Genomic DNA, 72,089 nt, shown 5'->3' on the forward strand with positions numbered 1-72,089 from the left:
TTGGGTCACTCTGCCAGGTAAAAAACCATAACCAATTGAGTTGCTTGCTGAAGGCAAAGGGCATACAGAATAGGTAGTAGAAGAAAGTAGTTATCAATACCAGCTACAATTATGTGACCAGTTACAGAAACAACAACTGTAATTTTTATGAGTTTTTTATCCTTATATTGTTATAAATGCATTTGTGTATCTAAGAACATACACTAAGGAAATATCTAGGTTTTCCTCTCTCTCTTACTTCCTTATGATGTAACATAAAGTGTATTGACTTTATACCAGGAGTTAAGTATTATTAATATTACATCAGTATTTAAGTTATAGGAAATCAGGAGAGTAAACTTTACTCAAGAGCTTTACCTCTTCTTCTAGGGAAGGGATTTTTGGTTGTATACAGCATATTGTATCATGTTAAGTGGAATTATGACTCTGTGTCTTTATTTATAGATTAAGTATGACTTAAAAAGATATGTGTGGGTGCCAGATTAGCAAGGGGTGGACTTATGATAGTGAATTTTTCAATTTGACTGGGCTAAGGGATGCTTACATAGCTGGTAACACATTACTTCTCAATTTGTCTGGAGGGTGTTTTCAGATAAGATTAGCGTTTTACATAGTAAACCGCATGACGAATATCTGCCCTTACCAATGTGGGCAGGCAACATTCTATTGAGGGCCTGAATAGAACAGAAACACGGAGGAAGAAAGAATCCATTCTTTCTGTTTGAGCTGAGACATCCATCCTTTCCTGCCACTCGACACTGGAGTTTCTGATTCTCTGACCTTGGGACTTGAACTGATCTGGTTCTTCAGCTTATAGACAGCGGTTCTTGGTAACGTCTTGTTCTGCATAATCACATGAGCCAATTCCCACAATTAATCTCCTGTTACATACATATATATCTTATTGGTTCTCTTTCTCTTGAGATACCTAATACAAAGGGTTAGTGGTTAAATTGGGCTTTGAAATTCAATAGGCTGGATGTGAACTCTCACTGGCTCCATCACTCACTAGCTGAGTCCCATAGTTTTTCAGCTACAAAATGGGGCTAAAAATTGGCTGGTTGTGAGGATTAAATGAGCTAACACAAGGAGAGCCTTTGGAGTAGGTCTGGTGCATTTAAATGTTCCATACATCTTAGCTTCAAACTACACAAGAATAATCATGTCAATGAATCCAATAAACCCCTTGAGTTGCCCATGAGGCAGCACCTAGGTCATTTTTTCACAGTTTGTTTTGTAGGAAATGTCATGACCTGTAAAACCTTTTGTAGCAAGGTTAGAACCTTCCTTAAGCATTTAATGAGCATTTATTCTCTGTTAAAATAAACATGCTATGAACCTAAAACTGCTGTAGAAAATAAAGTTTATTTTAAAAAGAAAAATAACACTGATGAATGATGAAAGCAGAAATCTCCTTTCTTTTTCCTAAATTAGATAATTGTCTCAATCTTTGTACCACATCAATGATTGGGTCCCGGCTAATCAATATATCAAGTTTAAAATGAGAAAGTAATATGATGGAATGAAAAATAATTAATCTGGGAGTGAGCCTGGCCTTCTCCCTTTCTCCTGACTCCAAGGAGAAGCACTGATTGCTAGAACCACTTTCCCTCCTGGAGAAGATGGGGTGTCTCTGCCTGGGAGAGTGGGTGGATGGAGATACATGGGAGACTGTGGAATAGGCAGGTTGGGGGGCTGGGAGAGAAGAACCACCTGAGGGTGGAGAGATTTGGTGCACTGAGAAGAGAGGCATGCAGAGCATGTGAGAGGGGCATTTCAGAGGAAAGGAAATTGCTGTAAGAGTAGCTGTGGGTTTGTATTTTGATCCCTTTCACAATTTTACTGTTTTGTTTTATTAAAAACCCACTCAAATAAAGGATTAATGTAACTTTCAAAAATTGATTTTAGTCATTGGCCTGTAATTCTGCAAACCTGTCAGCATCTTAGAAAAGTACAAGGCCAACTCCAATTTGGCAAAGGATTCAGAAATACCCTTTTGAACTTGAAAATCCAAATGTGATAGTCTACAGATCCCCCAGTCCCAAAATATCAGAGTCTATTGTGTTTTAAAATGTGTGTTTCATTCCTTTTGGAATGCCTCCCTCACAGGCCAGAGAGCCCGCCCCGTTTCCAGTCCCTCTCCAGCATCTCCCCACAGTTCAGCTTCTGCCCTAGCATGAGCTCCTTTACTAAGACACAAATCTAGTTGCATTATTCACCTACCTTTGCTCCCCAGTGGCTTCCTCTCTCTAGCAGCATCCAGTTCGTGCTTCTTAAATGATCCTGGCCCTCTACAGCCCCTCCTCCTAAACAAAACTCTCTACCCCACTGGAGCTGAGAACACTACAGTGGACCCCCGAACAAGCTCACCGCTGTGCACATCCAAGCCTTCACACAGGCTGCTGCTTCTGCCTGTAACTTGCAGCCCACCCTTCCTGCCTACAGAATTTCTACGAGGACTCCCTTGAAAACCTCCTGGCTGCCCACCTGGCTGTCCCACCTCTGTCCAAAGAGAAGAAAGCTTTTCCTTTATGGCTCTCTCTGACATGTGTAAATCCTGAATTTTGCTATAAGCATTAACGTTTCTCCAACAGGTCTGCAGTTCAAAGAACGTGATCTTGTCCTTCGTTCATACTAGACACTCAGTGGTGGAGGGCAGGTTAAATGCGTGAATGTGCTCATCAGCTCTGGGTTGTTTCATTGTTTTTGTTTGCTTGCTTTTTAAGGAAACCTGCAGCATCTAATGACCATATTCCCATTGTTTTTAACCTAAAGAAGTTCAAAAGTAGCCCAGAGGAACTTATTTTATTTTTCCTGTGTGTGTGTTTTTTTTTTCCGTTTTTAAAATCTATGTCTCTCATTAGCTGTTAAGTCTTTAGAGACACATGAACACTTTCAGTCTCACAGTTGAAGACCATTTAATGCCATGAAGCCATATACCCACTGGGAGACCCTCTGGATTCATCTGAGCTATTCTGGAAGCCACAAAAATATTTTTCTATTTTCATGGGAACCTGTGGGTGCCTTGTACATGGTAGACATTGATTCATATTGAACTGAACCAACATCTTGAAGACAATATAATGTGGCAGAGAAAGGAAAGCACCTACCCGGGAAGAAACCCCAAACCTTGCGGAATGTAATGATCTACCCTATCCACTGCTGTTCTTGGGCTGCTGAGCACAGCTGGAGGAAAACCTCCTAGTGAATTGGTTGTTCCTCCTATAATCTCATGGGCTCAGGCATCATCAGGCCCTTCCCACTCCCGAATTTCAAGAGCTGTTTTTCGATTTTCCACTTTCTTCAAATCACCCATCCTTTACTTTGCTAAGAGAAAACAAAAGCCATTTGATGATAATTCTAGTAAATCTGCCACTAAAACTTTGAATATTTTTAAAGAATGCTTTCCATTACAAATATTAGAAAACCTAACTCAGCTAACTGAATTAGTAAGCTGATTTTATCAGCTTACATCTCAACAAGTGTTGTAGCAGGGCCTGTGAGTTTGGTTTTTCAGCAGCTCAATGATATTGTCAAGGGCCCAGGGTTTTTTTCCATCTCTCTTCTGTACCATGTCAGTTTGTCGACAGGCTAGTTCCAGGCACTGCATCCACATGCAGCAACCTTTAGTGGAAGAAAAATTGTTCCCAGAAACATTTGCAAGCCCCATAGCAAATTTCCCTTCATATCTACTTGACCAGAACTAGATCATATGCCCACCCTTAAATCAATCCCTGGCAAGAGGAATATTTCCATGTTTACCTTTTTCTAGATTAAACCAAGCATCACATTCTCTTTCTTAAGAGGCTGAAAACTGAAAATTGGAGAATGGACTTACCCCCAAATCCATCCCTCCTTTCCTAACAGTTTCACACACTGTTCTTTCCCTGCACATGGTACACAGCTTGATTAATATGTGTTGAGTCGATAAGTGAAGCTTGGCTCCTTGTCTTGGCCCTACCACAGCCATGTTGAAATACTGAATGAACTTCTTGGACCTCTGTTTCCTCTTCTGCAAAAGGAGGGATTTAATATAGTTTAAGGCCAACTATCACTGGCTCCGTCTCCATGACTTCCTAGTGAATGCAAAAGGTTCCCATACCTTAGGAGTACCTAGCCTGCCCAGAGAGTGGCTGTGACTCCTTGTGGAAATTGTCAGCAATGACAGCTACTGATGACAAGAGGTGTAGTAGCCACCTTTGTCAAAGCCCAGCCATGGTTCAGCAGGCAGAAGTCCGCAGGCCTTCAAACCAGCTCTAGTTTCAGCTCAAGGCAGCAAACAAGGCAGTTTCTTCCTAGGAATGCTGCCTGGCCCTGTCCATCCTGCCCAGGGAAACTTTGCAGGTCTTGCCTCTTCTCAGGGTGAGGCAGTTGAGAGTTTATCACCATAAGCCATTGTTTTCACAGCGCTGAGAGCTCTGGACTTTCCCAGGAATTCCACTGGAATGTAAACAGTCTTCAGATCCCAGGCAGAAACCAGCGGATATCCTGAGCTGTCCAAAGTCCCATGTTGGATCCCAAAGATTTGATTTCTTTTCTTTTTTTTAATCTTAAAATGTATTTTTGGTCATTAGTTAGATTTCTTTTTCTAGCTCTAAATATTTAACACACCTGATATCAGTTAATACTAATCATCTGAAATGAAATAATAAATCAACTGAATAATTCTGTAATGAAGGTGTCATGTAAACATGTCTCCATGTTTCTGAACTCTATAAACTGTTAGAAACACAAGCTCATCAAATGTCCACCTTTTCGTTGTCTCAGCTGGGCATGCAATCCCACCCAGCACTTTGGGAGGCTGAGGCAGGTGGATCAACTGAGGTCAGGAGTTTGAGACCAGGCTGACCAACATGGAGAAACCTGGTCTCTACTAAAAATACAAAATTAGCTGGACGTGGTGGCACATGCCTGTAATCTCAGCTACTCGGGAGGCTGAGGCAGGAGAATCACTTGAACCTGGGAGGCAGAAGTTGTGGTGAGCTGAGATCGCGCCATTGTACTCCAGCCTGGGCAACAAGAGCGAAACTCTGTCAAAAAAAAAAAAAAAAAAAAGGAGAATTAAAATTCTGAATTGTTGTTGTTGTTGTTGTTGTTTAATGAAATACAAATCCCTCTCCTTCCTATACCAAAGTGCTCTGCCACCCTGCCATCCAGCACGGCCCTCAAGCAGAGGACTTCAGACAGATAGTCCACAGGAATCCTGGGACTAAAAACTTGGATGTTATTCAACTTGTGTGTTGATGATGACTGTAGGGCTAATGTTTTTCTGCCTCTGTCTCTTAGATTCTCTGGACCATTTCATGACTCAGGAACCACATCCCCCTTCCCCACTTCCTGAATGTATGGGATGGCCACGTATACTGAAGCTCAGTCTTATGGAAAGAGCACTTCAGAGGCAGGAGGATCTGGATTTGAATCCTGGCTTGATCCTGGGCTGAACAGGACCAGTTGTGCTTTCTGCCCTGAGGCAAGTTACCCAACATCGCTGAGCATCTGTTTCCTTCGCTAGAAAATGAAGACAATGATACCACGTGGGACTATTAAGAAGATAAAAGGAGAAAGCACTTGAAAAGCTTCTGAACATGACCTCTCACAAAGCAGTTCAATAACTGTTAGCTCTCTTCTCTCCTCTTTGCAGCTGCTGTTTCCTGGGGTTGCAAACGTTTCTAGTTGAGCTCATGTGAGACCATCTGAAACATTCCAAGAAGTAGTCCAGATGTAAAGACAGCTTTATCCTTGACCAGGTGCAGCCTTACTAGAATGGTCCATCTTGGTAGAGAATCATCTAGACCCTTAGACAACTATGACACCAGGAACTGGATGAAACAAAGGTTCAGCTACAGGATGAGGATATGTAGATAAATGTTGATGACATATTTCTTTCCTTTTTTGGTTTCCTTTTCCCTTGAAAATGCTTTCAGATCTCTGAGACATCCCGTTGTCATCTTCCTCTTTTAAAACCCTTTGTATGCGCTTCTCTATGAAGGGCTGGTTGGCAGCTGCTGAAGCCCCAGGCTGGAAGGAACTCACCGGCTCATGGCTGACCAACCCCTAACTACAGCTGGGTGGGCAAAGAGGGAGGTTGCAATTTCATTCACTTCTTTAGACTGATGTTTTGACATCTTCAGAAGCCCCTGTTAAAACGGAAATGTGGAATCTGAGTAGTGTGGTCAAACTGGTATACCAGGACATTTTGGTAGCGACTCAAGTCTGACGAAGCTTTTCTAGTAACTTATGCCTTCCATTTCGTAGGAACAAGAGTGAGTGAGGGCTAAGGACACAAAACAGCAGCAGTTTCAGCCCCACTCCTATAATATTCTAAAAGCCTGTCCTTAGATCTTGGTATTCTTCTCTCAGGCAGAGGGCTTAATAATATTAGAGAAGTAATATCCTGATATTTTTGCATTTTAAGGTAAGCCACAGCCAGAAAGAACAATGGGAGGCCCAGAAGCCCACCTCCAACCCCTCCAACCAGATACACCAAGGACTCTGGCTCAGATCAGATACAGCCACCTTGGTGATCCAGAGAGGCCTCCTATTGGGTGCGGTGGCTCAAGTCTGTAATCCCACCACTTTGAGAAGCCGAGGTGGGAGGATTGCTTAAAACTGGGAGTTCAAGACCAGCCTGGGCAACATAGCAAGACCTCATCTCTACAAAAGAAAAAAAGAGAGAGAGAGTGAGAGAGTCCTCCTATCAGGAATCATGCTCAAGTTCTGATTTAATTTCAATGAGAGATAACGGAGTAAACAGCAGGAAGGAGGGAGTTTTCAGAAAACCCCAAGACTACGTTGTTGGGCTGTCATTGTTCATGGGAATTACTCATCCCTGGGTCTCCATCTGGTTTCACCCACAGGCCTGTGCACCATGTCTTGCTCTCTAGGAACCAGAACATCTCTATGGTTCTTTGGATACAAGTACTCTATATCAGTGGCTATCAGATTTTTGTTTATTTTTAAAAAGGAATGGTGGTGGTGAATTGCCTTAGGATTACTAAAATAAAAGCATTAAGAAACTCCCCAAAACTCCAACTACATCTGGAGTCATTCTTTCCTAATAGGGACAATATTTTATTACCAAAAATGGTAGAAGGGTTAGAAGGGCCTAAGACTCAGGATAAAGGATAGTTCATTGCATTTAACTAATTTACATTCAGAAAAAAATTTTCCAAGTTGATCTTATTTTTCTCATTTTGCCGTAGGTTGATAAAACTTTATCACAAATTAGAACAGAGAATTAGGAGGTCTGAGTTTAAATCCAGGCCCTGATGCTATTTACATCCCCTGGGCAAAGCAATTATTCTCTCTGACTTTTATTTTGTTATTTCCTAAAAGAAAGGATTGTATTAGTTGATTTCTTAAGCAGCTCTCACTTTCTTTGAGCTCCTCTTTCTCTGATTGTAATGTGGAAAACTGGGCTCTGTTTCATACATAAGCACACACTTCATCTAATATTTTATAACAAATATTGTTTCCCTGATTTCTCCATTTGCAGCCCAGATAACAACTCTCCTCCTAGGATTAGTGAAGGCTTGTAATATCATACAAAACCCAGTAATTTTCCCACTAATCAGGGAGTTTCCCAGAATTATCTGCCAAAGATTATTTTGGCACCTTTTTTACTTTTCTGTCATCAGTATTATCATCAACAAAAAATATTTCTTAAGTTAACAAGGAAAATAGTGAATACAGAGAATAAAGACATAATCATAGAATGGATAAAAGTTCAGACAGTCTGTTAGAGAGCAGTACTTTTCTCATATCTTAACCACATCAAGGACCTGGGGCAGGGATGGTGGTGATTGAAGCAGCAGCTTTGAGGGTCACATACTGAAGTTGTTAGTGGACACAGAAGCCAGCATCCCCTTCTCATCAATCCAAAAACATCATAGAAAAAAAACAAGACTACCTAAGAAGTTGGACTAAGGGGAGGGAAGGAGAAGTGAGACTTTATGGGGCCAGAAGTCAAGGACATTTCACAAAATAGAGCCATATCTTAGACCAATGCTGCGACTGGCTCCCAGAGACGTTTAGTCATGTCTGGAAACATGTTTGATTGTCACATCTGTGAAGGAGTGCTATGAACATCTAGAGAGTAGAGGCCAGAGGTGCTGCTAAACATTCCAGAGAACACAATCACCCTATACACACAGGGCAGCCCCCACAATGAAGAATTATCCAGCCCAAAATGTCAATGGTGTTGAAGTTGAAAAATCCTGCATTGGAGTTAACTTGAGAGTGATCATGAGACTAAGAGCAAGAGAACATTTGACATCGGTGTGATAAACAAGGAAAGGGATGTCTTCGAGGCAGAGAAGAGGAGAATGAGGAGGTACATTCCTTACTAAAATCTGGACACCTCCCATCCTTTACTGAGTCTCTAGAATCAGTCCTAAGAAGTACAGAAGATCTAGCATCCAGTCAGGGCCTGTTGTCCTGAGAGCAGAAGAAGGGAGTGGGGATGAGAAGCAGAGGGAGCTACTGCCCTCCCTCATCAGTGCATTTACCATGAAAACTGCTGGTGTGAAGATGGCTGAGACCACTCTGAATGAGAAGGAATGAGAGCAAGTGACGTGAGGGCCAAGTCATCAGACCCAGAGCAAAACAAGGTGAGCAAAGTGGCTCTGCTCCCTCAAGGGGTGCAAACCTAACTCCTGCACATTCCCCAGCTCAGAGCAGCTGCCCTGTTAGAACAGTGCCACACCACTGCCGGGGTTTAGCACACAAAAATTCCTGACCTTAAGTGCTCTGAGTTACTAAATAATCCCAGGGTAATTAGGTAGTCCCAAGGGAATCCCACAGTTTAAAATTATGGGCTCCTGAAGGAACTGTTTGGTCCCTAAAGTCTTACTAAGATTCATTATTTCCTTAATCAATATTTCTTGAATACCTATCACTTGCCAGGCCTATCCAGCAGGGGAGAAAAAAATTGGAAGCAGAAACAGACATAGTCCTTTCTTGTCTGGCACTTAGAGTCTTTCAGGAGTAAGCAAATCATCACACAAGTATTCTAGCTGAAATGCATGCTCTGAAGGCATACTTACTAGGAGGGATTATCATAGGGCGTCTGTTAGCCATGGGGGAACGGGGCAGCCTTTCTGTGAAAATGGGGCCAGGAAGGCCTTTTAACTAAGGGGGATTTACTGGCAATGACTGTGAATTTACATTCTTGATTGTGTATCCAAGTGAGGTTGTAGGTTCAGGTGCAGCGACCCTCTGACAAGACTGAGAGAAGTTGCTAAGTCCCCCTGAAACAACCCCATATTCTGTCTTTTCAATCTCAGTGGAGGCCAACTAAGTTTTCCAGTACTCAGGCCAACAGTCTTTGGTCATCCTTGACTCTGCTGTTTCTCACATCTGATAATGAATGAATCTCTACTTAAATTTTGCTGGTTCTATGTTAAGATTATATGCAGAATCTGGCCATTTCTCATCAACTCCACTATGCCCTCAGTGCAAGCCACCAGCACCCCTCCTCTGGCTGTTGTCAGCAGTCTCCTAACTGATCTCCTGGCTCCTGTCCTTTCTCCATAGTCTATTCTGAAAATAGCAGCTGGCATAATTCTTGCTCCCTACAGTCTATTCTGAAAATAGCAGCTAGCATAATTCTTTTAAAATGAATGTCAGATCACACTGCTTGTTTGTTCAAAACCTTCCAGTGATTCCCCATTGCACTCAAGAGTAAAAGTCAAAGTCCTCGCTGAAACCCATAAGGAAATTCACAATCCACCTTCCCTGAATTATGTTCTAGGCCCCACCTACCTCCTTGCCTCCAGCACACTGGACTCCTCTATTATTCCAGACACACTCCTTCTTCAGGACCATTGCATGGGCTGCTTGCTCCCCTCGCCTAGAGTGCTCCTCCTCCCCATGGCCACATGGCTCCCTCCTTCATGAAATGCAAGTCTCTACTCAGATGCCAACTTCTCCATGAAGTGCACGCTGACTATCTAAGTCAAAATTACAACCTACCCCTCTGCACACATTCCCCACTGCCACTCCCTGCAGTCTGTTTTTTCCATAACACTTATTACTATTTCCCATCCTCTCTATATAACAGACTTAATTCATTTATTCATTGTTTATCTCCCCCCATTAGAATTGTATGCTCTTAGGGGCAGAGATTTTAGCCTGCTTTGTTCACTGACATATTTGAGCATCCAGTAGAATGCTTGGCATATACATATACACAGCATAGATAGATAGATAAATAGATAGATAGATAGATAGACACATAGATAGATAGATGACAGATGAATAGATAATAGATAGATAGATGATAGACAGATAGATATTAAAAAAACATGGCTATTCATTCCATTGCTACATAGATTTTGGTATTAATATTTTAAATGAATCTTACAATTGTACAATAGTGAACACAATTAGATTGCATTGCACTCGTTCATAAAAATAATCATTTTTTTCAGTATAAACTTTTTTTTTCTTTTTTTTGAACCAAAGTCTTGCTCTATTGTCCAGTCTGGAGTGCAGTAGTGTGATCACAGCTCACTGCAGCCTTGACCTCCTAGGCTATAGCCATCCTCCTGCTTCAACCTCCTGAGTAGCTGGGACTAGAAGTGTGCACCACCACACCCAGCCAAGTTTTTGATTTTTGTAGAGGGGAGGTTTTACTTTTTGCCCATGTCTCAAACTCCTGGGCTCAAGTGATTCTCCCACCTTGGCCTCCCAAAGTGTTGGGATTACAGGCTTGAACCACTTTGACCAGCCTAGACATTTTAAATATAGAATTTCATTAATTTGATTGAAGCATGTCTTCATTTTTATTCATTTTTATTTTTATTTTTTCACGGCAAAGATACCATAGTATTTTATTAACGTTACAAAAGTCAACCAATGATCTTTTCATTGAAATATCCACGCTGAGTGATGATTCCACATATGAGGCAAAGAGAGATGTCTTTGGAGAAGGCACTTAAGGTAGAACATTAGCAAATCTTACCGGTTGGCTAAAACAAAAATGAGCTCATTCAACCTGGCTGGAGGCCTCTTAGGGCTGTTCTTTCTCACTGTGGCCAAACTAAAAACCAGTGACATTAAGAAAGCACCACATTTTCCAAGTCTGGGGGTGCCCCAGTGGGATGGTGCTGCTGTCGAAAGCCCTGTGTTCCTAAACACATCCATCCTCACAAGATCAGTTTCCCCAAGTGCTGGTTCCAAAAACAAGCTCAGGGCTGGCAGAAATTGTTCAGGAAGCTTCTTGAAGGCCCTCCCTTTATTTCTCAGTCTGACTTTCAGCTTGTCCCAGCTACTGTAATCAGCTTCAGCTTCCCAAGGACACTAGCAACTTCTACTTTTGCTAAAATCCTTGGTTTTCCATGGCATTGGTTGTGACCATCTGTTAGACTAGTGGCCCCCCAATTAACTGCACCTCCACTTCACACCCTTTTCTTGAATCTGAGCTGGGCTTGTGACTTGTTTAGTAAGTAGAGGACATAATCCAGTTCTCTTCTGGTTAGAAAAAAAATCATCATCATTATCATCATCATCATCAATAGAGGGCAGTAGAAGGGATGCTGTGACAATTCTGGACTTAAGTCTTCAGAAGGCCTGGCCACTTCTGCTTTAGAGCTCTTGGCATGTGAGAGGTCTAGCTACCCTGCCAGCCAGGCCACTGAAAGAGACTACACAGAGAAGGAGAGACTCAGGACTTCAGGCAGAGAGAGAAGCCCAGCCATCCCAGTCTCTCTGCCGACCTGCTGACCACATGAGTGGCCACCTGCAGGCTGGCAGAAGAACAGCCCAGCTGAGCCCAGCTCAGGTCGAAGAACAGTTGGGGGTGGGGTTGTTTTAAGCCACTAAAGTTTTGGGGTAAGCTTGTCAGGAACATTTGACAACCCAAATCACTGGTCATTCATAGATGACTTTTTCCTAAGTACAAGACAATTGCTCAAATACAAAGAAAATATGGCAAGTGTTTTCCTACCACAACCTTCTCAGTCAACAGCTGAACTGTACTGTAATTTGTCATCAGCTGAAAAAATTAAAAAACCCATACCTTTTATCTTAATTCATAAATATCCATGATTTTTTTTCTATGACTCTTTAATGCCAATGCAAAGGTAAACCAGTCAGCTTCTGACAGTCTCAAGCACTGGCTTAATTCTCATTTAGCCAAAAATAGAAGCCGTCAAAATGAATTATCCACGACTGGATACATGATGGTAAATGAGATTGTTCTCACTCTTCTAGGATGTTGTTACTTAATTTCCCCAAACCATTTCTTCTTATCATCTCCCCCAATGAGAAAAAAAAAAAAATTAAACTGGTTAGGGTTATAAAAAGAAAAAAAAAGCCTATAACCAGAATTTGAACTCCCATAATCTGCAAGATATAGCGCACCATTTAACTGCTTCCTCAATTTAAAGCAAAATTCTATAAAATGTAACGTCGTCTGCATTGTAGAGATGATTTCTTCTTTTCTGAGGAAATGAGTAATTGGGAAGCGGGCATTTATTAAGTTAAAATACAGTGGTATTTAAATGGTTTCAAATTTTGCTTATCAAAAGGTAGTCAACCAAAATGCAAGCCTTCCAAATTCAAATTCTGTCTTCATATAAACTTTCTTGTGTCTGTTCTTGATCTTTTTAGGGAGAGGGTGAAAGCCCACATCTATTTCTGTGCTGAAGTTTTGGCAGGTTTTCTCATGTGAAACTTTTCTGTTGCATCAGGCCCATGTTTTCATAGACTCCAGCATTGTCTTCTCTCATTTCTGCACAGGGTGGCGCTGGAGTGCAAGGCGGGAGGGGGCTCTGAGCTCCACTTGTCTGTGGTCCACTAGAGAATACTTAATATTTGTATATTCGTGCCCTTTCCTCTTGCTTTTCTGCTCTTCTTCAATCCTGTGCTGTCGTGTTTCAATATAATGCTGCACTGCCATATAGATAAATGGGTACTGTGCTTCTGTCTGGGCCATCCCTGGCCTCTGAGACTGTACCATGTGGATGGTTTTGGGAACGTCAATGTTGCTAGTCAACACCTTTCTCTCTGGTGATTTCAATAAGACTATTAATCACAGTGAACGTCCCTGTATGGCCAGTTCCAGCACTGCAGTGGACCACAACCGGCCCTGCATCCATGATGCTCTCCTGCTTATGGTGCACCTCCTCCAGGAAGTCCAGCATGCCCCCGGGGTCGCCGAGCACTCTGTGGTCCGGCCAAGTCCAAAAGCAGTATTGCCACACCATTCTCTCCATATTCCCCTGGAGTAGAGCTTGTCCAACCTTCGAAAATTTAAGTTCTCTTAGCATATAGTCATGAGCGGCACTTTCTTTGACGTTCCTAACACGCATGACCCCATATTCTTGTAGAGTATACTCATCAGACCGGTATTTGACACATTTAGTCTTTCTTCTCTCCATTTCTTTCATTGTCATGACAATCACTTGGGAGTTTGCTTGGAAATCCAGCAAAAGTCGTTCACCGTGTTTTGCAGGCAACCTTGTGTGGCAATGCAACTCTCTCTGGGCTTTGAATTTTTGCACTTGGTTTCAAATTCAGGCACGATGATATTTGCATTGATGTAACCTGAAATAGGCTCATTGGGATCACCGTCACGTAGAACAACCCTGGCATGATCAAAGGGCAGGATGTTTTTATACCAATTTAATTTTTGTTTTCTTGCCTTTGACCCTCTTTTCGGCTGTAGAGAAGTTTGCACTCCTGTTGTTGTAGGGTCTCAAATTCTTCCCAAAAGCCTTGTTGGACTTTATCTGTGGTCTCAGCTAATGTGCTTAGTTCTCAAACTCTGCTTTCTGTTTCAGCAACATTTATACAAGTCATGTTAAGGGGCTGCTTGAGTCATAGGACTGTACCCAGTGTTTCCAGCATAGGATTCTTCTTGTAACGTTTCACAAGATCCGTCAAAGAATCAAACCGTTCTCCTCCACCAACGTCGTATTTCAGTTCCTGACAGCGAATCGTGACATGGGACACTTTAGACTTGCCGTCGTCGCTCTCCCTTTTGTCATCACCGGTGCGCACAGAGAGAACAAAATCTCCAGGGTGGCTCTGGCTCTCTCGTATAAGAAAGCTACCATGTTTTCCTTTTTCAGTTAATAATTTCTCTGCTTCTTTCCCAAACAGGTGTCCGGGAAACCATCTTTCAGAGGTAGGATCTGCATAGTTCAGAGGACATTTAAGCTCAATAATATCTCCATTCTTCTCTTTTAATTGCCTGTGATGTTCCATGTAATACTGGACCAACTTAGCCAAAGTTGCAAACTTCTTCCCTCTGTACGGGTCCTAGTAATCACAGTGTTCTCAATCTTGATGTGGGTGACAGCTCCATTTCTTCTAACAGAACATGTGAAGTCTCCAGGGTTACTTTTACTAGGATTTGCCCAAATACTGCCATCAACTCCTCTTGTTAACAATAGGTTTTTCTGCCTCCACACCACTGATATTTGGGGGAAACCATTGTCTCCAAGTCTCAGTTTCGTCCATTCTTTTCTTTCTGTAAGATAAAGACAGTAGGCTGGGTGCAGGGGTGCATGCCCGTAATCCCAACACTTTGGGAGCCTGCAGCAGGAGGATCGCTTGAATTCAGGAGTTAGAGGCCAGCCTGGGCAAAAAAATGAGACTTCATTTCTACAAAAAAAACAAAAAACTAACCAGGAGTGGAGGCTGCGGCGGGAGGATCACTTGAGCCCCCGAAGTCAAGGCTGCAATGAGTCATGATCACGCACTGCACTCCAGCCTCCTTTATTTTTATTTTTAATGAACAGGGATCTTTTAAAAATGGAAGCGGTTGGTCTTTGATGTCTGATTTCCTTTACTAATAAATAAACCCAGAGAACTATTTGCAATGGTGTAGCATTTAGAATCAACAGGCTTCAAAACAGAGAGGGTCTATTCCGTTTTGTTTTGAAGCCACCCTTTGCACAAAACATATGGTAATCTCGGGCAGCCCATGAAGCAATCGGCAAGATCTGAAGGATGAGAACAGTGTGTTCTTTGAAATCCCTCTGACAAGCAGACAGTCCCTCCTTCCCTCAAACCATCCTCAAAGGGAAGTGTGTTGGCTTGGGCAGTAATGAGACGGTGTGGGAATTCCCCTGTCCCCTTGGTTCACTTTACAGACAAACTTCATTAGGGTTAAAGATGGGTCATTCCCATCCACAGATTCCTTCACTTGAAATCAAGACTTCTTGGGAAATACGAATTTGGAGAATAGGTGAACGTGAACTATAGTTCCCCCAAAATAAATTTTTAAAAAATCAGGTGGTGTTAAAAATTGCTGTTTTATGACATTACCAATAGATGGCAGCACGGGATTCATCTTCGCCCATAAGCAGCTTCACCCCTGCTTTTCCTGGCGAACATTCACTGACAAACTCGGCCTCAGTCCCTTTGACGCTCTTGGTGTCATCAGAGAACAATTTGAGGTGTGCAAGAAAATCTTTGGGTTACCCCCCCACACACACTTCTCTAGGTGACCTCAAACCGCAATCACCAATCCACTGTGGTACTGTGACCTGGAAAAACAGCAAGGAAACTAAAAACAAAACAAAACAAAACAAAAACCCATCCTGTGAGCTCTTCAAGGGAGAACAAGATCATGGCACACAGGCAATTAGCAAACTAAGTTGAAGATGAGTTCTGTTCAGAAGAGTCAAAAACCAAAGAAAACAATTTTTGTGAATTGCATTTTTAAGATCACTGCATCCAAACACCGGAGCGTCAACATAAAGACTCCTAAGTGATGTGTTCTGACTTGACCCCTGCAGTTCCTTCAAGTTCCAAAAACCTCTGATCTGTGAATAGAAGAGTTTTAGCAGATAAATTTCCAAGAGAATAAAACTATTTCTAGACACTAGTCTAGTACCTACATGTATTAAAACACAAAAATAAACAAACAAAAAGACCTTTATGCTAATCAAAATATTTTTTAACAGAAAGGAAACCAAAACCTATTGGACCCAGCCCACAAGAGCTGTTTTTCTTCCAATGCACATAGCAATAGATTCATGTTTTGGAAACCAATTATGTTTCTACACCCACTGTAGAAAGAATAGAATAGAATAGAATAGAATAGAATAGAATAGAATAGAATGGAATAGAATAGAATAGAATAGAATAGAATAGAATAGAATAGAATAGAATAGAATAGAACTGAATAGATCAGAATGATCACAGTCTGCAGGGTTGTAAGGTAAAATTTCTTGCTCTACGTACGTCATGGGCCAAAGAAAACTTGCAAAGCTCTGCCATGGAGAACAGCATCTGTCTTCAACCTTTGTATCTTCCACAGCCCAACACCAATAAGCTCCTCACCATCAAAACATCTAACTGGGCAAATAGAATTTTTGGTGGGTTTGAGTGGCACCAAGCATCAAGCTGCATTAATACTCTTCCCAATCACTGACATACAAATATGGAGAATTTGGTTATTTATCACCGTTTTCTGCATATCCATACTATTCCAAGACAATCCCAATTTCTGGCTTTTTGTTCTGGTCTTCCATAAGCAAAATCATACTGATGATGTCATATATCCTGCGTTTTAGTTTGGAAAATATAGTCCCTGATTAAATCAATGGGCATGGGATAAAAACTTCAATGTCTAAACAGGCTGAGTAGGTAGAATCAATGAGTGAAGCAAGCCAGAAATAACAAATGACTAAAACGTAGATTTTATAGGAGATGTATACATCTTTTAAAAGTTAATAATAACATTAAAAAAGGAAAATGACATCGTGCTGGCCAGAAGAAATTAGGTCTTCTATGGACTGAATTTTATCCCTTCAAAATTCATATATTGAAGTCCTAGCTCCCAATGTGACTATATTTGGAGACAGGTCTTTAGGAGGTAGTTAAGGTTAAATGAGGACATAAGGGTGGGGCCCTAATCCTGTATGATTGGTGGCCTTATGACCTTATTAGAGAAGGAAGAGATCTCTCTCTCTCTCTGTGAACATGCACCAAGGAAAGGCATGTGACCACACTGCAAGACGACAAATGTGTACAAGCCAGAAAGACAGCCCTCACCAGGGAACCAAATTAGCCAGCACCTTGATTTTTGAGTTCCCAGCCTCCAGAACTGTGAGAAATAGATTTCTGTTGTTTAAGTCACCCAGGCTTCGATCTTTTGTTACAGCAGCCTGAGCAGACTAATATGAAGCCTTAGGCCTGAATATGCCCAGGGCCCTCCAGAGGGCAACTTCAGGTTGAATGAAGCCCTGCAGATTGAACAAAGCACAAACTCATTGGGGTAACTACCTGACGTCATTTAAGTATCAATTCTCATCAGGGCTCTGAAGTCCCTGGGCAACCTCTAACAGGATATTCATTCATTAAACAAATATTTCAAGGGTACAAGATTGAAACTAGTTTGACTGTGAGTCAAGTGGGCCAAAGAACAGCTATTTGGAGAGCATAGAAAGAAAATGTGAGCAATTCCAGAAGAATGAGTGATCTCCAGAGTTTCAGGATGAGCATCTAAGCACTCCCATACCCATGGGCCTGGGAAGAGATTGGCATCAGCAGGGCGGGGATCATAGCATGGGCTTTCAATTTCATCTTCTCATCCTGCTCCAAGTCATTTTCTCTCCTGTTCTAGTAAAATTCAATTGTTACTTGATTTAAGCCTCATGGTTTTCAGAATTTCTTTCATTTTTTTCAATAATTATATTTTTAAATACACATCTAGGTACATTAGGGAAGAAAAGAAATGAAAATTCTTGTGTTCTTGGCACTTTTTGTTAGGTAGATAATAAACAAAGTAAGTAAAAAATGTGAGATGGCAGAAAGCCATAACATGCATTGGTAATATTGTTTGAGAATATTAAATTCTGCTAAATAAGAAAGCAACTGAAATAAGTGAAACTCATGTTTAAGTATAGGAAAATCAGTTAGCAGCATGAGAAACAGGTTAGAAAGATCAAGTGGAGCATCCATACACACACAGGGACAGGAAGGAAGGGCAGCGCCAGGATACCTGGGATTCATAACACTGTAATATATGTGAGACACTCGATATTCATGAGTTCTTTATTTGGCTACGCATTTGTGAAATTTATTCTGACTTTGAGTGACCTTTGCCCCCCAAAACCAAATAGAATCTTGGCTGCTCAGCAGGTTAATTGGCAAGCACCAGCCACACCCATGTGCTGGAACCTCATACTGTTTCCATCTGCTGAGACTCCATGGTCAAAAGTTTAATGCTGAGCCGGGCACCGTGGCTCATGCCTGTAATCCCAGCACTTTGGGAGGCCGAGGTGGGCAGATCACCTGAGGTCAGGAGCTCGAGACCAGCCTGGCCAACATGGTGAAACCCTGTCTCTACTAAAAATACAAAAATTAGCTGGGCATGGTGGTGGGCACCTGTAATCCCAGGTACTTGGGAAGCTGAGGCAGGAGAATCACTTGAACTTGGGAGGAGGAGTTTGCAGTGAGCTGAGATCGCACCGGGACAGAGTAAGACTCCATCTCAAAAAAAAAAAAAAAAAGTAAGCTGAGTGCTGGTCCTAGTGACTGCCAGGAAAGGCTGGTGTGGTACAGAAAGAAATAGACATCTGAACATCTTCCTGGTTAGAGTTTTTACCCATTTGTGTGCCGTGTGAGGCATGTTAACTCGCCCCCACTTCTCCAGCATGAATTTTGAGTTAATTTAATAAACCATATGATCCCATCACTTTCATTTGATCTGTGATCCCTTCTGGGAGAGTTTGCCTAGTTGTAGACTCAGAGGCTGCCATTGATTGCAATGAAATAATTTCCCACATGGCAGTGATTTAAAAAAGAAAAAGTATTACAGCATCCAAAATAAAGCATGGAAAGGGGATAGATGGGTTTCCATTTTAAATACAATGCTCAGGGAAGGTCTGATTGAGAAGGTTCCATTTCAGCAAAGACGTGAAGGAGGTGTGGAAGAAAGATATGCAGCTATCTTGAGGAAGATCATTCCAGACATAGGGAACCACAAATGCAGAGGTTCTCAGCCATGAGTTTACCTGGGCAGCTCCAGCAACAGGAAGGAGGCCAGTGTGGCCACGTGGAGTGAGCAGGGTGGCAGGAACTAAGTTTGAAGTCACATGGGACCTGTTCCTACAGGCCCTATAGGTCGTTGGAGTAACTTTGGCTTTTACTCTAAAATGGTTTTCCACTGGACAGGAAAGTGGTCAAATTTATATTTTTATGTGATCAGTCTGGCTGCTGTATACCAGAAGGGAATAGAGAAAGATTGTGGAGGTCAATTATGAGACTACAGCAATGATCCAGACAAAGATGACCGTGACTCAGATCAAAATGGTAGCAGTAAACATAGTAAGAAGTGATGAGACTCTGGATATGTTCTGAAAATGAAGCCAATGGGATTTGCTATTGGATTGGATGTAGGGGGAAACAAAGGGAGGAGTCAGTGATGAATCCCAGGATTTGGGCGTTAGCAGCTGGAAAGATGGAGATGCCACAAATGCAGGAGGGAGAAATATGGGAGAAGTTAGTATCATTTTACAGAAGAAGGAACTGAAATGTAAATAACTTATCCATACTCACATAGGAAATGAATTATTCAAGCCAAGAATCAATCCAAGTCAAGCCATTTCCAAACTCATGTGTGTGTTTTCTGTCTCTCAAGTCCCTGAGAAGAGTATCCAGGGAGTAATGGGAGTTGAGTAGATGGAGCAGTTAATTCTGCCAGCCATGGGGCTCAAAGGTTTCACAGAGGAAAACATGCAGCTTGGCCTTAAGGGGTCTGGACCAGGTCTAGGAGAAGGGCAGGTATTCCAGACAGAAAGGAGCATGGATAGAACTGAACAATAAATAGTGTAGGGAAAATTCAGAGGTTTGAAGTGTCACTTTATAATTCTGTAAAGTTGTCTTATTTATGTGAAGATGGGGTCATATTGCAGCAACTTTTCAATATGTATTCAGTGGGTAGCTAACCCAATTACTGCTAGATGTGGGAATACAATGTTTTCACTGTGTGTTTATTATTATGCAAATAAGCATGCACAAAGACGAGGTCTGCATTGCCCCTCTGTTGAGGAGGAGGCATTGCCCAGATGCTGTGGACAATGCACCAGAGTGATGCAATGAGGCTGGTGCAGGGACAGTAGAAAGAAGCTGGAAGGTGAAATGGGCAAAGGCTTCTGCCTGGTGAAGAGTCCCTGGCACTGCCATGCACAGGAAGCAAATAGAGAGGATGAAATCCCTTCTCCCTCCTTCTGCCTTCCACTCTCTCCTCAGCATCCTTTGGGGGCAGAACCCAACAGGCAGCCGACATGGACATGGAGATAACAGGGATGTCAGAGTCCAGCCCAGCATCAGAAAATTGAGTATAAACAGCTTAGTCTGGAGCTGAGAGACACTAGGGTATCAACCACTAAAGCAGTAAAATAGGTATAATAATGCCTGCCTTAAAGGACAGATTAGATTATATGTATAAAAATGCAATGTGCTTTGTATTGAAAATAACATTATTGACAAAGGCTATGGAAGGTTAATTGGGCTGGTTGTAAAGGATCGAACTGATATATAGGATGTTGACATTCTGCTTTTTAGCCACTAACTTGTATATACGTAAGCAAATAAAGTAAAATTAACTTCAACCTTGAGCCTTCGTTTTGGAAAAGTGTCAAACTGCTTTGCTATAGACACTTGTAACCGGGGTGAAAGATGTCCAGTGTCCTGATTCTAATGATTATATTTGTAAGAGCCCCTCCCCCCGATATGTAGGGCAATTTTCCGATTCTGGAAAAATCGCATGTCCTAGCTCTGGGAAAGGAGCTATCTCAGACTTGCTTCAGTTCAACAGGGAGCCTGAAAGAAGCTGTATTATTGGATGAGTTGCACCTATATTATATTGCTGGAACAAGTCAATTGGGAAAAACTACTTTGTCTTGTGTTTGTTGTTTATGGTAGACATTGATGCTTATATTGACTTTTTTTAGAGTAATTTTGCCACATAACTTCTTAAACACGTTATATTTCCATTTCTATTGGTTCGTTTCACAGAAACAAATCCTGTATTAACATGTAGTTGATCCCCAAAACCTTGCCCCTGAATTATGACATTTATCTTTGAGAATTGTTACTTTTGTTTTCCAAAGGGACCTTCACTTTGTATTTCATGAAATTCCATGTGTTACAGATTATATTGACTTACTAATTCTACAAATAATAACTGAGGGCTTACCATGTGCCTGATCCAATGCTAAGCAATCAACCAAAAAGTGATTATCCTTGCCTTCATGGAAGTTATAATCTATTGAGAAAGAGATTATATATAAACACAAGAGATAAATATATAAACACACAAACACAAAGGTTCTGTATGAGGAAGGACTCTATGAACTGGGATGAAGAGCATAGGAACTGAATTTAGCATATAAGTTTAGAAAGGTCTACCAAAAAAAAATAATGGAATTATGACCTATAGGACATGTCAAGCCCATGATGGGTAGGTGGATGTCTTGGCAGAATTGAAGGTAGAGGAGAAGACTACAAAATGGTCAGTCAGTATGGCTGAGATGCAGTGAGAGGCCTCGGTGAGGCTAGAGAACAGCCAGACCCTCCCTGCATGCATTTTATTCTAAGGTCAACAGGAAGCCTTGGGGGACTTAAAAAATGGAGTGACATATTCCACTTTGACTTTTGGGTGGAGAATGGATGATGGTGCATAAGTGGATGGAGGAGTTTAATTAAGAGGATGCTGCAGTGGTCCAAGCAGTAACACCCTGTGTCTGTCTCCAGGGGTGGACATGAGAGAAATTATCATGGCTTGAACTGGGGGAAGAGTGGTAAAGATACATTGAATTAGATTTGAGCTCTATTTTGGAAATCTGATCTTCAAGACTTGGTTATTGATTGCATTTAGAGGAGGATATTCCTGGGTTCCTTGCTTGAGCAATTGAATGGATGGATAAAAGAGTTTCTGGATGAACGGACTTGTGACAAGAGAAAAAATGAAGGAAAGAAAGCCAAAAGGGATGTTAGGCGTGAAAGGCTTTGTACAACCAATCAATATATGCACACACAATCAAAAGAAATGCACTCCCGTATAAAAAGGGCTCATACACAATAATTAGTGGTAACAGACTGACTTGTGGAAGACAGTATATATCCTTTTACTAAAAACTGAAATTTCTATAGCAACAACTTAAAGTAGGGCCACTAGTTTTTCTCTACAAACTTACCTTGGTGAATTCACTGCCATTTAAAATAATTAATGCCTCTTGGCTTTAGAAATGGGAAAAAATCTCTAGGAACAATTATTTAATACAAAATTTCAAGGCATATAAAAAGTAATCCTTTGGTGTCAAGTTGCTCAACGCAAAGTCATAGTTATTACATCTTGGAGAATAAAGAGCCTTTGTTAGAGATGATCTGTGATTTTTGAAGATCATATTGATTCAGAAAATGGTAGAGTCAATATTGGAATCCAGGGGAAAATAAGAGTTGAAATTCTTAAATGAGTCAGGACAGATGATCAGAATCACCTGGAGACAAAACTATCCACTTTCAGGTTTCAGTAATCCCACCTGGCTGTCTATGCTCCCTAGAGTCATTGTAATACTGTTCCATGCTTTAATTTAATTGTTTGGATATGGTCATAGGCTTTGTAATAAACTCTAATTTAAATAGATCAATAAGATCATAATTACAGGTACTTCTTTAATAGTCTTTACTGTAGACTCTGAAATGACAGAGAAAAACTTTCTATGATAACTAACAGCCAAAACAAAAACTAAAACATTCTAATCTGATTTCAAGGATATTTCCCACTGTTAATCATGATAGACCAAACCATTAACTCATAATGGGGTAAGGCTTTAAACATAGAAACTGTCACTCACTGAACTTGACCATAAAATAAGTGGCTTCTAACATTTTATTTTCAATATATCTAGGCTTAACATAGATTACTTGTCACATGAAAATCCCAGCTGATGATGCCTACAGATGAAAATAGGGTGGTGAGAGTTTGGCCTTTGACATAGCAAAGCTCTGTTTATGGAGACACTGCTTAATGGTTCAGAACACAGACTCAGGGCTTAACTATCTGGGTTTGAATTCCAACTGTCCCCTCTTACCACCACCAAATTTCTACCAGTGTGATCCTCACTAAGTTGACATCAATACTCTGCACTTTGGTTTCTTCATCAGCGAAGACAATAATCTACCCAACCCTAGGGTCTTGTATGGTTTAAGTGAGATAATTTTGTCTACAGGGTTTATGACGTGCTCTCTCCATGTAAGTACTAACACTCTGGGTGACTGTGTAAGAGGTGGTGTTTGTATGGGTTTTAGCTCTTCATAAACCAACCACAGGAAGATGTGGTGGCTTGATATGAGCAAATGCTTGTACTGAATTCTTTTTCAAACCATTCCTGGCGTGTATTAGAACCTAACCATAAACAATATGAAAAGACCTGCCTTTCAAAAAATTTGATGTTATTTGGATCCTTTTAATCCTACTATTTTTAACTTAGCTGATGAATGATATTCACATTCGAGATGCTTATCCCATTTAGGTATTATTCAAAGAGCTTGGAAAAGCAATAAATGGTGGCTTATATTTTAAGAAATAATTTTATATTTATCATGACTGTCATATGCAGAGCACTTTGCAAGCCTTATGGAAGAGATGCAAAAATCTTAAAATATGATTGCTTAGGCCGAAGTAGCCTATAGTCTTATCAGAGAGGTGAATATATATTCAGAAGATAAATTGAACCAAGCTGGGTGGTGGCAGTATTAAGTGTAACTAAAATTAAAGTTTTCCAGTCTCAGATGCCAAATTACAATGCTAGAGTTACAGCCTTACAATCACTTTTAAGCCCCATGGATATGCCAGAAACAGAGAATCCTCCTGGGGCCTGAGGCAGTAGGTATGGGCAGGAGAGCAAGTCTTAGAGAAGAGGCTGCTTTTGAATTCCATCCAATGGTGTGGCAGTGGTGAAGAGTCTACCTACTTTGCTGGCCTTGGTAAATAGGATAAATATCAGGGATATTTCTTTAGTACACTCTGATTTTTAGGAGCTTATTATCTCATCAAAGAGATGAGTTGTATGCCTCCCAAAACTGATCATTTCATTCCCTACATAAAGCCCATTAATGTCTTTCAGGACAAAACCACAGTCCTTAGCAAAGCATACAAGATATTGATGACTTGTTCCTGTCAGCAATAGTTAGGGGTGCTTTCATCTGCAAGTAATAGGACATTCAGTCAGCAGTGGCGTCAACCAGTGCTTCTTAAGCTCTAGTAAACCTTCCAATCACCAGGGCTTCTTATTAATATGCACATGCTGATTTAGGAGGTTGGGGTAGGGGCCTGCGATTCTGCATTTCTAACAAGCTCCCAGGTGATGCTGATTCTGCTGGTCTAAGACAAACCTTGTGAATAACAAGAGCTTAAAAAGAGCTTTAAAAGATGGAGTTTTCTGGCTCTCATATAACAAGAAATCTGAAAGTTGTTCTACACTTGATTCAGAAGATCAACACTGTCAGTGCTCTGGGATTGGCAGATCTGGGAGTGGCAAACTATGCCCCACAGGCCAAATCTAGTCCAATGATTGCTTTGGTAAATAAAGTTTTATTGAAACACAATTGTTTATGTATTTCCTATGGCTACTTTTGCACTAAAATGTTGGAGCTGTGACAGAAACCATATCACCCACAAAGCCCAAAATGTTTACCTTCACCTGGCCCTTTATAAAAATAGTTTGCTGACCCCCAGCTTAGACATCATTATTTGCCTCTGATCTGGGCACCTCTCCTCTCTAAACTCAGTGAGGACTCTGTTAATAAGGAAGAGAGGGAGGAGGGAGCCATGTCTGCAACGTGACTCCTCTCACATACTGCCATCCTCTGGTGTAGACTCACCTTGCAGCCATGGCAACCACAGGCAGTTCCCCAAAGGCATCATGCTTCACTGTGGCTTCAGAAAATGCCATGTGGGTTTTGAGGACAATGAGATCAGAACGTTTGCCTTAAACAATATAAAGGCTTAGAGGCTGGGCAGGTAACTATGGGAACGACACAGAGGTGGCCTCAGGTTCCAAGCTAAAGCATTTGGACTTACAAGTCATGGGGGTGGGCAGTGGCAGCCTTGGGGATTTGTAAAGCATAGGGTCAGTTTAGTGTTCTATGCATGTAACTCTGAGAATACTGGGCAGATAGCCTATTTATTAGTCTGTTATGACTGACATGAAATGCCACAGACCAGGTGGCTACAACCACAGAAATTTAATTTATCACTGTTCTGGAGGCTAGAAGTTCAGATCAAGATGCTGGAAAATTCATCCTAATGAGGCCCTCTTGTTGACTTGTAGATGGCCGCCTTTTCCCTGTGTATGAGCAAAGAGAAAGAGTAGTGTCTCATCCTCTTCCTATAAGGACACAAGTCCTATAAAATTAGGGCCCCATCCTTATGATCTCATGGAACCATAATTACCTCCAAAAACACCCTGTCTCCTAACACAGTCACATGGGGTTAGAGCTTAAACATATCAATCTAGGGATGGGCAGGGACATAATTCAGTTCATAATAGCTGCTGGAGGGAGAAATGTATGCAAGGAGACAAGTTGGACCTACCCATGAAATATTAGAGACTGAGAATACAAGGTCTGATCTAGAAAATTGGGTTCTAAGAATGGAAAGGAATGAATGGGTGACAAAACAGAGATTGTTTAAAAAAAATCAGTAGGTCTTGGTAACTAAATGAATTCAAGCAAAGAGTGATTGTGTCTGACAGCTGTGTTTAAAGTCTAGTGAATAGGGAATGGAATCACAATTAACAGAAAAATGAAGACGTGGGGAACAAGAAAATCTTTGGGCTAATGTAATGGTTTGGGATCTATTTAGTCTGAGGTGAGGTTATCCAGGTGTATTTGGAGGACTATTAATTCTTCTTCCCTGAAGTAAATGCTATCTAACACACCTTTTATCAAGAAGATGTGAATATTGAATTGTTTTTAAAAGTCATTGCACCCTTTCCTTGAGACCCATGTAATATTATGTGTAAGAATGAATGTCAGGTTCTTCATTATCTATCCCCAATCCTGCATATTAGGATTTAAGCTAACTTCTCTTATTCTGATCAGTGTGGATGTAGTCATCACCATGACATGCTACACATAGGATCCTCTAAAGAAATAGTGGAGATTCTTTCACACATGCATTCAAGCAATAAATATATAGTAAATATACAGTTCTGGGCACTAGGAATTTTTATTTATTTATTTATTTATTTTGCAGTTGTAAGATTTAATAGAGTGAAAACAGAGCTCTCATACAAAGGGAGGGGACCCAAAGGGGGTAACCATTGCCAGCTTTAATGCCTGGGTTTATATCCCGATCCTTGTCCCTCCTCCTGTGCTCTCACGTGATAGATGACTGGCTATTTCTTTACCTCCTGTTTTTGCCTAGTTAACATTTTAGTGAGCTCTTTTTACTACCTTATTGGTCAGGTGTGAGCTAAGTTGCAAGCCCCGTGTTTGAAGGTGGATGTGATTCCCTTCCCAGTTAGGCTTAGGGATTCTTAGTCAGCCTAGGAAATCCAGCTAGTCCTGTCTCTCAGTCCCCCTCTCAAAAGGAAAACCCAAGTGCTGTTGAGGAGGTTGGCTGATGACCGCTCTAACTGCTTCCTGCTGAATTGGGCCGTAGTAGGGGTCATGCAGTTGAGATTTCCTTGGGAGGGGTTTCTTCAATGTCATCAACATTGGAGCATGGGCTAGCAGGCTGGTCCAGGAGTCCGTGGTAGATCTTAGTCATGGACTGTATCTGGGGCTCCATTTGAAGAATAATTTGTTGTTTACAGCTTTGATTCTGGAAGAGACAAACTTAACAAGGAGGTTAAAGTTACAGGGATTGAAATGTATGGCCTGCAGTGCAGGGGATTATTTCTTTGGCACACTTCACAGGCCCCGAGTGTCTGCTTGATAGTTTTGAAAAGGCCTGGTCCAGTAAATAATGATTTGGCCATCTGATGGGTGCTATCAATTCCTCAGTGAAAGGTCTGGTGAAGGGTTTTAAGTAATTTCCATTGGTTAGCTGCAGGCAAAAGTATTTTTCCTTCTTTGGTGGCTAGCCATCCTGAGGGGAGGAAACTATGTCCTCGTGAGGTTCCCCATTCTATTTCTCCTGCTAAGTACTGGGGCTTGGTTTCCCAGAGGGGATTACCCCATACTAGGGGTCCTTCTATAAGCATTTCTAGTGGAGGGTCCTGCCTTGTGGCTCTTTTGGCTTCAATATCCGCTTGGCGGTTCCCTTCTATTTCCCTTTCCTTTCCTTTCTGATGACCCTGGCAGTGTAAGATTGCCACCTCTTTAGGTTTCTGTATAGCTAATAATAATCTCCTAATGGCTTACTGATGTTTGATAAGTGTTCCCTCGTAAGTTAGGAATTGCCTTTCTCTCCATATTGCTGTATGGGCATGGAGGACTAGGTGAGCATACTTAGAGTCTGTATATATATTTACCCTTTTTCCTTATCCTAATTCTAGTGCCCGAGTGAGGGCTGTTAGTTCTGCCAGCTGAACGCTAATTCCTGGAGCGAGGGGATTACTTTCAAGTATTCCATTATCACTGACCCCGCTTTTTGAAGTCCTTTTTCTACAAAGGAACTTCCATCGTATACAAGTTGAGACCGGGATCAGTCAAGGGAACCTCTAGAAGGTCCCTTTGAGTGGCATAGATTTGAGCAATCACCGTTGACAGTTATGTTCTATCTTTTCTTCATTGTCTGGAAGAAACATGCTGGGTTAAGAGTTGCATAAGTACTGCATAAGTACGCAGTCACAGCACTGGCCCTTCAATTAATAAAGCCTAATATTTAAGTAAAACAGTTGTCTGACAGCCACAAGTCTCCTTTAGTAGTGAGTATGTCGTTTACATCATGAGATGTCCACACAGTAAGATCTCTTTCCTGTATCATTTTAACTGCTTCAGATACTAAGACTGTTACTGCCACCACTACCCATAAACAATGAGGCCAACCCTTTGCCACTACATCAGTTTCCTTACTCGGGTATGCCACGGGTTGCAAGCTGGTCCCTCGGACCTGTGTAAGGACTCCTAGAGCTATTTCGGTTTTCTCTGTGACATATAAAGAAAAGTCTTGCCCCATTGGCAAGCTTAACCCTGCAGCTTGGGTTAGGGTCTTCTTTAGGGCCTGGAAAGACACTTTCGTTTCAGGTGTCTATCTTACTAAGTGGATATTGGCTTTCTGAGTTTCCTTAATTAGTGTATATAATGGTCTGGCTATTTCGCCATGCCTGGGAATCCATATTGGGCAGAGACCTGTTATGCCAAGGAACCCTCTTAGTTGCTTTACGGTTTTGGGATGAGGATAAGCCAGTATAGGCTGGATACATTCCTCACTGAGGGCCCTGGTGACTTTGGATAATTTTAGCCCTAAGTATTCAACCTGCTGTAAGCAGAGCTGAGCCTTTGGTTTGGAAACCTTGTAGCCACAACTGGCGAGGAAGTTTAAAAGCGCTTGGGTGGCTTGATGGCACAAGGTTTCTGAATGGGCGGCTAGAAGTAAATTATCCACGTACTGAAGGACAAGACTGTCCTGTATGAGAACTGGCTCAAGTCTTGGGCTAATGCCTGGCCAAATATATGGGAGCTATCCCTGAAAGCTTGGGGTAAAATAGTCCAGGTGAGTTGAGACGTTGAGTTCGAAGGATCTGCAAAAGCAAACAAGAATTAAGAGTCGGGATGTACAGGGATGCAGAAAAAGGCATCCTTAAGGTCCAGGACTGTAAACCACTCTGCTTCCTCTGGTATTTGGGAAAGCAGAGTGTAAGGGTTAGGTACAGCTGGGTATAGAGGGACAATGGCCTCACTGATAATCCTGAGATCTTGCACTAACCTCCACTGTCTGTTGGGTTTCTGTATTCCTAAAATTGGAATATTGCAGGGGCTATTGCATGGTTTTACTAGGCCTTGGGCTTTTAGGTCCTTGACAATCTTTTGGAGTCATTGTTGAGCCTCGAGTCTAAGGGGGCATTGCTTTGGTAGGGTAAGGAGGTGGAATCCTTTAGTTTCACTTGAACAGGACAGGCATTCTTTGCTCATCCATATTGTCCTTCTGTTGCCCAGACTTCAGGATTAATTTCTTCCTCAAGCAGGGGACAACAAACAGGTGTTCTTTCTCCTATGTTCAGGTGTATAATGGCCCCTGCTTTTGCTAGAAAGTCTCTCCCTAACAAGGGAGTGGGGCTTTCAGGCATAATTAGAAAAGCATGTGAAAAGAGTAAATTTCCCCAGTCACAACTTAGTGGCTGGGAGAAGTATCTAGTGACTGGCCGTCCTAGGACCCCTTGGATAGAGACAGATCTGATGGACAGTTGTCTGGGACAGGAGAGTAAGACTGAGAAGGCCACGCCAGTGTCCAGGAGAAAGTTAACCTCCTGGTCCTCAATGGTCAAGGATACCCAGGGCTCTGTGAAGGTGATGGGCTGGCATTTGCCCCGGGCACCCTCAGTCCTGCTGCTGGATCATCTGGTTAGGTGGCTTCTGACTCAGAGGACCTTTGTCCCCTGGGGCAGTGGGCCTTACAGTGATTGCCTTGACATAAGGGGCATGGAGGAAGGGCAGCTTATTTCTATTCAGACAATCTTTTTTAAAGTGTCCTTGTAGACCGCACTGGAAGCAAACCCTGTTAGGTATTCGATTTGTCTGGGCACTAGGGATTTAAAGGTGTCTAAAAAGGGCTAACTTCAGCAACTTTGAAAGTGAGCTTAATAGTTCTGTTTTAAAAGTGCTTACTCATTTTCTCATGTAAGCTTTCACTTTCTTCAGTTTTCTTTAACTGTCAGGAAAGAAATGAGACAGCATTCTGAGAAGGATCTAGAGGTGCCACCACGAACATTCTGAAGGAGGCTGATAGAGGGTACAACCCACCAAGTCTGGGAGTTGACTTGACAACCCTGCCTACGAGAAGCTGGCTAAGACAACACAATAGAGATGTGGCCTGAAGATTGGGGTGCAAACACAGCACAAATTTATCACAACCGAGTCTTAAATTTGCTTTGCTTGTGAAAACCATATACTCACATACCAACAAGAACTCACCCCAGCTGGCCTAAGCTAAGAATCTACAGTCTTGTAAAAAGAACAAGTCAGTAAAAAGACCTTCAGGATCCTTCCAGCTGTTTCCTGTGATTTATCATTTTTACAGTGTAGACACTTCAAAACACTTTTTTAACTTCATGCTATGAATTTCAAAAACATTTAAGGGTAACTTCTGTCTTTGGTGGGATATAAGACCACTTCTTCCACTGTGCTTTCTCTTGGTGGGCTTTTATGTTTTCTTTCATGCGTGCCCTGTTTTCCAGTAAAGTAACCCTATCCCAGGGCCTATGACTAGCTCTACTTTTGAATCAACTAATATTTGCTGTTTCCATGTGGCAGATGTGACCTTAGGCCAGGTGCTATGAGTTAAACAAAGATGAATGAGACTTGGACCCTGCCCTTGAATATTCAAACCAGCCAAGGGTTGGTGGTTAAACTCTGGACTCAGACAGACCTGGAGTGGAATTCAGGCTTCTCTACCTACCAGCTTGGGCAAGTTATTTATGTTCTTCTAAATTCCGTCCCCCCTTTTTTCCCCCACAACTGGACATGATACTATCTACCTCATAGGCTTGCTGTGAGGATTAATTAAATAATAAAGTGCAGTGCCACATGGAAAGTGAATAATTTAGCCTTCTCGTTATTCCTATTATCATTATTTCCACGGGGAAAAGGATGTTTGGACTTTTCCTTCTGAACCCTCCGTCCCTTTTTTCATTCAACCTCTTAACTGCACATAACTCTTCTGTTTTCTTTTAAGAGAAGAGGGAAAACCACTCTGATGAAGAGCCGAGATGTGAGTATAACCTTGACTGCAGATGGACAGAGGCAATAGGAAATGATGTCGTACCTCTGTTTAATCTGCGTTGGTCCAGTTTTCATCTTCTCATTTCTGACCTTTGAGAATCATTTGTTGTAGAAAACGACAAATAACATGATCACGTCGCTGATGATTAGTCTCTAGGCATTCACTCAATGAATATTTATTCTGCAGTTTCTGGGTGCCAGGCCCTGATTCAGTGCTAGCAACAGAGTGGTGGACATGGCAGCCATAGCCTCTGACCTCATGGAACACACAGCCCAGCAGATGTCAAGCACTTGCCCAAGGGAAAAGGAAAGCCCTGGAAGTAAACACGGGGGAGCTTTGCCTAGGCCGTCAGGCACACCAGGACCTTCTACCGTAGTGAAAGTCCCATGTGCATGGTGAGTCCCATGTGCATGATAAGTCCCCTGTGCATGGTGGCAACTCTTAGTTGCCCAAACTGGAAACTCAGGGTGAAATAAATAACTGAAAGCTTGCAGATCTACACAAGGGATTAAATAGTAAAATATTGAAATCCATTGATATCACTGATTTTAAATTGAAGAAGAATTACAAAAGAATGTGGGTTAAGAGATGGTTTAAACCTCTCCAAGCTATTTTACAGCTATAAATGTTAACACAAAAGATATAATAATCTGATAATGGAGGATAATGGCTGATATTTCCTGTGCCTTCCTCCAATCCTCAGGATGACCCTGGAAAGTAAACTATGAATTTGGATTCAAACCAATGTGATATGGTTGGAGAGCATCAACTTCATCAACTGGATACAATGGCTGGAGATGCTCTGAATTTGCAGTTAGCAGGGTTCAGCTGGACTCCATGAAAATGGTAGTTCCATTGGTCACAGGGTCTGCAGTGATTTCATATAAAAATGGCAACCCGCTGCCTAGCCATCTGGCAATGATCTGATTGCTGTCCCTTGAGATTCAGGAAGTTATGATGGTGAACTCACAGCTGAACATGGCTAGATTAGGGGTGGGGGACCGAGACCTGGTATTACACCCATCCTCCAAATGGAATGAGTCTGGTGCTGGGTCAGGTCCTGATTGACCCTCAGAGAGCATGGCAGGCTGGTAAGCCATGTGACAGCTTGTGAGAGTGAAACCGCACCACACAGAAGTAACAGGGACTCTTTGAGCTCGTTCCCCTCGCTTCCATTGTGCAGGGAGCTTGGCAGGCACCCTCATGTGGGCCAGAGTACACACTCAGCAAAACAGCATGCACTTGGCTTCTAAAACTCACTCTGCCAGCTCCTGATTTATGAAGGCGGTGGCAAAAGACCTGCTCTCTCTCAGCCTCTGTAGCCATATCCCTAAAATGAGGGGGTTGTGTTGTATGATGCTGAGGAAAGTTAGGATCAGATAAGGTGATGAGAAACTCTGTTCCTCTTCTGTGTTCCCAGACACCTTAACCAGACACCAGGGAGTCATGGGAGATGCCTCACTCCTTGTTTCTCACCTGCTGTTGTTTCTACCTCCTAAACCCATCCCTTCCTCTCCTTCCCAAGTGTCCCCCCTTATGTCAGGCTGTCTTGTTGTCTCACCTGGATAAACAGATTCCCAGTGTCTCACTTCACCCTCCTCATACTATCTCCTCATTCCACCATGAAATAGTGAGAATGCATTCTGTCTTTTCTCTCTGCATCACGTGTCAAGCACAGTCATATGGAATAAGCTCCCCTCAAAATGTTTGATGGATGAATAACTAGGTAGAGGAATGAATTAATTAAACCTTCTGTGCAAGTACCATTTTTATAAGATAGTGTCTGAATGTGAGCTGCTATTCTCTGCAGTTCAATAAGCACAAATATTTATTATACATTTGGCACCGTGCTAGGTACTGGACATGTGAAGATGAGTTAGATATAGTTCCTGACATTCAATTACCACCCAGTGAGCAAGGTGGGCTGTATTAGTTAGGGTTCTCTAGAGAAACAGAGGCAACAGGATAGATAGATTGATAGGTAGATAGGGATTTATTTTAAGGAATTGTCTCATGCAATTTTGGGGGCAGGCAAGTCAAAATTTGCAGAGATCATCAGGCTAGAGACTCAGAGAAGAACTGATGTTGCAGTTCTAGTCTGAAGACAGACTGGAGGCAGAGTTCCCCCTTCCTTAGGGGACCTCAGATTTTTTCTTTTTTTCTTTTCAAGGCCTTCAACTGATAAGATGAAGCTCACTATCATTATGGAGAGTAATCTGCTTTGCTTAGTGTGCTGATTGAACTATTAGTCATATCTAAAAAATACCTTCACAGGCATTTCTAGACTGATGTTGGCCTAACATCTGAGCACCATAGCCTAGGCAAGTTGACACATAAACTCTATCACACAGGCATATAGGCAGATGATGATAACACAATGCATACTACTGCATTTCTGCAAAGTAAACTAGGTCTTTCTTTTATGAGAAGTTCTCTATACACTTTGGCATTCCAAAGCTAACGTTTGTGAATTGCTTTCTCTGTATATGCCATCGACTCTACACGGTGCATTCATAAGCATGGCTTTGATCCCTACAACAATCTGTGATGTGGGTATTGTTCTCGCCTTTTAAAAGTGAAAGAGATCCAAGTAACATGCATGAGGTTCCACCACTGATGTGTAGTGGAACTGAGATTTGAGTCCAAGCCTCTGCACTACTCCAAGTTCAATAATGGTTGATCTACATCATGATACTTTAAACAAACATATCTAGCTTGAAGCTTAGCTGTTCCTAAAAGAAGCACTTCTTTAGCCAGGAATACTGTAGTATCACGAGATTTTGTAACAGGAATCATTTCCCCCCTGCCCACCCACCAAGCCCCACCACACACGTACACACAAGGATGTGAATCAGTGCTCCCAGCTCACTTCCTATCTGCTCTGAAGCTGGGAGAGGACCATGATTGGCCACAATCTTATTGGGTCATGTTGAATCAATAAGCTGAAAAGGAAGCTTCCCAAATATCACCATGATGACTGAGTTTTTGTCACACACACTAAAAAAATTGTCTCCAATTTAACTCCAAATTAACTCCAAGCCAGACACAGACCACATAGCTGCTAGTCTTTCTCGAAAGACAAGACAGAATTGTTGGCACTAGATGTATCTGTTAACTATTTGCTCAGTATATAAAGAATATTCTGCTTTAAACTTGCCAAAATTAAGTAGGAAATGAACTGCAAATGAAAAATACATTGTCTCTGGAGCTCTAACTTTTAACAGGAAAGCAAAGACACATGATATGAATACATGAATACAGTAATTATTTATTAATAACCTACTAGGAGCCAAACAATGTTGGCCTTCCAAGGAAATAAAATGAGTAGAAATAATCTCATATCTCAAGGATGCACGGAATGGGGAAAAAGACAAGTGATATTAATGGAGTGGCTTTAATATGGCAGTCATTTTACCTCATTTAATCCTAACAATCCCATGAGATAGATAGCATCATCCCTTTACACAGAGGGGGAGATTTCGTCTTTGCGAAATGGAGTGACTTGCCTGAAATCACACAACCAGTAAATGCTGATAACTTAAAACAAATCTCTCTCTAAATCCAGAGCTCATGAACCTTCCACTGATCACACTGCAGAGAAGATAAAACAAATATATAAACCACTATAGCTAGCATGGACATATAACACCAAGAAGGGGTCAAGTAAAGTTTGAGGAATCTTGAAATGTTATTGGAGATGGTCTTTAGAAAGAACAGATGGTATTTTTCAGGCAGAGATGAGAAAGAGCATTTCAAAGGAGAGGAAAGAGCTGGAGAGAGACTTGGAGGGAACAGTAGAAGAGGTTTGGAGGATAAGAGTTGGAAAAGCTTTCTTTCTTGGCGTTTTAAAAGCAGGATAATCCTCCTAGAAGGGATAACTAATATAGATTAGGGTAGAGCAGACTGGAAGATAAGAAGACTGGGTGAGAGATCCTTGCAAGCATCTAGAGAGCACCTGCAGGAATGGAAGGAAAGACAGATTTAAGAGACATCACAGAAGAGGATTGTAGGGTGATCCTGAACTGAAGATGGATCAGTGAGTTCAGACTGATGCAGAAGAATGAAACCAAACGCAGAGTCGGAGTAGGTGACCAGGTAAAGGTCATGCAGTAGAGGTCTCAATTAAGATGAAAGACAAAACAGAAAGAGGGAAGGAGGGAGGCAGAAAAGGAAGGGATTTCCGAATGTGCCACCCTGAAAGTGGAGTCGATCTGAGTTGTGACCAAGCATAAGGTGTGGCCTCCTGGGGAGTGGCTGAGACAGAGCTCATCCAAATGGAAGACACCAGAAGATTATGAATCTGGAAGTCACCAGGAAATCTGGCAGTGAGTTACATGGAAAGGATGTCAGTGCTGCAGAGACTGAAACCATGAAAGAATGTGAGAAAAAAGTCCTCAGAATTAGAAGTAACTGGGCAGAAAAGGACAGAAAAGTCAAAAGTTTACATCAAATCAGAAAAAATGAGTTGTCTACAAAATGGATGATGCATTATCCTGCAATCATAGTGAGCATTTTCATTGGAAAAATTAATAATAGTGGGATCTCACTTCTCCTTTCTTAGGGGAAAATGACATATTAGGCATATTCTGCATTTTTCATATTTGCTAGCAAGGGATGTCAAGAGAGGCAACTGGTTCTATCAGATAACATTGAAATGCCTCACTCTCACATTTCCTTACCTGTCCTGTGACCCACCTAGCCTGCATAAACCCAGTGAAGAAGAGAAAGATCAAAGTTGAGCAAATTCTCTTCCATTTTTGCTGAGTCAATCACTTGCTATCACAGGAACAGGCATGCATGTTTAAGGACACCCTGCCCATCTGTATCACTTGTGCTGTCAAGTTGAATGAGCAAAGTGTTAGTTCGTGTAATGTGGAAGAAGACATGCAGCCTGGGTGAATAACTTCTGATCAGCATGAAGTGTAAGAGGAAAGTCTGTCCAGCATGGAACTGAGCTGCATTCCAGCCCCATGACATGGCATCAGGTTTGGCAACTGGGTCAGCAATTGTGCTCCAGTTGTTGCTTCTATTATCTGCAGGGTTTTGCAAGCCTGGAACTTCCACCCACCCAAAGTAGACTGCCGAAGCTTATCCAGAGTTTGTTAGCGCAGAGCTCATTGTGTTGTCATGCATTGTCTAGTTTAGACTTGATTCCACTGTCACATAATCCAAGGGAAAATGAAGAGCTCTGTGGACTGATCTCCATTTAATTTCAATTTTTCTATTGTTAGTGCTCTGCCTGCTAGGGAATTCCAGAAAGCGTTGTGTAATAATTACAAGGTAGGTCGTAACAAAGAAATGAATGGTGTAGCTGTCAGTCACAAGGGAAGACTGGGAAAAACAGCCCTGGTTGCTGGCAACTGACTAGATGCATCTGCTTTGTGTTGACATTAGAATCTCATTTGGAAGCAACGTGGGAGGTCAGTGAGTCCAACTGCTCTCTCAGAGCAGCAACATTGGAATATGGTCTCTTTTTTTTTTTTTTTTTTCTTGCTCTGTCACCCAGGTTGGAGTGTAGTGGCACAATCTCAGCTTACTGCAACCTCCACCTCCAGCAATTATCATGCCTCAGCCTCCTGAGTAGCTGGGACCACAAGTATGTGCCACCATACCCAGCTAATTTTTGCATTTTTACTAAAGATGGGGGTTTTGCCATGTTGGCCAGGCTAGTCTCGAACTCCTGGCCGCAAGTCATCCACCCAGCTCAGCCTCCCAAAGTGCTGGGATTACAGGCGTAAGCAACCGTGCCTGGCCCTGAAATATGGTCTTTTGGGCTCAAAGAGCTGGCTACCTCATAATACATACAGTTGTATTACCAAGATGGTCTTGCGTTTGGTCCCCATTGGGTTTAGTTTTCATAACTATACTAAGAGCTAATATTTAGTGAGTGCCCACTATGTGCCATGCACTGTGCTAGTTCTATAAATACATTATCTCAAATAGTCCTCACAATAGACTAGTAAGGTAGGCACTTTTATTCCCATTTTTCCAGATGGGATACAGAATCAAGCCCCGTGGAGTCAGGATTTGAACACACATCTGCAGGTTTGGAGGACAATAGAACCTATCTTGTCTTCACTCATGTTCCATGATGGTCCCCAGGGCCCCAGCGCTGTACATTCCACGATGCAATCAAGATTCATTTGGAATTCTCTGAAGTGCTCCAGCAGGCCTTGTGCAACTCAAACGTTCTGTCAACTCTTGTCTGGGGATGACATAAATCTGCAGCTTCTTTCACAATAATACTAGCAATAACAACAGTGACAGATTTTTCAATAATTTGCATATGTATTCTTTTATTTTATCCTTAAAAAAGTCTTATAAAATGGGTGGAACAGGTAGTTTGCAAATAAGAAACCAAGACTTAGGTAAGTAATTTAAATTCTCTAAGTGACGGCTAGTAAACTGTGGAATCCAGGAATAAAATCCACATCTTCCAAGCTCAAGGCCAGCGGGTCTGAGTGTGGCAACTGAACCAGTAGCATCCAGGAATTTGTTTTAAATAAACATTCTCAGGGCCCAGCACAGACCTAATAAATCCGAAACTCTGGGGGTGGGTCCAGCCATCCATGTTGGAACAAGCCCTCCAGGTGAGAGTGGTGCATGCTCAAGCTTGGTCTAGGCCAGTGCTTCTTCCATTGTCTGGTACGGTGTTCACTCCACCACCTCTAGTTCTGACCCTCTGCAATGAATGAAAAGAGGAAAAAGTGAGCGGTCTAACAGAATCTTTTGTATCTGAAGTGCAATTTCATCAGTGACTTCTTAAGATTATGCCTGAAATTCTCAGTGTTGGGAAGAAAAGCACATCTCAGCCCCAACAGAGGAGGTTAATAAAGCCCACTGAAATTCATTTATTTTCTCACAGGGAACTCAAGTGTGACAATTCTCCAAAACAGAGATTGCATTTTTTCCTACTTATAAAAAATTTTATCTCAACAATATCTCTTCTGTGAAATACAATACTATCATAATCACAAATGGTTTTTTTGAGAGTTGGTTTTTTTGTTTTGTTTTGAGACAAGATCTCGTTCTGACACCTAAGTTGGAGTGCAGTGGTATGGTCAGGGCTCATTGCAACCTCAACCTCCTAGGCTTAAGCACTCCTCCTGCCTCAGCCTCCCAAGTAGCTGGGACTACAGTTGTGTGCAACCAATCCTGGCTAATTTTTTATTTTTTTGTAGAGACAGAGTCTCGCTATGTTTCCCAGGCTGGTCTTGAACTCTTGGGGTCAAGCACTCCTCCTGCTTTGGCCTCCCAAAGTGCTGGGATTACAGGCATGGGCCACTGTGCCTGGCTAGGAGTTTTATTTTTGATAGGATTTTGCCTATGAACATTTAATAAAGAAAATATTTTCCAATGAACTATTTATTAGAAATTAGCAATATTTATCTAAATATTAATCTCAGATAAGCATTTAACGACCAATGGAAACTGGGGGTGGGGGACCCAAGCAAATAGCCATCAAAATCAGTAGAAATAGCACTTTTTTAAAATAAACATTGATTAGGGAGAAAGTGCTGCACAGAACATAGGAACATTGTCTTTAAAGTCAAATGGCCCTGGGGTCCAACACAGCTCTGCCACTTACCTACTACCTATAGGACTCAGAGCAAGTCACCTATCTGTCCTCAGCTGGACTTTATGCATCTGAAAAATGGACTCATAATGGAACCCACTCCAAGAGTTGTCCTGAGAATTAAATGAGCTCACATATGAAAAATACTTAAAACACCGTGACCTCTGTATAGTAAGGACTCAAAGACTGTTAGCAATTATTTTTGTGTTTTAAGTGACAAATATGTGCCATGTGCATAGTAGATCAGATACCAGGGACAGAACAATGAATAGCATGTGAAGCTTGCCCTCTGATCCTTCAAGGCTCACCCTTTCACTCTATTCTACAAAGTCTGTTTCCATTTTGGTTTATTTTTAATGTAGCACTTGGAACATATCTCAAATTTTCATATAACCTGGCAGGACTGGGCTGGCGACCAGTAAGACTTCTTTTATAAGTACTTAAGATACCATCAATGATAAGACATATTATTTCAGGTACTGTTCAAAACGAAAAAAAAACACTGCTAATTATAATTGTAAGATGTCATTGATTGCGAAATACTCCCAAATTTCAATTCAAGAAGAAGTAGAAAAAAAAAATTTGGTTTTAGAATTCACGCAGTGTAGTATTTTCATTTCCCCTCACTGCCTAGAACGCACAAAGAAACACTCTGCCTGGGCCATGCGTATATCTGTGTTAAGGGATGGAATGGGAAGTGGCTCACAAAAAGGGTATTTCACAATAGATCAGAACTGGCCTTGAAGAAACTTTCTGAGTCAGAAAATAAATAAAACATCAATGGCAGATATCCTGCACCAAGAGGACAGTATGCTTCTGGAGCTGCCGGTGCACTCTGTAAAAATGACTGCAGTCAGGTCAAGCAAAAGTCCACTTATTTGGCTCCTACTCTTTGCCATTCATTGTTAGGTGGAGGGCTACCAGCAAAATCACATCTATTCTCTCTAGATATTCACATACTAGTAGGAGAGGTAGACACATAGAATGCGGAGGACAGTTTCAATGTAGAAATATGCAAAGTCTAGAAATAGTACAAGAAAAATGAAGCATTAGGGGAGGAGAGGGAGTAAGAAGTGTGGCTAAAGAAAGCTCCTTGAGAAGGCAATGCCTGAGCAGGTTTTGAAAGATAACTAAGAGCTAAACAAGCATTTAGTGAAAGCAACAATGCTAATAAAAAAATGTGGGTGTTGTGTCTATTTCAGCTAATGTTGTTTTTCCACAACTGTAGATTGGATGCCCTACCTCGGTTAGTCAGGAGAGAGCTTGTGAAAGAGCTGTACAAATATCTGCCAGAACCAGTGAATCTGGAAGCTCAGATGAAGTCACTCATTATTATTTCACACACACACACACACACACACACACACACACACACACACACACACATAAACGAAAAAGAACCTGGCACAGCTTTGGTACTTTTTGTTTTCATGACTTAAAAAAAATAAAACAAAAACCAACCAAACAAACAAAAAACAGCATTAGGGTTCAGTCTTAAAGAGAAGTTGAGATATCACATTTCTTTTCAATTCTTCACATTGGACTCTGCAAGAGAAATAAAGGGACAGGGAACACATTATAATAAGAAACAACATGCATCATGAAATTGTTAGACAAGGCCAGTCACGGTGGTTCACACCTGTAATCCCAGCACTTTGGGAGGCCAAGGCGGGCAGATCACCCGAGGTCAGGAGTTCCGAGATCAGCCTGGTCAAGATGGTGAAACCTCATCTCTACTAAAAATACAAAAATTAGCCTGGCATGGTGGCGCTAGCCTGCAGTCCCAGCTACTCTGGAGGCTAAGGCAGGAGAATTGCTTGAACCCAGGAGGTGGAGGTTGCAGTGAGCCGAGATCACACCACTGCACACCAGCCTGGGTGACAAAGTGAGACTCAGTCAAAAAGAAAGGAAGGAAGGAAGGAAGGAAGGAAGGAAGGAAGGAAGGAAGGAAGGAAGGAAGGAAGGAAGGAAGGAAGGAAGGAGGGAAGGAAGGAAGAGAGAGAGAGAGAGAGAAAGAGAGAAAGAGAGAAAGAGAGAAAGAAAGAAAGAAAGAAAGAAAGAAAGAAAGAAAGAAAGAAAGGAAAGAAAGAAAGAAAGAAGGAAAGAAAGAAAGAAAGAAAAGAAAGAAAGAAAGAAAGAAAGAAAGAAAAGAGAAACGAGGGAGGGAGGGAGGGAAGGAAGGAAGGAAAGAAAGAAAAGAAAGAAAAAGAAAGAAAGAAAGAAAAAAGAAAGAAAAAAGAAAGAAAGAAAAAAGGAAGAAAGGAAGGAAGAAATGGTTAGACAATACAAATAAATCAAATCAGGGAGATGGAGGAGCATGTGTGATTTTTCTCAAAGGAGGGGTTTTGCAAAGAATGGTGTATTTAGCTTGTAAAGTATGTACAAAATCCATTTTTCTCTGGGCACTTGTCCAATTCTGTCTCTTTTCCACTTTAAGTCAATGCTGATGGTGTGGTAAAGCTTTTTTTACTCAGAAAGAACTCTAGTCAACCTTGACACATTTTTTTTTTTTTTGAGACCGACTCTCGCTCTGTCACCTAGACTGGAGTGCAGTGGCTCAATCTCGGCTCTCTGAAAACTCTCCCTCCCGGGATCACACCATTCTCCTGCCTCAGCCTCCCGAGCAGCTGGGACTACAGGCGCCCACCACCACACCTGGGTAATATTTTTGTATTTTTAGTAGAGACGGCGTTTCACTGTTTTAGCCAGGATGGTCTTGATCTCCTGACCTGATGATCCGCTCGCCTCGTCCTCCCAAAGTGCTGGGATGACAGGCATGAGCCACCACGCCCAGCCAACACTTCTAAACTTAGAAGTTTCTTTGACCCTATCAGTTTGTTGTCACTTCCAACCTAGGGCCCCTCAAATGGCAGAAGTAACTTGAACACAAATTTAGTGATGTTCCTTCCTTGTTTAATTTTATAGCTGTCATTTGTCAAATTGCCTTCTTCCTACATCTGCCACCTACTATACACCCTCATTGACACTCTGAACAACACACCAGATAAAACCAGTTTGTTCACACTTCATATGCCAAGGCAACCATACACCAGGCAGTTCAATTTTGGACTTTCTGGGATTTCAGGGAGAATTTATCCACAAAGAGTATATGCATAGCCCAGGTTCCCTCTGAAAAAAATTCCGAATCAGTTGCAAAATTCCCATGACACTAATTATAGTTAGGCAGAGATAGATGAGAAGATAAGAGTATAGCTCCAATCAACGAGACTTCACCGCATATAAATGTTTGCATAGCAATCATGAGATCATGGATGCAAACAGCTAGCACAGGGCCTGCTATGTAAAACCATCAAAAGCTTAGTTTCCCCGATGTGGGGCTATCTCAAAGGCATCCCACCCTAATCTGAGGTAACAAGTATTCTGGAAGAATCCAAAGCTGTGGAAGAGGAGAAACACAGAGGAAAGAGGAAGTTGTTTGGTTTGTGTGTGTGTGTGTGTGGTTTTTTTTTTTTTTTTTTTTTTTTTTTTTTTTTACCAGAACCTGTTTCAGCATTCTTATACGGAAAAGCCAAGCCTTACCATCTTCCTCATTATTAAACGTGCTTAGAAAGCCTGCGAAACCTTATTTTTTAACAGACGTTGGTAGCATATACTGTGTATCAATGGAACTGAATGCTCAAGTTAGACCATAAATAATTTTTGTACATAATTTATAAGTTTTTGTAAAGCGAAAGGAATTACGTTTTCATCAGAAGCTTTTCTCACGTTATTGCCAAACTCCCTCTTTCTTCTGTGTCTGATGTAAGGTCACGTGGTTGCACAATTGGGAACACTGGGGTAATAACGGGAGACAGAAAGGACAGGGAACCATGAGTTTCAATGTGTTCACAATACATTTGTAACTCATCTCTGTCTTCTCCACTCTTCCTCCTGGCTCTATGGGTCATGGTAGAGGAACAATTATGTGGAAGAAATCAAATATGAATGACTGCTTTCCCCTCCAGCTCTCTTCCCTACTTCCTCCTTGTGATATGCTTATCACGTTTCCCTGCAGGGTTGTAAATAAAGGCTTCTGGGGATCTCACAGCTTGAGAGAGAAGTAGCCCCCTCCTATCAGCCCTAACAAACTGTTGTTCAGCAAATCGTGATAAGAACATCATTGTGATACAGAGTATCTAATGAATTTCTAATTAATATTAATCTTCTGGCCTGGCGCAGTGGCTTGCACCTGTAATCTCAGCACTTTGAAAGGCCGAGGCGGGAGATCATTTAAGGTGGGGAGTTCTGACCAACATGGTGAAACGACATCTCTATTAAAAACACAAAAAAATTTGCTGGGTGTACTGGCACATGCCTGCAATCCCAACTACTCAGGAAGCTGAGGCAGGAGAATCACTTGAACCCAGGAGTCAGAGGTTGTAGTGAGCTGAGATTGCACCACTGCACTCCAGCCTAGGCAACAGAATGAGACTCCTTCTCAAAAAAAAAAAAAAAAAAAAAAAAAAAAATATATATATATATATATATGTATGTATGTATAAATATTTTATAATAAATCATCAAACATACAACACATTTTATTTAAATATTTAAATTATATTAATGGAAAGAAGTACATTTGGAGCTTTTTTTTAAGAAAATAACACTCTGGAAGATTGTGTGTTTTTTGAAACTACTTAAAAGTATAAAAATCATTATATTTTAGAGACTGGAAAGATCTTAGGCACCACTTCACCTATTCTATTTGTTTTCTATAACAAAAATTAAGCACCTAAATACTTCATTCAAAAACCACCCATAAGATAGTGGTGGAGGTACATATTGAGGTAAGAATCTTTCTACCACATCATGATACTCCTGGTCCACCCCATGGATACGCTATATTGAGTCATAAAAATTTGACAATATATTTGGGATAATAGTCTAAGGATCTTATCCAACATAAATACTATTTTTCAACATTTTCACTTATATTCTAAAGCAACAGACTCTCAACTACAATTATTTCTTCATTTTATGCTTTTGTAATAAGGTAGTCTGTCTAGCCTACCTTATTACTAACTCTGGTGTTACCCTTCGTTGTCTAAACAAGTACCTTGGTTTGACTCATGGCAATGTCTCTTCTCTGGATCTGTTCTTCTGGCTATGCCTCAGTTATCACGGTGTCTTCCTAATGCAGTTTCAATGGCCAGCAAAAGAGAGGCTTGAGCACCAAGAAGAATACTTTCCAGTCCAATGAGAAGCAAAAGTTCCCTTGAATTTCCTTTGATAGTTACACATTCAATATTCATGCATTCATTCAGTTATGAATTCCTTCTGAAGTCCCAGGCACCGGATTATGTGCTGCAGAGGCCAATGCCTAATAAGATACTGTCCCAGGACTCATGGAGCCCATAGTCTCATGAGGACAAAATGTGTAAACCCTGCACTGTGGATATGGCCAGAGAAAACAGTAAATAATCGAGGTGCTTTGGGGAGTGGAGAGGAAGGAGCTGTGCCTGGGAAGGATGGCAAACAGCCTTATCTAAATATGCCAAATCCAAGCAGTCAAGACACCTAGGTTCTAAATTTTTTACAAGAACAATCTCATTCTCCTCTGATGGAGAAGACACAGCCCAGCTGTGATCTAGTATCTGGGCATTCTGATCACAGGAACAAAAGGTCAGCAGTCATTGCGTGATCACCAAATAGAACAGAAGGGTGGGTCTCAGGACCTGGAGAGTGGGGATAGATGGCAAAAATGAGAGAGAACAGACAACAGAAAATCTATGTGAAAACCAAGCCAGCCATCTGTAAGCCTCTTGAGAGACAGTCAAACCACACAGTTCTGAAAACAAATTCTCAGCTGCTTGAGCAGGCAGGTGGATCAGCCTGGGCTAACTCTGGAAGATCTAATCAGTTGCAGGTGCATTTTGGGTGTTTTAAGTGCATGTTAGTCATAGGGGTAAACTGTCACTTTGCACAGTTGAGGTTGAGGCATAGAACTAGTGGAGTTGCTGGAGTTGCTTTACTGGAGTTGCTGCCGCACCTGAGCCAGTGTGGGCTCCCAGCCACGCATGAGGTTGGGAGATGTCCAAATTGAATCGCTGTCTTGCCTAAATCTCAGAGCTCTCCAATAGCACTAGTTACCTCTCAGGACTAGGACAAGGATGAGGCAAGGGAGGCACTGAGAATAAGATATAACTCAGGTTCCCACTCTGCACCATCTTGAGCAAGATCAAGTTCTTCCTTAGACCCTCTTCTTCCAGAATATCTTTCCAATTCTAGGAGGAAGAAGGGCTTCAACAATTCTACGGCAGGCAGCACTTACTATACAAGAGAAATGTGGGACAGGGAGGAGCCTGGTCGATTTCCCAAGGACCTCTGACCAAAAATCCCTATTGAATTTTTACAAAGAGATGTTGGTCAGGGGATTCAAAATTTCAGTTAGATAGGAGAAATGTTCAAGAGACCTATTGTGCAACATGATGACTATAGTCAGTAACAATAGGTTGTGTTATTGAAAATTAGGAGGGTAGATTCTAAGTGTTCTCACCACACACACACGCGCGCACACACACACACACACGTGAGGTAATGCATGTTAATTAGCTCAATTTAGCCATTCCACAATGTAAGCATATTTCAAAACAACATGTTGCACATGATAAATATATATAATTTTTGTCACTTAAGAAACTAGTTTAGAAAAATTTCTATTGGCAGAGTCTCAAAAGCAATGGTACTCAGAGTGCCCAATCTCAAATTAGTAATAAGGTTTTTTATGTGATTTCTTTTTTTAAAGAAAATATTTGATTCATCTCTTGTCTCCTTCCATGTGTTTCCTTCACTTCTCCCAGTCGAAAATGCATTTCTCAGCATCTCCCTTCTCTGCTTATTGAAAACAGATTCATTCTGTTGTGGCTTAACCCTTGATTGTAACACCAGAGACCTGCTAAGAACTGTCAACTCTAATGTTTAAACACTATTTTAAGACTCATACATATTTATTACGATGTCCCCTGGGTTTCTCTTCTGAATGAGACTTTAAACCAACAATCATTTTTATAAACAGAGCAATAACCACAAAATATTCAACAAATTACATACATGGCTTAACAACTATCTAATCCAGAGAAAACGCATAGACATTACTATACAGATAATATATCCTATTTTTTATTATCCATTTACTTCAACTTCATTGTTTTCCTTTTTAAAAAATAAGGCTAGTATTATCATAAACCGGTATCCATGGTTTCCTTTTCATTAAGTTCTCTTTTTCTCATTATGTTCACTCACCTTAAAAAAATCCTATTTGGGAAAGAGGAAGAAAATAAGGGGAAAAATGATTTACAAGGCAGGAGAGAGACGTTTCCTCTACATGACACCATGGCTCCAAAAGCATTGGGCAGATTTTCCACAAAGGATAAGGAAAGAACTAAACATGTTCTATTTCACAAAATTACAGACAGATTATTGGATGCAAGATGGATTGCACCTCAGAAAGAGCCCGTCCTTCCGTCAATGCACACTGGTCATAGAGTCTCATAAAACATTTTCAAACAGCTGAGGGCAAGCCCCGAGATGAGATGTCCCTTCATGCTGGGTTTCCAGGCAGAGGTCACTTTGCCACTGAGTTTGTTTGCTGCTCAGCTGACGCAGGAGTTAAGTAAAATCCTCCAGCAGCACAGAAATGTGGGTCTTTCCCTCAGTGATTCATCACTATCAGCAATCAGACAAACTGTCTCATAAAGTCTGAGCATAAATTACTTCATCTCAACCAATTTGGGTTTAAAGATCATTATGAATGCACTTGGAAAACACCTTGTTCATTTTTACTTACTATTAACTCTAGGATGTTTTATATGGTTGACCACAAGAAGACAGGGATAACAAAATACTGCAATCACCCAACCATAACTTTAAGAGAAATCCTCTCACGTTTAGAACTCCGTATAATTCATTAATAATATCCATCAATATCTATGAATATAAGAAAACAGAGGCACTTACCCAAATGAGTAATTTTTTTAAAAGCTGCCATCTACAAAATCGTATTTTATTGAATCCTCACAAAAATTTTGTGATATATGGCTGAGACTTTAAACCCATTTTGTGATAAGAAACTGAGATCCAGAAGGGTTAGGGCACTTGCTTAACGGCACATCACTTGTTAGTAGCAGAGCTGGGATTTGAACCAGGGTTGTTCCGAATTCTAGTCCAGTTTCTTCCTAATATACTAGGCTGTTTAACTCAGATGATGGCCAGGCTTACTATGACCATTATGCTCAATAATTTTAAAAAAATATAAGAATCTAGGTAGCAGACAAGTTATTCCTGTGCAGTTGGAAAAGTAACTTCCATCTTAGAAGCACTTATCCATTTCAAAAGATGACGTTGTGAATTACGTCAATGTTGCATCAATTGTGTAGGACTCATGCTCAGTAGGAGAGAAAACTGATTATGTGAACAAACCTAGTCATGCTGTGCCTTCTCTTTTTGTTTCCCACTCTCCTCTCCATCCTTCCCACCTGCTCTGTGCTCTAGGAGGCTGACCTCTGCTAAATGAATTCCTTCCTCACTCTCTGGGGTTTGGTTCAGCCATGAAATGTCTTTGCAGGGGCCAGTGAATGGGAGGAAGTTGGGTTGGACTGTGTGCTTCCCCTCCCTGTTGCCTGCTGGACGGAGAGTTGGCAGTGGCTGCATTCTTCCCAGGAGACAGCAATTTGTCTTCACCTTCGGCTTGCTCCCACTCTGTCCCCAGCCTCTCCCTCTCCCATTTTCCCCAGTAACTCCACACTCCCTTTACACCTTCTGCCAAAGAAGAACCTGAGACCAAGGCTTGGGTGCAGGTGATCTATTTTGGAACTCAGCTTAGAGAAGAAGAATGAGGGGCAGGAAGAGTGAACACCAGGGAGATTCAAAGCCAACAAGGATGAATTACTGAGTTAACCATTGCTGTTGTCAATGGGTGCTTCATTCCTCAGAATCTTCTGCAGAATCTTATGAAATACACCTCAGACAGTCTGCTGGGGAGGAAGACGAGGAATGTGCACCAGTCTCCTTCCACCCCTCTTTCTTTAAGAGAAGCGCAACCCCACTGACTCACCCACATTTCCAGGTTGCACATGCCAGAAGGCCAGGCAGGGTCCCATAAGCATTGGCATCCCCGCATCAGGGAGGGTCCAGGGCAGAACCTGAAGGCACCATGGAGCAGGCCATTGGCAGCAGCCCTGACGATACAGCTCCGACAAGGGGAAGGGCAGGAGGATTGGGGAAAATGGAGCCCTGCCACTATTACTGGGGAAGGCTTCACTGCCCCTAGTTTGTTTGACTTTTTCCTTAACCCTGACACTGATGGAAACAGTTCCTTCTTTAAACTCTCCTCGAGTTCCCCATTCAATGGGATATCTATTTCCTGTTAAATCCTGCCTGCTTTAGTAGCATTCTGTATCTTTTCAACTATTCCTTCAAGACTCTTCCTGTCTTTTCCTCATTATTCTCTATCCCCAAACAATAACACTTCATGGTTTTATGGTTCCCTCTTTTACCAGGTTGGAGAGGGTCCCCTGAGAATTCATGTTCTTTCCAGAATCTCGGAATGTTACCTTATTTGAAAATAGAGTTATTGCAGATGCAGCTAGTTAAGATGAGGTCATCCTGCAGTAGGATGAGCCTTTAATAAAATACAACCTACAGCCAGTGTCCTTACAAGAAGAGAAGAGACACAGAGACAGAGATACAAGGAAAACAGCTGGCGAAGACAAAGGCAGAGACTGGAGAGCGGCCTCTATAATCCAAGGAAAACCAAAGATTGCCAGCAACTCCCAGAAGCAGCTCCCAGAAGCTAGAACAAAGGCATAGAACAGACTCTTTCAAAATGTCCAGAAGGAACCAACCCTCCTACATCTTGATTTCAGACTTCTGGCCTCTAGGACTATGAAAGAATAAATGTCTGTTGTTTTAAGCCACCCAGTTTGCTGTCATTTGTTATGACAGCCCTGGGAACCGCGTATGCCTCCCCATCAAGGCCTTCCTTCCAAGTCTCACGGAAGCCTGACAAAGACCCATGTTTCATTTTCTCTCAACCCATCAAAAACCCATTATCTGTCATGGGTTTATCCTTCAGAGTCACAGCCTTTGACAGGTGACAGTGGGTGAATAGACTGTCCTTGGTAATGCTTTAAGCAGCTAACTTGATGAATAGGAACACGATATATCTCTTTCTCTTCCAAAAACTGAACTCTAAGAAAACAATGACAACGTATCTCTTCTGATTAAACTCTGCTTAAGGAAGCTCTTCAAGAACCCTTAATGGCCAGGTAATGGAGAGTGATTTGGGGAGCTCCTCAGAGCACACACTGCAGGCCACGTGCTGCCCTTACATTCTTAGCTTGAATGAGGGCCTCAGCCAGGATGGAGTCATTCTGGAAATCTAAATGCCTGCCCACCTGTTAGACATCCCAGCAGGAACTACACAGGAACCAGGACTGTAGCAATGCAACTCATGGAGAGATAAAATCCCAGATCAGCCAGCCCGGTAGGCAAACAGAAACCACACTGGATGGGAACTGTTTTCCCATAAGCATAATCACCTCTTGATATGCATTTGTTGATCATTCTCCACCTTTGTTTCTCCCTCACCTTCCTTTGAACCACTTTTTGCCACAAATTAACTCTACCCAAGGAAAAAAAAGTCAAGAACAAAAATATGCAGCTTGTTTCTCTGGGGTTTTTTGCTTTAATATAGTTCTCTAGATGATATACTTTATCAGGCTAACATGAGGCTTTACATGTTATGGGTGTTTTGTTTGTTTCTTATTATCATCTGCAAATGGCAGAGAGTAGAGCTGACCTTCAGTACCTCCCTGCTAGGCTGCTCTGCCACCACCAAGCATGGACTTTGAAGATGAGCATACCCAGGCTGACTCTAGCTCTCCTATTAACTGATGACCCAGAGTAAGTGAATGAGAGCCTGTCTTCTCACCCATGAACTGGGAATAAGAATGCCTCATTGTAGCTGGTTGTGAGGCTTAAACACGTGATTGTACTTATGGCCCCATGCAGAGTGGCAGGTATTTGGTAAAAGTTAAGAATCCCTTCTAAGAACAACTTCTTCTTTAAGTTCCATTTTAAATCTCACTTTGCCTGGTCATGTTAACTGCAAGGTGTCTCAGCCTCTTTTGGCATTAGTTATGCAGCAACCATTTATATACTTATTTAATTGGTTTTCTGTTTTGTTTCCCCAACTTTAAGCTGAGACCACAAGTATACACCACCACGTCTGGCTAATTTTTTGCTGTGTGTGTGTGTGTGTGTGTGTGTGTGTGTGTGTAGATGGTGTTTTAAAATGTTGCCCAGGCTGGTCTCAAACTCCTGCACTCAAGCAATCCACCTGTCTCAGCCCCCGCAAAGTGATGGAACTACAGGTATGAACCACTGTGCCCAGCCTGAAAAATATTAATAATAACATTCATGAGGCCATTCTGTGTGTCAGACATCATGCTAAGCACTTCAACAGGGATGTTGTTAACCCTGACAACAACCGAGTTAGGATATTAACCTTATTTTAGGAATCTAAAGGGTAAACCTTACTTTAGACAACTAGTGAGTGGCAGAACAAGAATTCACAAGTATGTCTGTATCAATTCTAGCATCAGCTCTCTTAAACAGAATGATGTCAGGTACATAGTAAGAACTCTAAAGTAATCTTTAAAAAAAAAAAAAAAAAAGAAGCCGAGCACAGTGGCTCACGCCTGTAACCCCAACACTTTGGGAGGCCAAGGCACCTGAGGTCAGGAGTTTGAGACCAGCCAGGTCAATGTGGTAAAACCCTGTGTCTACTAAACACACACACACACACACACACACACAAATTAGCCAGGTATGGTGGTGCACACCTATAATCCCAGCTACTCAGAAGGCTGAAGCAGGAGAATCACTTGAACCCAGGAGGCGGATGTAGCAGTGAGCCGAGATAGTGCAACAACTGTACTCCTGCCTAGGTGACAGAGTGAGACCAGGTCTCAAAAAAAAAAAAAAAGAGAGAAGGGTAGGGGGTGTCTCACTATGTTGCCCAGGCTGGTGTTGAACTCCTGGTCTCAAGCGATCCTCCTGCCTCAGCCTCCCAAAGCACTGGGATTATAGGCATAAGCCACCATACCTGGCCAGAACTCAATAGCAATCTTTAAAAATTATGAACAGATCTTGATCTATCAGATACCAAAGAAGACATAAATACGCATTTAACGACAAAGCTTATTTGAAAAAGACATGTATTAAAATCAAATTTATTCCATGATTATTTTTTAAATGTATTCTTCTTTTTCTTTTTTTCTATTAAATTATCTCCAGTTAGGCTTATCCCTGCTACTCTACCAAAATCACACTTACTGAAATGATTCAAGACCACCAAAGTACTAATTCAGTGGTCACTTCGCAGTGAGTCCTCTTCTTTTTCTTGGTCTCTCTGCAGAGCCAGATGTGGGCATTCAAGCCTTCTTTGAACTTTCTTCACTTTACTTCCAGAACACCAAGCTCTGCTGGGTTTCCTCCTGTCTCACCAGACAGCTCCTTGGCTGGCTCCTCTTCTCCTAGGCCTGTTATAGTTGGTGTGATCCTGGATGCAACCCTTGGCCTCTTCTGTATCTACACTCACCTACTGAATGATCTCATCCAGTGTCATGGCTTTAAACACAGTACAGTCTGTTCTGCTGTCATATAACATAGTGTTTGTAAAAACAAAAACAAAAAAACACAACTCTATGCCATGCAAAATACACACAGTAACAACCAAAGGTCTTATGCAAAAAATGTGATTGGGGCACAAAACACTTAAAAATGTCAGCAACTGACTGAGCATGGTGGCTCCCACCTGTAATCCCAGTACTTTGGGAGGCCGGGGTGGGCAGATCGCTTGAGCTCAGAAGTTCAAGACCAGCCTGGGCAACGTGGTGAATTCCTGACTCTACAAAAAAAAATGCAGAAAATTAGCCGGGTGCGGTGGCATGCCCCTGGAGTCCCAACTACTCAGGAGGCTGAGATTGCAGAATCACCTGAGTCTGGGATGTTGAAGCTATAGTGAGCTGTGATTGAGTCATTGCACTCCAGCCTGGGTGAAGGAGAGAGATCTTATCTCAAAATTTTTTTTTTAAAAAAAGAGGAGATAAGCTGATAAAAAGAATGGCACAGTTTCATACATATTAAATGGTTAAAAAATGAATAAATACTACAATAAATCTCATACTCTACCTTGACAAAGACCAGAAGTTTGCTTGGGAAGGATTGTAGCTTATGAGTTAGTATAAAGTGGTGGAAGGAAAGTTTTCTGAAATCAGTGGGGAGGTTACACCAACAGACATGAATAGGTGTAGCTTGTAACAGGGTGAATTGAGGTTAGCTGGTGGATGTTTGAGGTGTGCTTGTGTGAATAGTTTGAGTTTTCCTATACAGTTTGGTTCACCTGAGTGCAGTTTTTAATGCATTCACTTAATATTTCTTCCAGAATCAATAGCACATATGCAAATGCAAAATTTGCATTACGTTTAAATTGTTCTTGAATACGTTTATCTGTATTAGGTCTTCAAAGACTGTTTCTGAATAAAGTCACATTCACAGGTACCTGGGCTTAAGATTTTAATATATGTTTTTGGGGGCCATTTCAATCCATAACATAAAATGTGTCCCCACATTTCTAGAAGTCCCACCTAATGTCTCACAAGAATCATTTTTTACCCTTTTATTGACAACTATCCACAGTAAGAAAGACTCTCTGCCTCATCTCCCAGCACACGCACACACACACATGCACACATGCACACACACACATGCACACACACGTGCACACACATGCACACACACGCGCACACACGCGCGCACACACACGCGCACACACACGCACACACACACGCACACACACACGGACACGTGCACACACACGCGCGCACACACACGCACACACACACACGCACACAGACAACCGAAATGTTTCACAAAACTTACTTTGTGTGTTGCAATTAGATATTTTTTATTCTACTTGATGTACCATTAAAAAGAAAAAGTGCCTGCTCATTGATTTTATGACCCACTGATGATTTATGACCTATGTTTTGAAAAACACCACTCTAGAATAAGGAAAAAAGCGCCTATCTTTAAGATTAGGTTAGGTTTTAAAAGATTGCTCCTGACTGTATTTATTTGTAAGCAAAAAGCGTGTGATTATTGTAGATTACATTGCACAAGATACAATTTGATTTGCTGTGTGATAGATTTTCAGTCTTCAAAATACTTTTCGCTGTTTTAAGGTTCATTCCATTTGCATTTCCAGCAGGTTTTCTCTCTCTCTCTGTCTCTCCCACTTTATTATATTATCTCACATTTTGGTCACTTCATAATCATTAACCTCTTCTTACCCACTGCTCCATCACTTACCAGACTTGACTGGGTTAATAGTGCTTATTAGTGTGTCCATGTCATCATGAATGTAGGAATGGGCAGGAAGCTAAGGGTCAATGGCTAAATGAACACTTGACTTTCACCATCTGTCATCTTGCAGATTTGAAAGTGGAGGTGCTTCTGTACTTTCAGCCGCTGCGTGGTCTTTGTGGCCTTGGTGGTTTTTACCCTAACTCCTCTTGCAGCCCCTTTGCCTAGAGGGCTGTTATTAAGGAGTATAAACCTTGTCGGTGGGTAGCAGGTGCCAGCTCCTGCCTCTAGTGTTGCTTCTCACTGTGCCTCCAGGGTTGCGTTGTGCCAGCCAAGGCCCTGAGGCCACTCTGCTAAAATGGGAAAAGTTCTCCCCATCCTAGCCCTGCTCCCAACTCAACTGGATAATTCCAAAGAAATACAACTCTGTGATATTTCATGCTGCTCAGATATTTCATGGGAGATCAATCCTCCTTCAATGCTAATTTTGGAAAAGAGCATATTGCAAGTTTAGAGAATGTGCCTCTGTCACATCACATATTCATTGCAAAGTTAGAACCTAAACTCATGTTCCTGATGTTCCTGGGAGCTTTTCCATAAGCTATAATGACTCTTCACCTATTTCACAATATTGCTAAAGGCAGGTCCCGTTCATCTTCAAATAAACTGGGATGAGTAAAACTATTCACGAAATACTTACAATTTGCTGAAGATACTCAAGTCCTCAATTTGTTACAAATCTTAGCCAAGTTGTGATCTTTCTTTTCTCATAATTCTCTAGGCAATTTTTTCCTAGCATCTTCTCCCCTACCACAGCCCCCCGCCTCCACTAGAGCTCACATTTCTCACATTTGAAATGAGAAATCTGAGCTTAGATCCCTCTGGTAGAACAATAAGAACTAACATTTTCCCTCTAGACTAAAATTCTCACCTCTCGTAGTTTTACTCTTTCTGAAATTCAGCTCTGTGAGAATTGATGTATCCATTTAATGTGGTTTGCTTTTTCATTCTAAAGACAATGTTTACATTGATGGTGCTTTGCAAAATCTTTGTAAATCTGGATAGTACTTTGCAGAATTCATATATATCTTTAAAATATTAAATATATATGAATATCTATCATGTGTTCATACTATAAATGGGGCTAAAATACTTGAAATTACAAAATTTTTCATGTGTTTCCTAGTATTACAGGAATTACATTGGGAACAGTTTTTGTAATTTAATTAACATGTTTTAGACAGAATTGTAGACTTTCTCTGATGATCAAAGCTTTTGTCAAGACTGCCTGACAACTGGACCTCACTCTCTCTTATGTTCTCTTTTATTTTCCTGGCTCTCACTTAAGCATCTCAAATTCTTCATAATTATACATGAATGCTGTTAACTACTCAGCCTTCTGACCTACTGTAAATGTCTCCAGAAGTCAGAAGATGTGCATAGTCCTCTACTGAGTCTGCCGTCAATGCTTTCTGGAAGCTGGCTGCTGTTTGGGGGAACAGTAGAAGTTAAGGGGTTTCCCTATAATTTGTACCCCTGACTGCACCATTCAATTCTTTTGGAAAGCCCCTCTCAGGGAAGCATTTTATACTTTAAAAACAAAGGTTTTTGTTTCTGCAGTGATACAGAACCTTGACATTTCAAAACTGAAAGGAACAAAAGTCAACGACCCAAGGAAAAACAATGATGAGAGAATAAGTAAACCAAGTCTAGTGTAAACAAAGGCAGAAAAATATATTTTATTACAAAAATAAAGTTTTTAAGACGAGTAGGGGTTGGGTTAAACATAAAAGTGGGAAATTTTTTCCTTTTTAAATACTTGGCAACGTTTCCTAGACCAGCCTGCATTGGCCAACAATTTATTTCTGGTTCTTTGAAGTTACTGATTTGACTCAAGTAGAGGTTTTTCCATTAATATCTAAAAATTATCTATTATTAAGTCTAAAAAGTACTAAATAATAGAATCAAGTCATTATCCATTAAAATATTATCAGTATTTATTCCCACTATTGTCAGACCTACATGTCATCTCTGTGGGATGAAGCATTTATGATTATGTTAGGTAACTTTTAAAAATGCTATATTTATTCAGCTGCAAGTAACAGAGAAGCTAAGTACAGGGTTAGAATAGATATGAGTTTGCTTATTCTCTCACAACAGGAAGTTTCTTGGGTAGTTGCTGGAGTTGGTTTAGTTACTCAATAATGGCAGGGCCAATGTCTCTGTAATTCCCTGGGCTTGGCCTTTCTTTCATTATTACCAGATAGTTGCTGAAGCTCCAACAATCAGGCCTGTGTCCACAAAACAAAAGATGTATGTCTTCTTTAATGATGGATGCAAAGTTTTCAAAAACTCTCCAACAGATTTTCACTTCCATCTCATTGGTTAGAGCTATGTCAATTAGCCACTCCAAGGAAGGATGGACTTTTAAGTAGAGGAAATAGAGAGAGAAGAAGGTTAAAAATGGTTGCTGAATCAGTCAACTCACAACATTTATCAGAGTTTTTTTTCTGGACATTTCTGACACATGATATTATGTAAATAATCCTGGGAATAATTAATTGATGATTCTGAGTCACCTACCTTCAAAATATCAGTGTTACCCAGTCTTTAGATTTTACTGAAGGTGAGAAATAAAATGAAATTTTAAAAGTGTCAGTGGCAGACAGAATAAAGGACCCCCAATTATGTCCACATCCTAATCCTTAAAACCCATGATCTTGATATGAAGAGATGGGGAGATGATCCTGGATGACCTAAGAGGACCCAATATCATTGCAAGTTTTCTTAGAAGAGGGAAGCAAGAGTATTAAAGTCACAGAAGGAAATGTCATGACAAAAGCTGAGACCAAAGAGAGAGAAAAATGTTTGAAGACACTACACTGCTGACTTTGAAGATGGAGAAAGGAGCGAGGAACCAAGGAATGCTGCAGCCTCTAGAAGCTAGAAAAGGTAAGGAGGTGGAGTCTTCCCCAGAGCCTCCGAAACGAAAGTAGCCCTGTCTGCTACTTTGATTTCAGGACTTCTGACCTCCAGAACTGTAAGATAATAAATGTGTGCTGTTTCAATCTAGTATGTTTATGGTATATTTTACCATACCAGTAGGAAACTAATACAGTAGCCTAGATCAGGTTAGAATGAAAGCTTCAAATTGCTCTTGAAAAGTAAAAATTAATGCCTTATAAGGCTATGACTACAACCCCCACAAATTATTTCCTGTGGGCACTCAAAATAGCAATAATAATTGCTAACACGTATTAAATCCTTACCATGTTCCTGGAAAATACCAATTGCATTGTAGGCATTTAATTCCATCCTTACAACATCCCTGTGAGGTCCATAGTAATAGTATCACCCATTTTTCTCAGCACAGATAAATAGACTACCAGGGAACAGGGACCTGAGGACTGGGGGCGTGACACATGAACAGCAGCAGCACCCATGGGCAGCAGGGCTGGCATGGGCTGGCAGATGGCTGGTAAGAGGTATCTGTGATAGGTGGGAACCCAAGAGATTGTGTGAGACACAGAGAGTCACTTAGAGGACTCTCCTCACTGTGTTTGTGGACACTGGAAAGAACCTGACCAAAGGCTGGAATTGCATCTGAACCACCAAAAGGAGTAATGAACTGTGCAGAGTGTTCTTTGTGTTTGTCCTGCACTCGGAGTAGACCAAGGCTGATATTCACAGAGGCAATGTAAGTCTGACACAGATAACCCAGTCTAAGGCCATACCACCCTGAACATGCCTGATCTTGTCTGATAAAGACAACCCAAATAACTTCTCAATTGTAGAGGAAAGTGCCAATGCAATAGAAGACAAAGTTATTCCAGTCTCCCAAAAGTGATGTTTTAATCCTGATACGTTAACACAAACAAACAGAAAAGCATACAGCAGCCCTTGCTTTGCATGGTTCTGATACAAATGAGTTTCAGTTAACACAGCACTGTGCAAAGGCTGCCTGTATTAAATCCTCAAAGGAGCAAAAGTAATGCAGAAAATTACTCTGCAAGGATTCAAATGTCAAAAATATATTATATGCTACTGTCTTGAATACTGTATTTATCAAAGATAAGTACTTTAATTGTGCACTGAAAATATATACAATAAAGTAAAAGCGACTCTTTAAAACTTAATGTTATTTATAAGCAAGCTTCAAAATTTCCAACTTACTATCATTTTATTTGGTATTTGGTTTAGAAATGTTCCAAAACTTACGGGACAATGTAAGTTTAAAAATAGTGGTTGTTGCAAGTATGGATAAAAATAGCTAAAGAACACCAATAACTTCATTTTATTACACGTACAAACATAAGCATCAAAGTGAAAGTAAATGAATCAGGACACTTTATATTATCAGAAGGAACATGATCTCAAAGGGACATTTAAGTTCATTGTTTAGCCTGCCTTACTGTATTTGGTTTGTGTGAAAAAGGAAAAAAACAAACGAAACAAAAAATACCTCCCCTCAAAGTCCTTCCCTTTCTCTGTGTTTAAGTAGGATTAAGAACCATTCCAAAATTTCGTCGTTGAGCCATGTTAAAAAAAAAAAGGTCCTAAAATAACCACTATTGTGTCCCTTGAGGGAAGAATTCTAATGTCATCAAGCTGATTTTTAGATCCTGATGGGGGAAAAAGAAAGTGTGTCTCATTCCCGGGAATAAAAGGAGATACACAAACAAGGAAATTGCATGACGAGCTGTTGAGGTTCAAAAAATAAATCAGATGAGGTGTCATGCAGGCTCTCTCCATGACTTAGGGTGGATTTTTTGAGATCTTAGTATTTCAGACTCTTCTTACATCATTCTCCTTTGTCCTAAAAGATGACAGTCCTGGACATTACTTCCTGTAGACGTAAGGGTGTCTGAAAGGAATGAGGCATAACCGCCTCCATGTCCCTGTTTCCTCCCATTTCCATTATATATTCAGACTGTGACCACCGCTTCCAGGACCCACTGCTATTTCTGGTGGTGCCTCAGACCTAGCACAATGGGTAGACCAGAATTAAACAAAAGCTTTTCCACTTGACACGTTTCTTTGTCATTTCCAACTCTTGTCATCTCCGTTGTGTGGCTTCCAATTGTGCTGAGGACGCACTGGAAACATCTCTCCTTCCTGCCCATTTTCAGAATATCGCAGTGGCAGCCCTTTCTTGTTGATGTTAAATTTAGCACAAGAATTTTAGGCACACATTTGAAAGGATTAATAAACTCTAAACAAAACCATACACATCAGAAGTGATTACCATGCAACCACCAACACTGCCTAACAGTATCTCTGTGTACCTACTAAAACTGTTCCTATCTCATTGTTTTTGTCAGCCTTCAACATAGAGTCACTGTTTGTGAGGATAACTGTGTATTGCCCTGACTGTGGCCTCTGATAGAGTCACAAGTCACGGTTTTTGCATATTCTAGTGAACAGCATTTAATGAATGTATCATTTTAATATCCAACGATGATCCTTACCTCTGATAGCCGATTAAACTGCTCTACTAATAAACCATCATTTAATGAGTTTAATTCAATGTTCTCAGTAATAAACATTACAAAAGTAGTTTTAGCCGGGCGTGGTGACGCATGCACACCTTTAGTCCCAGCTACACAGCAGGTTTCTGTGGAGGATGCCTTGAGCCCAGGACTTTGAGGGTGCAATGAGCTGGGATCATGCCACTGTACTCCAGCCTGGGCGAGAGACTGAGATACTGTCTCTAAAAAATGGAATTAGATGGATAGATTAGATAGATAGATAGATAGATAGATAGATAGATAGATAGATAGATAGATAGTTTTTGCCACCAATAAAATTGGAAAATTGATTACAATTTGGAAGCCCATCTGTGAAGCAGTCTCAGCACACCTTTTGCTCCCACCTCTTGGGAGTTACATAATGGTACTGAATTTCCATATGCTTTTCCCAGCCTACTTCTATCTTCCATTAAGCCTAAATGTGAGGCAGAGGGAGATAGAGCTCAAAGCAAGCCCTTTGCCTTTGCACATATGGTGTCCCTTTTCACGAATATTCATTAGAGTCCTCTTGTGTATAATTCAGACGGAAATTCTTCTTTCTAGTCCCTTGTTTCACATCAGATCAAAGGGAAACAATCCATTGCTAGCTCAGAATTTGGCAGGAAGGCTGAAATGCCTTTCTTTTATTTTTTATTTTTGCAGTGATGGGGGTCTCAATATGTTGCCCTGACTGGTCTCAAGCTCCTGGCCTTAAATAATCCTCCTGTCTCGGCCTTTCAAAGTGCTGGGATTATAAGCATGAGCCACCATGCCCAACCCTGAGATGTCTTTGTTTTAAAATAAATTTTATTGTGTATATTTGAGGTTTGCAACGTGATGTTATGGGATATATAGAGATAGTAAGATAGTTATGATAGTGAAGCAAATTAACGTATCCCAGTGAGAGAAACTAGTGCAGATGTTTTCCTCCTTGCCTGTCTTTGTCCATCCCTAGAGTGGTGGGACTCCAAGGCAAAGTTAGCTTGAATTCACCAGTGATAGTAGTGCTTGGAGAGAAATTTTCTCGTGATAATAAAGCTAAATTGTATTAAATATGTGTGTGCCAGACAATGATCTAAGCTCTCTGTACAAGTTAATTCGTGGAAACCTCACTACTGTATCCTCATAGAAGACTATTATTGTCTCCATGTTAAAGACCCAGCAGCTGAGACACAGAGAGGAGAGATCATCTGCCAACAGAGTAAAGAATAAGCAGCAGCAGAAGGGATTATTACTAGGAGCCACTCCTGACCATTCCTGGCATGGGGCAGGTATTTAAAGAACAGATACAGTTGCAGGCACTGAAGAGATCATTTTTCAGAGTAAGGACAATATTTGAAGAGGAAAGTCCAAGAATATTGAGGTTAGCAAACAGGAGTTGATGACAGTAACGGAAAGTCTGTGAGGAAGTGATCCTCCAGGTCTGTGCAGGCAGGGGGACAACCTGTGGATGTTGGTGGGCTCTTCAGCAGAGAGCAGGACCCAGCTGCGGGATCACGGTCAGTTTCTGGGCATGGAATGTGAAAGCCCAAGTAGCCTGGGTCGTCCGTGCAGCTACCGGAAGTGAAATTTGAAAACTGTAACCAAAAGAAACCAAGCCATCAAAAAATGTAGTATCTAATGAGGACTGATCTAAGGAAGTGAGCGGCCAGTGATCCAACAGAAAAAGGAGGCCACAAGCGAAGAACAGCCCAGGAGGCACGCTGAACCTCATCTCCAGCGTGGTCCTGGCCACTGGGGGGCCAGCTGGGTTTCTACATTTCCTGGCCCAGTTATGGTCAGGTGGCCCAGCTTCAGGCCAGGAGGGGAAGAAGCAGCAGCCAAGATCGACAGGAAACCTGAAACCTAAAAACTCCCCATGCCTTCCACATGTCAAAAAAGACAGGACTCAAGTGTCCAACACTAGCATTTCAACTCCATCTCAACTTGATACCAATCCTTGCACTTCCAGGCCAGGAGAAAATAGATTTGGAACTCAAATAATGTTAATGCTCCATTTTTTAAAAATGTGCAAAAACCAAAATCTGATGGGATGTCATCAAAAAAATCATGAAACAGCATTTGATCACGTAGTCTGCCATCATCACAAATCACATTTTCAAGGAATATTCACTATCTAAGGAAATGCACATCACGTAAAAGTATGAAGAAAAGCAGACTGACATGCCAGAATGTGCTCTGGATTTGCTGAGAGAAATCACGTTTTGGTATAATAAAGAAGTTGTACCGACAGAATATAGCCCTGTTTTATATCATTAATAAATTGCCCTCATTCACGTAATATTGATGGTACTGTTACACCATAAGAATACTCAAGATATGTGAAATAAAAAGTGTCCTTACTTTCATAAAATTTAATTCCTAAAAGCCTGTCACCTGATATATCTAGATACTTGAAAACTTAATCATGGTAATTTTTACCTCTTTTTGGTTAGCCTTTTAGCAACTTGGTTTACTTTTCCCCTTTTGGAACTAAATAAACATTGTAAAATTTAAAATTACTACATAGAGACTGAAATTGTTCATGTAAAATTTCCACATAGCAGATTAATACATATTGACCTTTACCTTTAATAGATACAGACAAAAGTAGTTAAATGTTTTTTGTTTTTGTTTTTGAGATGGAGTCTCGCTCTGTTGCCCAGGCTAGAGTGCAGTGACGCCATCTCGGCTCACTGCAAGCTCAACCTCCCGGGTTCACGCCATTCTCCTGCCTCAGCCTCCCGAGTAGCTGGGATTACAGGCATCCACCACCATGTCCAGCTAAATTTTTTTGTATTTTTAGTAGAGACGGGGTTTCACCATGTTAGCCAGGATGGTCTCGATCTCCCGACCTCATGATCTGCCCACCTCAGCCTCCCAAAGTGCTGGGAGTACAGGCGTGAGCCACCACGCCCAGCCGAAAGTAGTTAAATATTTTTGTTGAGTATTTATCTAGCTGCCTGTGGGAAAAAAGAAAAACCTTTCTGAGCATAATTGTTTGGAAGTTTTGGATAGTGCAGACTTTCTATTAGCATAGACTGAGAACCAATCAAGTATAGGTAAATTTTAAGGGGTTGAGATTTCTTCAAAACCATAAAGAAGAGGCAGGGAACTGCTCACACTTCTGTTTTGTTTTGCATGGTATCCATTGCAAGTACCTTATGCATGAAATTAAATTGCTTGGGCTACAAGCACTAAAGAGTCACATTAGCAGTCCTCAGGCATTTGGTGGGAGAAGGGAGTGTTGTTGATGGTAGAGAACTACTTTCTGATTTTCTTCAAGTCTAATGGAGGGGATAGGAGTGGTGTGGTTTAAATAGAAGAGTGGACTTCCGTGACAGAGTGCAGATAAGCCAGCTCATCCCCTTTCCCACACTGCTGGTAAGAGGCAGGGCCAGAGATGCCAGGCCCCAGAGCCATAGGAAACCTGGAAGAGGCAGGACAGGCTAATGGGTGAACAGGGTGGGGAGGGTACAGGGAGTGCACAGGATCTTCAGGGCGACCAAGGAAAGGAATGTGTGAACTGGTGCCAAGAAGCTGAGGATAAAAAAGGAAGAAGAAAGGAGAAGGGACTGGGTCAGCTGTAGGATAAGGAAGCGAGAGGAGGGGGCTCCTGGGCAGCCCTTGGTATGCCCTCCTAGTTTCATTCCATGCCTTGATGGGTAAGTCTTAGTTCTTCCATGGTCCCTCTGTTCTGTATTCTCAGGTGACCTCTCCCCTAAGAGATACAACAGCTAATTCAGGCACCATCAGACAGCCGGGAGCCTGGGCTTCTGGGTGTCATCCACGTACCCCAGGCAGGGATGGAGAGGTTGGGAAGATGCTGGGGAGTTCGTGAGTGTCTGAGGTCAAGGTATGTGGAGGGAGGAGGTCTGTTGGTGGAGTCTACATTATTCCCCACTGCTCCAGGGTAATTCTCACCAGTGTTCAGATTTGCCCCATCAAGTAGAGATATAAAAATACAGCTAGTACATGAGGCCCTAGTCAGGAATACCTGCCCTCAATCCAGTCAACCCTATATTCTCCCCATCTTCTCCTGATTCACCACAAGCTCTTCCCTCACTCCCATGATTGTCTTTAAGATGTTAAGGAGGACATCACTCGTGGCTACAGCAGTTCCAAATACAAAATTCATTTCTGGCTTATACTTCCAACCACCCCCCATTACCCACACCCACTATCAAAAAGGATCTGAGGTCTATAAGTTGATATTCTATATAAATTGAAATAGAAAATGAAAACCTAAATGGAGAAAAGAGGAAGGAAATATACCAGTGGGTATAATTACTGTCACAGAGCAAGTCACAAAGAAATTGACTGAGGAAGCTGAAACTACTAAATACTCTTGTCTGTCTATATGTACTAACATCTCAGAGAAAATTCATTTTAATAGCACTAATTAACATCAATTTTACTGTATTCAGTTAAAATGCTGTAGTTATAAAGCAAAATAATCTTAAAGATTATAAAATAGGTTTATGTTGACAGCAGAAGACACCTGATACCAATAGCTGCATGAAAGCAATCACTTGGCAAAAGTCAAATGTGAAAGACAAACACAAGGATGCTTAACCACAAATGTGGAGTCTGAAAATCAAGCAAAGTGAAGCAGATTGAATCACAGAAAAATGTGTGGATTTTAAAATCAGGCAAACCTTCTGAATTCCACTCAGCTTCTCATTCACTAGCTATGTCACATGACCTCTCTGTGCTTCTACTTATTCATACCCAAAACTTGGAAAGTCTGTTGTGAGAAATAGCAATAGGCATCTAATGAATCTACTACAGTGCCTGGCACACAGGAGGCACTCATTAAATAGTATTTATTAATCAAGCCCCTATAATAATTCTAGCACTATTCTAGATGCCAAAAGTAGAGTAATGAATGAAAGAAATCTTTGTCTTAATGAGGTTTATGCTGTGATGGGAGCAAATAGCCAACAAGTAAGTGGTGAAAGAAGAAAGGGTGGCAGGAGGAAAGAAGGAAAGGAGGGAGAGGAGAGAGATCTGAAAGTGATATTCTACTGAAAAAATACAAGAGTAATAGGGTAGAGAGTATCTTGGGGCAAGGGCTAGCTCCTCTAGCTAAGCAGTTGGACTTCTCCAACTGCCTCCTCAGAAGGCCTCTCTTAGGAGATGACATTTTGTCTGAGTGCTGATTGATGGAAAGGAAGTCAGAGTGGGTTAAGATCTTATGAACAAGCATTCCAGCCAGAGGGAGGGGCAAAAAGCAAAGGTCTTGGGACCGGAACAAATTTAGCATTTCCAGCGACAAAGAAAAGCCAATGAGGGGCATGAGAGAAGTGTTGTAAGTGACATGTTATGAGTGGCAGAGGAGGGTACAGGTTAGGTCCTAGGTGTTGGTGGAGTCAATTCAAGTAAGCCCTTGAGGGCCCTAATTGAGCTTAGATTTTATTTTAATTACGATGGGAAATGATGGGAGGGTTTTAAGCAGGAGAGTGATATGATGAAATATAATCTTCAGAAAGACTATTCTGTGGCCTGTATGAAGAATGAAGGTGAGTTCTCATGGGTGGAGAAAGGTTGGAAGGATTGTACATGACAGTGTATATGTATATCACACTAAGCCCAGTGTCTGGGATGAGGATGACACTGAAAAAGCAGTAGCTGCTTTATTCACATTCTACACTGATGGTACCTAACACTGAATACAGTAACAGAACACAAAGCCATGCTCCACTTAATTACGTGCCTTTCTCAATTTATCTACCATTTTGATGGCATCCATGCATCCATGAAGAACTGAAATCAATAACATCAGCTCACTGTTAGCTATAATTTAATCTTCTTTTGATGATGTGAAAATCAGGCTGTCATTATGTACATTGCCTTTCCCGTTCAGCTGAAGAGACTCAAAGCTGCTTAGCATAATTTTGAAGACTTGGAAGTTTACTGGAATTTAACCTAGCTCCCAAGAGTCATCCATCGCTCGTTCATTTAACAGACATTTTCACTCAACACCTACTAGGAACCAGGAACCGGTCTAGGTGTTAGGGAAACAGACAGGAACAAGACAGACAGGAGCCCCTTTTGAGTGAATTAACATTCTGTTGGGTAGAAATGAAAAGCAAAGAGTGTCTCAAGAAAGAAAGAGCGTGCTTCCCTAGAGAGAAGTGGGGGCACCCACTTTAGACAGAGGCACCAGGAAGACTTCTGAAGAGGTGACATTTGGGCTGTGACTTAAATGACAAGAAGGAGCCAGTTGCAAGAAGAGCCTCAGGGGGAAGAGTCCAGGTAGAAGGCAAATACAAAAATCCCAGGAGGGAATGACCTTGGTGAGTGAGGCCAGCATGGCTGGAGTGGAGGGAAGGAGGGCATGGCGGCAGCAGAAACGGCCCAGGCAGGTGGGAGCCAGGGCAGGCAGAGTCCTGAAGGCCAGGCTGAAGAAACCACCTCTCACATTAAGAGCAATAGGAGGCCACACGAGGGATTTTAGCCACATAGGACCCAAGTTGGGGAAAGCCATTGGATCCTAAATTCAGACTTTTGATGTTCATTTAAATTCCCACCTCAGGCCTCCTAAAGGAAGAGTTATGCTCTGCAAACACATACAGCTGATCCTTATTATCTGTAGTAGTCACATTCTATACAGTCTCTTTGAGCACTGCATTAGCAAATACTGAGCCATTGCTCCCAGGAGATATACAGGGTTAGGTTCTTGTGAGCCTCTGGTCACAACATTTCTGTCAATTAATTCATATATGTATATATATAATCTTTTTTCATGTGTGTTTCTATTTAAAGTCACCTTATTTAATGTATTTTTCACTCATTAATATTGAACTCATGGCAAACTATGCTATAACTCATGCCTGAACTAAGCTTCTCTAACACAGATATTTTCTGTTAGGCACATCACAGCCTTTTTGAGCTTAGGATCACTAGACAGTACTTTAGCACTATGCTCAGGGTCCATTTTAAATAACAAAATCACCCACGGAAAAAAATGCAAAAAAAATGTGGCACTGAATAAACTGTGGAAAGGACACTTGATGAGTTTTGGGGGGTTGAGGAGAGATGCAGAATGCATGAGCCCTGCCATCAGGGAGCTTCTAATCTATTACAAGAGGCAAAATTAACACAGTAAAATATCCACAAGACAATATAATTCAGTTGGTGAATGGGGTGAGGAAAGTGTTTTATATTACACTACATGTTCTTGGTGGCTTTTACCTTTTCTTTTTCCAGGTTTTTCAGGCATCAGTGGTACTTTCTACATGTACTTCTTTTAGGGTAGGGCAGATCAGCCTAAAACTAAGAAGTCCATTAAAAATGTGACTAAAATGCAGAGTAGAAACTATAATCTGAAAGCCAAAGGGTTGTTTATTTGTGAGAACCTGTCTTTGTTCTGTGAACTAAATTGATTCCACGGAATTCTAAAAGCTGAGATTAATAAGACTGGATTATATAATTTATAATTCAAGTTTTGTGGATTGGACACAGAGCAGTAACCTCTACAGAGCAGTGAAGAGTGCCAGTTTATATATCTGCCTTCCTACCCACTATGGCAAGGAGTATTTCCCAGTGTACAAGAAGAGGAAATTTAGAGAGAATAAAATAGAGTGCTTAATAAGAACAAGATAGCTAGTGACAAAATCTGTTCCCTCCTGTGGTCAAACCCTAGGTGGAGTGTGGTAAAGACACCCAGAAGTCCCTACTTAATAGTACTTTCCATGACAGATCCCAAGAACACAGCCAGTGTCTTAATCACCTCAGGTGCTATATGAGATACCATGACTGGTGGCTAAAACAACAAACATGTACTTCTCATAGTTCTAGAGGTTGGGAAGTCCAAAATCAAAGTGCCAGCAGATTTGGTGTCTAGTAAAGGCCCACTACCTGGCTCATAGGGAGTGCCTTCTAATGGCGTCCTCACATGGTGGGGAGAAGAAGCAAGCTATCTTAAGATTATTCTAAGAACATTAATCCCATTTATAAGGGCTCCATTCTCATGACCTCATCTAATCCTACTCCCCTCCCAAAGACTCCACCTCCTAATACTATCACATTACAAGGTAGGGTTTCAACATATAAATTTTGGGAGACACAAGCATTCAGTTTCTAACAGAGTTTTGTAGAAAAACATTTATTTTGAATGGCATTTGAATAACACGGCTCTCATTGAGAGAGGTGAGAGAGGTGGTGAGGCAGACCAGGCCTTGGCACAGCCTTGCAGAGCTGTGTACATCACAGAATACTAAAGATAGGCAACAGAGAGTTTTCAGTCCTCAAGGAGAGGAATAGAAGAGCGGTAGGAGTGGGTGGATCACAGGGAGTGTGGGAGAAGAGCAGGAGGACACAGACACATGGACTTCACTGTTGATCAGAGTGAGGCAGGGACTAGGGTCAGCAGCAGCAGCTACCAGCCCACCATGTCAAAGACCAGGCAGGATGGAGACCCCTTTTGGGTGCCAGCCACAATTCCCCAAGGACCAGAGCATGACAACACAGTGGTCATCAATGGCAGAGGGCTATATGATAACCCAGTTTACTTCTAAGCTCCCTGGATCATAAGGTCACTCTTGGGAAGAAGGAAGTGAGAACTCTGAATTTCACAGAATCCTTACTAAAAGAGGCAACATTTTAAACCAGAAGTAGAGTTATCTGCTTTTTTGTTTTGTGTTGTTGTTGTTGTTGTTGTTTTTCTTGTTGTTGTTTTGAACCAGGCAGACTCCCTCTGTCACACAGGCTGGAGTGCAGTGGTGTGATCTCGGCTCACTGCAACCTCTGCCTCCTGGGTTCAAGTGATCCTCCTGCCTCAGCCTCCCAAGTAGCTGAGACAACAGACGTGAGCCACCAGGCCCAACTAATTTTTGTATTTTTTGTAGAGACAGGGTCTCTCCATGTTGCCCAGGCTGGTCTCAAACTCCTGAGTTCAAGCTGTCCTCCTGCCTTGACCTCCTAAAGTGCTGGGAATATAGGCATGAGCCACTATGCCCAGACCAGAAGTAGAGTTGTCTTAAAATAGAAAAATTAAAAGCTTTAGACTATTAGTAAAAATGGAGTCTACAACTGGAGCTGAGCCAAGTCCAGTTACAGAAAAATTTTAAATGTTATGTTTTTTCACATCGGACTGTGACTATAAATTTTGAACTTGCTCCATGTGCTACACTGTGGTGCACCACTCAAAAGCCCCAGAGCATCGCAAAGTTGAGGGAAATGAGTGAAGCCAGGAATGGACAGGGATGGCTGGGTTGGGTCCAACCAGAAGAGAGGAGGGCAAGACCCTGGATCAGGGCAATGGCTGAGTTGCATAAGCAGAAACACTGGGAGAGACAGACAGTTGGGATCCTCAGGGTGCAGCCGTGAAGTATAAAATTACCTGCCTTGGGAATTGTAAGCACTGTAGTAGAAAAGTTAGCAGATTTGCCTACTCCAAAAATCCCTGATTAGAGGGCAATGGCCATGAGGTCTGAGCCCACCGCCTTCCAACAACACCCTCAGTTGAATAGACTGAGGGTGTTCTACACACTGGACCCAAGCAGGCCAATCAGCAGCCCTTTCCAGGGAATTTGGAATTCGGACACAGGGGCTCTGGTTCGTCAACTCTCAAAGCTTAGCATACCCAAGACACTTATGAGATTCCATGCTCCACCACTGTATCTTCAGGATTGGAGCTGAAAGATCTTTGATCTTCAAAATCTTTGCTCTTCAAAATGTGTCTGGTATAGCAGGTTTAGAGCCCAGGAATTGGTATTTCGACTCGTATCCCTGGTGAATCTAAAACAGGAAGGCCATGGATCACCATCTGAGAAATAGGCTTCTGGACTGGGGGTTCCCTAGGCTAAGTTGGACATTTTTGGTCCTATAACTGGTGATGCAGAAGAAAGAAGCCTGTAGAGAGGGAAGTATACGGCAGACATACAGAGAAAAGTCATGAGGTCCCGGGAGCTGGGCTCACCAATCACACTTTCCTGGCCCTTCTCCTTTGCCTCCCCTATTCTGATGGAGATTAGAAATTCTAAGCGTTTTTCAGTCTCTTTTGAAGCCAAGAGGTCACGTAATGTATTTTTGGCCAATGAGAGGTATGTGGAAGTTGGCTTCATTGTGAGAGGGCATTTTGGGAGAGCATTTGCTTTCCTGATTGAAGGGTAGATATGCGGAGAGCTGCCCATTTCTATCCTTCTACCTGCATGAAGCTTGAGGCTGCAACGATCGTTTTTAATCCACGAAGCAATAAATGCAAACAGCCAACACACTAAGGCTGCGGAGTGAGAAGAAAGGCCTCAAGCGACAGACTCAATGCCCCCACCCTTGCTTGTGGCCCATGCATAGACTATCCTTAAATTTTCAGTGGCTTATAGGAAGAGAGCTTATATACATTTTAAAAATCTGTGTAGTCAGGAACATGAGAACAAAACTGTGGGTGAGCACATTCTAGTGGGATGATTAGGTCGAAAGAACTGAGCGCAAAGGGGCCACCTGTGCAATAACCAGTACAAAAGCAATCCCAGCAGGGCCATTTTGAGAAAATTAATTAGAGAGCTAATTGCCCAGCTAAGAAACAGAATCCTCTAGATTTTTCTACAAATTTTAATGAAGTCTCAGCAGCTACAATTATCCTACAGAATGTGTCACTGTGGTATATAGTTCAAACCAACATAAAGACACCTAATCTCAAAAACATAAAGTCAATAGGAAAGGCAGATAAAAATCCTATGAGAAAACCAGAGAAGATGATCACAGAAGGACCTCAGCCTATGACCAGCAGCTCACGTTTGCGTCACCTTAACCTGGGCAACCAGACCTCAGGGCCCGACTGAGTTAACTGGTCAACAAATGCAGAACGTGCAACCTTACAACCTGATTGGAAACTATTTTATACATGGGATGGTACAATTACTAAAATCTTAGGAAGGAGATTTATTAAAACCTAGGAAAATAGAAAATATGATTAAGAAACAGGCCAAGCACAATGGCTCACACCTGTAATTCCAGCACTTTGGGAGACCCAGGCAGGTAGACTGTTCGAGCCCAGGGGTTTGAGATCAGCCTGGGCAACATGGTGAGACCCCTTCTGCAGAAGAATTTAAAAGTTAGTCAGGTGTGGTGGCATGTGTCTGTGGTCCCAGCTACTCAGGAGGCTGAGGCAGGAGGATCCCTTGAGCTTGGGAGGTCCAGGCTGCACTGAGCCATGATCATGCCACTGCACTCCAACCTAAAGAGGAAGATTAAGAAACAAAGTCAAATCCATCATATTAAAAAAAATTTTTTTTTGTACAAATGGAGTCTCACTATGTTGCTCAGGCTGGTCCTGAACTCCTGGGTCCCAGTGATCCTCCTGCCTCAGCCTCCCAAAGTGCTGGGATTACAGACTTGAGCCACCATCTCACTTTTTAAACCAGAAATGATGTGCAGATATTTAAACAGTTTTGTAGCCATAGTGATGTTTTATTTGTTTTGCCTGCTGCTTAAGGTATTAGAGAGTTTCCTGTGTCTGCTATAACAATTACCACAAACTTGGTAGCTTAAGACAACAGAAATTTATTCTCTCATAATTCTGGAGAAGGAGAGTCTGAAATCAAGGCTGAGCTGCCTCCAAAAGCTTTGGGAAAGAATTCGTCCCTTTCCAGTGACAATGGCATTCCTTGACTTGTGGCCTCATCCCTCTGATCTCTGCCTCTGTGGTCATGTGGCCTCCTCATCTTCTGTGTGTCCATCTAATCTCCCTCTGTCTCCTCCTATAAGGACACTTGGAATTGGAATTAAGGTCCACTCAGATAATCCAGGGTAATCTCCCCAAGTCCAGATCCTTCATCACATCAGCAAAGACCCTTTTTTCTCATTAGGTAAAGTGTACAGATCATAGGGATTAGGATCTGGTATCTTTCAGTGGCTACAAATCAGCTTCCTACAGACAATGCCTAAGAAACTCTGATATACTTGATTTGTGATTTAATTTTCTATTTAAATGTTTTTATATTTATAATTGAAGTATGCATATTTAGGGAATTATGTTTTTGATTTATTATTTAGACAAGAAGTATGTGAAATTTTAGAGGAAGTTTGTTTTTAAAACAATTTTAAAATAAATTCATAAGATTACTAAATTAGACTTTAAGCAAAGGACATGGTAGTAAATATTCTTTTCCACACAAAATCTCCTGGAAACCTAATGAATCTATAACATACTTTACTTGAAGTCTTCCTTCACTTGCTCTGTGTGTGTGTGTGTGTGTGTGTGTGTGTGTGTCTGTGTGTCTGTGTTCCAGTGATCCCCAGTGGAATAGAGAATATTTCTCATTTCCACTCTAGAAGACGAGGACAAAATTGGACTCTTGCAAAAGGCAAACTTAGATGAGTGCACCCACCTACTTATTCCATTACTGATGAGAGTTAGGATGACAGGGTGAGCAATGAACAGGCAGTCAACACCCTGGGTCATCCACAGCCCATGGCAACTGCACACACACAGCCTCTGCAGGACTTCAGAGCTCACAGATTAACTGCTGTTTGCCTCATAATGACTCTTGTGTCTTGTGCTGGTGGATTTGGGTTCCTTTAGCAACCGGTGATAGGGCTGCTATAGAATACTTTGTTTTGTTTCTTTTCCCTGAATAGGCTAAATGTGTCCTAGGTTTTAAAGCTACTTTTTGAAGAGAGACGTTTGCTGAGATGCGTTTTTACAATACACTCCATTCCATGAGGCACATGATGGAGTTCAAGGATTGTTCATCATTATCCAGTTGGACACCAGGACAGGAAACTTCTGGAAAACAGCTTTACTCCAGGGCATCTGCTCCTTCCATCAACATATTACCTTCTTAAGGTAATTCCTTTCCTGGCCACTAGTACTTCTTTTCCTCTAAAAATCTCCCACCCTTCTCCTGAAAGATTTCTGCATGCCTGAGCAGATAGATGACCCCACTACACAGGATTTGCATACATTGCATGATGTGGGGCTCTCCAAGAAAGTGGTCATTGATCAAGTCTCAGAGACCTTTAAAATGTCTTTCATCTCCCCAGCATGCCATACTTTTGGTTATCTTGTGTCTGCGAAAACCACTTCCACCACTGAAGGAGAGGTTTCCTCTGGTCCTCTTTCAATTTGCTCTGTGGTCAAAATGTTGGACAAAGGCCGTATTTTATGCTGCTCCTCTTTCCTTTCTGAGATCTAGTCTACTGAATATAATGCCCAGTCCATTGATTCATTCATGGTCATTCATTCTATAGGTTCTGGCAAACACTATGGAGTATTACTAATTATGCTATGTATATATAGTTTTGATGTTCAGGATATGTTATAAATAAGAACTCAGTCACTTTCCTTAACAGGTAATCAGTCCCACATGCCTGGCCCTGTGTTTTTTGCAACTTAGGAAATTAGAGGGAGGTAGCTTAAGTAACTTATCTTGGATCACGAAGAGGCATCATGTGTCAGAGAAGAAGTATGTTATTTTATGATGAGTAGATCAAGTAGAAATCATTTCAAACTTGAAACACTTGAATAAAGTTAAACTAGTATGGTTTTTGAGTCACTAAAATAACATTTCCTGAATGCTTTGAGAGCTTCTTTGGATGCCTTCCACTAGACTATCAATGAGCCCCAATCCCATTAAACCTTTGAGAATAAGTGAAGTTACTAGAGGATTACATGGCTCCTGGAATTTTTTGTGTTTTTTCAGTGATGTGTTGATGGATATGAGTCAAAAAGTAGATAGGAGTATTCTATAAAATTGAGGGAAATTAGAAAAGACATTGGTTAATGATCCAAACAATTCTAACTGGGAAGGCTGTAAAATTTGCTTTTCTTAATCAGATTGATGCTTTTTAATGTTGT

General features: G+C 41.5%; 1 long non-coding RNA gene and 1 pseudogene across 1 annotated transcript; both read right to left on the reverse strand.

Annotated features, from left to right (window-relative positions):
* Positions 1–12,565: 12,565 nt before the first annotated feature.
* LOC103240298 (tyrosine-protein phosphatase non-receptor type 11-like) lies at positions 12,566–28,093 on the reverse strand (annotated as a pseudogene).
* Positions 28,094–37,124: 9,031 nt separating this feature from the next.
* LOC119625081 (uncharacterized) lies at positions 37,125–46,717 on the reverse strand. The gene is made up of 3 exons (XR_012095141.1): positions 46,389–46,717; positions 38,147–38,180; positions 37,125–37,538 (listed from the first exon to the last, which is right to left on the reverse strand). It is a non-coding gene; the product is annotated as an uncharacterized lncRNA (long non-coding RNA).
* Positions 46,718–72,089: the final 25,372 nt, after the last annotated feature.

The sequence above is a fragment of the Chlorocebus sabaeus genome, chromosome 13 (assembly GCF_047675955.1).
Source record: "Chlorocebus sabaeus isolate Y175 chromosome 13, mChlSab1.0.hap1, whole genome shotgun sequence".
Taxonomy (NCBI): domain Eukaryota; kingdom Metazoa; phylum Chordata; class Mammalia; order Primates; family Cercopithecidae; genus Chlorocebus; species Chlorocebus sabaeus.